At 39.5% G+C, this 72,089-nt stretch overlaps 4 protein-coding genes, 1 long non-coding RNA gene and 2 other non-coding genes across 12 annotated transcripts; 3 read left to right on the top strand and 4 right to left on the bottom strand.

The window, feature by feature from the left end:
* Nucleotides 1-7,412: 7,412 nt before the first annotated feature.
* On the bottom strand, nt 7,413-7,518 carry LOC118480114. The gene has a single exon (XR_004861750.1). It is a non-coding gene; the product is annotated as a small nucleolar RNA R71 (small nucleolar RNA).
* Nucleotides 7,519-21,049: 13,531 nt separating this feature from the next.
* LOC118480113 lies at nt 21,050-21,155 on the bottom strand. Its single transcript, XR_004861749.1, has one exon. It is a non-coding gene; the product is annotated as a small nucleolar RNA R71 (small nucleolar RNA).
* Nucleotides 21,156-33,814: 12,659 nt separating this feature from the next.
* LOC110942548 lies at nt 33,815-34,534 on the bottom strand. Its single transcript, XM_022184322.1, has one exon. It carries the CDS (start codon nt 34,532-34,534, stop codon nt 33,815-33,817), a length of 720 nt encoding a protein of 239 aa, XP_022040014.1.
* A 6,458-nt stretch (nt 34,535-40,992) lies between these two features.
* Nucleotides 40,993-43,170, top strand: LOC110942549. The gene has a single exon (XM_022184323.1). The coding sequence runs from the start codon at nt 40,993-40,995 to the stop codon at nt 43,168-43,170; it is 2,178 nt and encodes a 725-aa protein (XP_022040015.1).
* A 14,584-nt stretch (nt 43,171-57,754) lies between these two features.
* Nucleotides 57,755-59,040, top strand: LOC110939793 (probable carboxylesterase 18). Its single transcript, XM_022181362.2, has 2 exons — nt 57,755-58,393; nt 58,517-59,040. Exons 1-2 carry the CDS (start codon nt 57,797-57,799, stop codon nt 58,943-58,945), a joined length of 1,026 nt encoding a protein of 341 aa, XP_022037054.1. The 5' UTR covers nt 57,755-57,796; the 3' UTR covers nt 58,946-59,040.
* A 1,349-nt stretch (nt 59,041-60,389) lies between these two features.
* LOC110942550 lies at nt 60,390-61,753 on the bottom strand. Its single transcript, XM_022184324.1, has 2 exons — nt 61,294-61,753; nt 60,390-61,006 (listed from the first exon to the last, which is right to left on the bottom strand). The coding sequence occupies exons 1-2, from the start codon at nt 61,751-61,753 to the stop codon at nt 60,390-60,392; spliced, it is 1,077 nt and encodes a 358-aa protein (XP_022040016.1).
* A 5,321-nt stretch (nt 61,754-67,074) lies between these two features.
* LOC110938471 lies at nt 67,075-68,082 on the top strand. Of its 6 annotated transcripts, none has more exons than XR_004861470.1 (4): nt 67,075-67,212; nt 67,572-67,684; nt 67,744-67,921; nt 68,030-68,082. It is a non-coding gene; the product is annotated as an uncharacterized LOC110938471 (long non-coding RNA). The 6 variants fall into 6 exon arrangements; XR_004861468.1 differs by having other exon boundaries at nt 67,086-67,260; XR_004861466.1 differs by having other exon boundaries at nt 67,572-67,921.
* Nucleotides 68,083-72,089: the final 4,007 nt, after the last annotated feature.

Here is a 72,089-nt window from a genome sequence, read left to right as displayed (position 1 = left end):
CTTTGAACTGTCGTTAATGCCAATTCAGTGTCGCTAAATCGTTCTGTCGCTAATCTGTCTTCTTTCGCTATCTTTCTTCTTTTGTCACTAACTATCGTCGCTAAAACTAGAAATCCATTCTTTCCTTTTTGTTCCCGCCATTTCTGCGTCCTTTTTTCTTTCATTTTAACATCCGAAGATTCATTGTTAATCATGTGTTTCTGTCTTCTCATATCATTCTTGAAGAATAATATGTCATGATTTATGTCGACTATTTCCGTCACCGATTCCGGTGATCGGTTCCGGTTGTTTCCTCCGCTCTCTTCTTCATTAACTTCTAATTTCATTAACTTCTGCATTCTTTTCTTAATATTCTTGTCTTCATGAACGATTTCGATCACCGGAACATCATCTTGCATATCGCCTTCAGTTACGAAGACATACGAGTCTTCATCATCTTCTGCGCTGCGGTCACCACCGGAATCGTAGTATTCTGTTTCTTCAATTGAATCATTGTGATCCTTCTGATCACTGATTGGTTCTTCCTGGTCTTTCCGATTGTAACCAACCATATAGATATTCGGGGTTAAGCATGCCCCATCGTGAACATATTTACAGGCCAAATCATCTCTTTCGGAGTCGTCTTCTTCTTTCCGTGTCATAACTTCGCCTGCATCTCCGTTATCTTCGTGACGTCCCGATTCGTATTCCAGTAATGCAATTTCGTATTGCAATTCCATTATTGCAATCTCTTGTTTCAAGATTGCAATCGCGCGTAAACGGGGACTCATATAATCTGAATCGCTATTTGTTTCTCGCCTCTTCCCGTGTTTGTTTTTCATCTTCTTCATCTGTATCTTCCCAGGATCATGTAATTTTGATCTTAATTCTTCGTTTTCTAACCATGCGCTCTGATACCACATGTTAGCGGAAGCCGTCATCATAATCGACATCATATATGTGTTCGTGTGTGTGATTCTGTACAAGTGTGTGTTTGTACAGAGAACAACAGAAACATGAATGGATATTATTGAATCTTGGTAACTAATAAACTGTCGTTAAGTACATATATATACGAGAATGTTCGGCGGTTAATATGGCGGGAGTAACCGTCAACATACATACATTATGATAACTTTAATTAACCTAACTAAATAATAATAATAAACAATATATGCTAAGTTTATATTCTAACAAAGCCAGAGGTGGTGCGACGGTGGAGGTTGTGCACTTCTGCTACGGTGATGGCTATGTGACAGTGGAGATGGTGTGACGATGGAAGTGCGACGGTGGAGATGGAGGAGCGGATAGAGGTGCGACACTGTTGTGTAAGGGTTAGATTTATGGCAAATTGGAGGCAACACAGGAGATTTAACTTTGTCTTTTTAGTTGTATTAGCTACGTATCATAGCAAGTTAGTTGCTAAATTTTCTACGGTGTTTTTTCGGTTGCAAATTTTGGTGGCAGATGCTTAGTTTTGTAGTAGTGCATGCAAGCCCTACTCTCTTGATGTGTTAACGATGATGCATTTATTACTTCTATGTTCTATGATATCAGATGGGTCACTTTTTATCATTACTTTTTATTCGTTTTGTTTCTAATTTTTTGTCACATAACAAATTATTAGATTAATTCTTCACATTTGATTTCTTTTATTTCATTTGTATTTTTATATATTAATTTTTTTTATTTAATTATCCTTAATGGATTTTGATTCAATTGTTCTCATTAGATTTTAATTAGTATTTACTTTTTGTGAAATGCAAATAACTTTTAGATGCATCATTATTTAACAAAAATAGTATCATTATTGAACACTTTATCAAAAATAGTATCATAAACTTAACACTTTATCCTCTTTCATTTAAGATAATATTGTTATGTATTTAAAATGACGTATTTAAAGTTTTGTGGTATAGTGTGTATAGCGAAAGTATCTAGGTTTCCATCCAATTACACAATGCGCCTATTAGAGGACCTGTCCAAATTCATTGCACATTGCATCCAACATTGCATATTTAATGAGTCATGATTGTAGAGGTACACATTCCCATACACTTGTGTTTGAAAGCCAAATTTCATTAAAGCACACGTTGCCTCAAACCGAGGCAACCAACAACAACATTACATATTTACACCAATCTGCCTAAGAAATAGACGTTCCTTTAGATCTAGACGTATACCACAAAAAACCCAATTTTTTAACCTCACTGATAATAACATCCAATTTAACCGGTTTATTCCTGAACCTTGCCTCATTTCTCGTTCTCCAAATAATCCAGAAACCAATCCTAATAAGGCCATGCATTACCTATTTCTTCTGCCCATTCAAGCCCAGGTGATCATGAGCTTCAATTAAATCACTAAACAAGAACATCACTAGATTCTAACATTTGCACAAATTACCGATGAAGGACCATAGCATTGAAGCAAAGTAGCAGGATGTGAACACATGATCAACACTCTCTTCTCCTTCTTCACATAGCCCACATATCGTGTTACAATCCCCAATGTTTCTCTTTTTTAACGCATCCAGTGTTGTAATCTTGCCCATTTCCTCCCTCCATATGAAGATATTGCATTTACTCCGAATCTAATTACACCCCGCTGGAACATACACGTCCGATCTGATACTATTATTATCGAGAAGCCTCTTAACTGCATTCATGCTAAAGTCTTTATCTGCTGCGCCAATCCGCTCCCACTCGTCATTGTTCTGATTCAGCTAAACCTGTAATAGCATCGTGCATATATTCACAAGCTCATTAACTTCCCCTGCAGCCGATATCGGCCTCTTCCACCGCTAGTTATACCAGTAATTGTGGTTTAGGTTGCTCAAACAGACACTAACCCTGCATTATCCTTTTCAAACTGAAACAAGTTTGGAAACATCTCTTTTAGAGGCCTATTGCAGATCCATGCGTAACGCTCTGCTTTTTCGTAACTTTCCTTAATTAGAAAACTCGTCTTATAATTCTATTCTTGGAAGCTTGTTCCTCCTTTAAATCGTATTTCATTTTATCTTGCAAAAACCGAGACTTTTAATCGTAATAAAACCCATTATCTTATCCCAAATTAGACCTTATATATTCTTTTCACTTATACGTCTTGATTCGTTATACGTTTGATACCTTGTTCGTGATTCTTGTGAACATAAAATAGACTTTCGAATACATATCAAACACACGAAATTATACGTTTCCACGCTTATTTATACATCATTAACGCTTACGAATACTTGATCATACTTACCCATACTTATTTTCTATTAATGACCCCTTATAATATGTTTTTATTTCATAAAACATCCTTATAACATGCCTTTTATGCATAAATAACATCAAAATCTAACCAAGTTAATCATCATGGGGCTAAAGTGTTAAAAATGAAACTTAATTCCGGAATATCAAGTCGTCGCGGTGCCCCACAGGTACCCCCCCATCGTCGCCGCTGGCGACGCCTTGAATCCGTCAGAATGGTTATTCATCTCATCCATTGGGCAATTTTGTGTTTGTTAGTTGTGTTTTTCACATTTAATACTCACCTAAACCAACCCTAATCACCTCCTATTTAACCCAACTCACTTCCACTCACTTGCCACTTTACAAACTCACTAATCCTCACTCAAAACACTCCAAATCAGTAGCTAAATCTCAGTTTAAGTTCAGATTCAAGGCAGGAACTTTCAAGTACAAAAACAAGCATAACTTCCTCATTTCTTCATCTTTTTCAATGATTCTTCTTCCTAAACACTTGGAATAACCTTAGGTATGTTTTCCATTGGTTTTCCATGGAAAACCAAGGCTTGAACACCACCATATAAGGCACCAAACTTTTTGTTTTGATTAAACACTTGATTAACTCACTTAACTTGAGGTTTCTCATGCACATTCCTATGTCCTGATGCTCATAATCAAATCTATGGTTAGTTGGGCTTAAAAACAAGGTTGTGACATGTAAACCTAGAGGTTTAATCCTCAGAAACATTCTGTTTTGATAGGGTTTTTTACCCACAAGTGATGAACAAGCTTAGAATTTGAAGTTGTGTGATTATTTGGATAGCTTGGGCTATCCTACCTTCAATCCACACATCACTTGGTGTTTTCTTAGTTAGACGTTATGTATTTCCATTTCCTTATTGTCTGTATGTCTATGACCAATCTTGTTGTCTTATGACAACTTATGTATTGGTGACAACTAAAGAGGTGCCTAAATGGAAGATTTATCTTCCTACCTCCTACATGACTTCTATGACATCTTTGTGATAATCTTGGACTAATAACCTATAATATAAACTATATAAGATATATATCATACTTATAATAACCTAACTTTTGATGATAACCTAATGGTTATTTGTCAAAGTAGTAGGTTACACCATATAAGAACATAATACTCATCACGATTCTAATGGGTACTTTAACCCATGAAAACATTCAAGCCCCTATGGGTTTCATAGTTTCAAGAATGAGTATTATGTCCTAGATGGTTATTTTCTCATATATCTACTTTCCATGTACTTCTAAATTCCAAATTCCGACCTTAAGCATACCTTGAACAGCAATCCGTATACATTCAATCTCCTAAATCCCACTACTCATCAACACTTGGATAATCAGAAAACATATGCAATTTTGTGAGTATACTTGAACCCCCTTTTCGTTTACCACCTTTTGGGGTGTAACATGTTTATCTATCAAACTTACACATAAACTTTATTCGTAAATGCACAAACATTCCTTATACATGCTTGCATACTTGATTACTTGATACATGACGGGTGGTCCATAGGACAACCCTTAATGGTGTTAAATGACAAGTTAATCCCTCATTTAATCATGTAATTGTCTTGAATTAGATGACTATAGTTGCTTATGTTTCAGGTACATTCGGAGCTTAAAAGTGTGGAAATGAAGCTTCGGAATAGGCGCGGTTGGATTAGAGATTGAAAGATGGAGAATACATGAAGAAAATAATTTATTAGAACTGAAGAATTAAGAAGATAGCATGATAGAGGACGGAATTACGAGAACTGAGGCGAAAACGGTGAAGAAAACGGAGTTGAAACGAAAAAGTTATGCTGAAAACAAAATTTCATGCTGAAGCCTACCGTAACTTACGGTGGTACCGTAATTTACGGTAGACCCCAGCATTGGTCGTCCATCGTAAGGCAGTAGAGACCCACCGTAACACTTTTTGGTCCACCGTAACTTACGGTGGTACCGTAATTTACGGTGGAGTCTGCGAGGAAAACGTAACTGCCCTCATTTAATCAGTTTTATGGTGTCTTTTCACTGATTCTCATCATTGGACCTTTTAGGAGCTTGCTAGGGGCGATTTTGGTGATCTTGCTTGGTTGTACACATTTCCTAAACAATTTGTTTGTGTTTTCGATCCGTATGATCATTGAACTTGTTGCTATGATGATTCACCAAGCTATGTGTGGCTAAACTTATGGTGATTATCCTGAATTGAAGGTTTGTCTAAGACTTTTGTGTTTGGATTCGTATTTTTAGAATAATAGACTTGTAATGTTTGTTTGTTTATTATGGTGTGTGGATGTTTGTTTGTAAATTGTTGATTGATGTTATAATCATATTCTAAACCGTACGTTCTTGGTGTCGTTGACAATCGAGATATCACGGGAGGGATTAGGGTTGGATATTAATCAATTGGTTATCGGGTAACAACCTCGCATTTTCATAATCTGAGTACTTAGTTCCCTTTTATCACAACAAACAATTATACATGAATCATGTCTATGTGATTCTTTCTAGTGAATTTAAACACAATTGTCAAAAGCAAACAGGAAATTTAGGATGGTCGCTTGTTCCTAATCTGTTTACAAACTACGGTCTTTGATTTGCAATTTAATTAGTTAATTTTAGTGATTAAAACCAAAACAATTAACTCTTGAATTTTAATTTCTGCATTTTAGGTAATTGTAGTTAAATCACAAAGCTATAACATAAACACATTTTCCACATACTCCCTGAGTTCCATACCCACTTACCGCTAACTAATCAGTTGTTATTGGGATTAAATTTGCGTGTACCTACGACAGCACGTCAAATTTTGGCGCCATTGTCGGGGAGTAGTGCGCAACGTGTGTTAGTTTAATAGTTTTGTTTTGTTATTTTTGGGTTTACGCTGGTTGTGTTTAGTGTGCAGGTACTTCAGGTGTATGCATACTAGGGGCTCTCACAGGTCATCCCCGCTATCGTTTGATCCGGAAATTGAAAGAACGCTAAGGCAAAACAAAGTTTTAGTACGAGAAAACAAGATTATTGGTTCACCCACTTCACCCATCACACCGAGAAACATCATGGCTGATTCACAAATTCCACCTACAACGGGTCAAACGACCTCATCCATTATACCTACTTCCACCCAACCATCACCAAACACCACTTTACCTAATACCACTGTCGAATTCACACCAACCAATGTCACTCAACCGATCACTACCCAAGTCGAACCCACCATTACCTTTAACCCTTCTACCACAATCCCACCATTATCCCACTTCTTTCCCCCAACTACGGGTCAATCATCATCTAACTTCACAATTGCACCAAATTCAACTATTTTGCATGCTATGCCCTCTTTTAGACCACAACACCAATCAGGTTTTCAGTACTCGACTCTCCCATTTGGGCAATCTTCGGGAATTCAAGGAGATGGGTATGATGAAGGATATGAGGAGTTTGAAGGTTTTGATGAAGACGGATATGCTTATGGGGGTGATGGAAATCAAGGAGAATTCGGATACATGCAAGGTCAAATGCAAGCAATGTCAAGTGTTGGTGGAGTATCACAACAACAACAACTCATACAACAACACATTCGGCCGAGACCACAAGGGCCACAAATGCAACGCCCTATACCATTGCAACAAGTTCGGCCGCAACACGTGCAACCACAATTCCAAAGACCACTTCAACGCCCACCAATGCCACAACAACAGTTTCAACAAACAATTGCACCACAAGGGCATGTACCAAGGCCAATGGGTCCTATTCCTCAAAGGGGTAGGTTCGGTGTACCAAGGAGGCATCTTAGAGAAAATGTGAGGGGCATTGAGGCGCATTTTAGGCCGGTAATCACTCATAATCCTTCACTGGTAGTCATTCCTCACAATGATCAAGGGAGGACATTTGAAGTGAGGACTAACTCATTGCAAAGCTTGCCAAAATATAAGGGTTTAGCAACGGAGGAGCCTTACTTTCATTTGGAGGCTTATGACTCGATTTGCAACACAGTTGGGAGTCAAGGATTCTCAGCCGATGATATTAAATTGGTACTATTCCAATTTTCTTTGGAAGACAAGGCGAAAAAGTGGTTCTACACATTACCTTCAGCATCTATATATACATGGGGGGAAATGCAACAAACCTTCTTGGATGAGTTTTACACCGCCCAAAAGACCAACGATGCTAGAAAAGGGTTGAGGAGCTTTCAATAACAACATGGTGAAATGTTTCATGAGGCTTTTGAGCGTTTCAATATGATGATCAAAAATTGCCCTCACCATGGAATTGAATTGTGGGAATTAATGAATGTTTTTCACGAGGGGTTGAGTGCCGAAGATGCTCGTGATTTAATGTCTATCACCGGTGGGACTTTTGGTACAAACTACGAGAATGATGATTGGGAGTTTTTGGAAAGCATGGCAACTACATCAAAAAGAAAAGCTCAAGCTGTGACAACTCGAACCTTAGACCTACTTTGTGCAACGTACGAGAACGTGTTATGATTACGTGCTATGATTTAAATGAATGCTATGTTATTACGTGCTACTTGTGTTGTGTATATAATGTGTATGTATGTTAATGAAACCGGACCCGAACCACACACCAAATCCAATCGCACAAAGCCATTGGGCTTTACACCTTGTACGCACGGCCCAAGGGCAGCCCGAGCGGATGGGCCGGCCCACTTCCCCTCTACGCAAACAAATAATCACCCTTGGGGGTTGTTTCCTCACTTGTTGCAAATCCTAACACACAAGAAACCTAGCTTTTTTCTCTTCCTCTCATTCGCGAATCGAAGACCGGCCGAACTCGAAGACCCTTGTTTCCCGATCGTCACCTCTTTACTTGAAATCGGTTAGTGTTTAATTGTGTTATATTGATTCTGTGATTGATTCGGATAGTATAATAATTGGATCGGACATGGTTATAATTGGCTGAATGTTGTAATCGAATATTGTTGTTAATCGGCTAATGGTATTGGCTGTGTTATGTTTAATGTTAACCGGCCGGACTTACCTGTTAATCGACCGGACTTGTGTGTTTTATGTTAGCTAATAAGCTAGGACTAATCCGGCTAGGGTTCATGCAATCGGTGATAATAAGATGTTTGTTAATCACATGCTTAGGCTGGAACGATTAGAGATGTTTGATTTAGTTTTGTTGATCGGCCGAACAGGGTTCCGAATTGATGTGATCGATTTTGTTATTGGTAATCAAATATTGTTCATGCTTTGATCTGATTAGGGTTCATGAGAAAACCGATGGACAACTGACTGTTTGCATGCTAAACTAAAAGTTGGAAATTATGTTAATTGATCTGTTTTCCGAAACTGTTTGATCTAATTGCTGATATTACGGGATGTTAGTTGGAAACTGATAATTGATTATGTATGATTGCATGAAACTTGGAAACTTGTTACAAAATTGACAGCACACACGGTTACGACTCGGCACCTCCAGTTGCGAGTCGAGACCCCATCAGCATCAGCCGGAATCACGGTTGCGAGTCATGATTTCGACTCGTAACCAGACCATGCCAAACCGAGACCATGGTTGCGAGTCCCGTTGCGACTCGTAACCGAACCATGACGAGCCGAGACCAGTCATTGCGACTCGCAACCAGCGGTTGCGACTTATAACCCAGTTGCGACTCGAGATCGCCGGTTGCGACTCGAGACCACCTTTGCACTATTGGGCCTACACTGTTGACTGTTATGCTTTTGAACTGCTTATCTGTTTGGGCCGGGGTATGTTGGGACGGTTAATATTGGGCTGATTGTTATTGGACTGCTATGAAATACGTGTACACTGCCATGATCAATACGTGTTGGTAACATACGTGCTTTGCACAAACCTGACTTGATTAAATACTATGATAGGACGTGAGTGACCAATTACTTGCTACCTGTACTTCTTGTGTATCTGCCGAGCAACCCAAGGTGAGTTCACACAGCCAAGGCATGGGGTTCCCAGGGTGGGAATGGGATTGGATGATTTTACGTACATACTTAGTTAACGGAACATAATGATATGAGTCCTCAGGGTGAGGGTGGTAAAGGATGAGATACAGCTAGACTAGTATACCTACTTGAACTGATCTTCGCACACACGCCAGGGGTTGGCTGCGATATTATGACTGATCTTCGCACACATGCCTTGGAAAGGTCGCGAACTATATACTAAAACTTCGCACACATGCCAGGGTGGCCGCGATACAAATATACATAGTCTAGAATACTTGAGAACTTTCTTTAATCTTCGCATACATGCCGAAATGGCCCGCGATACGAACCAATACTATACATGAACAATGAACGAACTAAAACAAGGCATGATTAGATGAACGAACGCGATGCTTGCTATACCATTTCTATTACTGAACTTACTTTCTGTGAACTCGCTCAACTAGTTGTTGACTCTCTGCTGCATGCCTTGCAGGACCTTAGGTACATTATGGAGCTTGCACAGGGAGGAGCAGGTCGTTGTGGGCAAAGGATCGTGAATGATAATTCAACACTTATGATAAAACATACATACTATTGTTTGGGTTAATTAAATGCTTCCGCTATATATTACATGTTCAATATGATTGGTGGTTAGGATCCTGGTCAGTCATGCCTCCAAGCGGTGATACTCCGCGTGTGGATTTTGGGGGTGTGACAGATTGGTATCAGAGCCATTGGTTATAGAGAACTAGGTTTTAATGTGGGAAAACGTTTTTATTAAAACCAGACTATAACCAGAACAGTGCTCTCAACGATCCACAACGACGCTTCGCTCCACGTGCAAGACTCGACATCTTAGGTAATAAGGTTTATGCTATTGCCTGTTTGCTAGAACTGCTTAGAACTTTGCTCGCATTACGTTTAGATACACATGCTTTGATTACATGAGAACACCTATATGCCCATACTTTTCTGTCATCGCCCTACTCGCGAGCCACTCTTATTTACATTACTTTTACTATGAAGATCATGTCTGGACGAATCAACATGACTCAAGCCCAGCTAGAGGCTCTCGTTCAAGCTCAAGTTGCTGCGGCACTTGCAGCTGCTCAAGCAGGTCAACCAGCGCAGCAAGTTTGCACCTTTAAGAACTTCATGGACTGTCGTCCAAATTCCTTCAGCGGCACAGAGGGGGCAGTGGGACTCCTCCACTGGTTTGAGAAGCTAGAATCCGTATTCGAAATGTGCGAGTGCCCTGAGGCTCGCAAGGTCAAGTTTGCCACCGGCACCTTGGAAGGAATAGCACTGACTTGGTGGAACGCCCAAGTTCAAATCTTAGGGTTGGCAGCTGCGAACGCCACCCCATGGAACGATTTTAAGGAACTCATCAAGCGTGAGTATTGCACGCGTGAAGACATTCACAAGCTGGAAGACGAGCTGTATAACCTGAAAATGATTGGGTCAGAGATCGAAGCGTATACGAAACGGTCAAACGAGCTGGCAGTTCTGTGTCCTACTATGGTGGACCCTCCATACAAGCGCATTGAGTTGTATCTCAAGGGTTTGGCGCCAGAGATTCAGAGCCACGTGACGTCGGCTAACCTCGAAAACATCCAGGAAATCCAACGCCTCGCTCATCGCATCACCGACCAGGCAGTGGATCAGAATAAACTGCCTAAGCGTGTCAACGCTACTGCTACAGTCACTTCAGCTGCTACTACTGCTACACCCAGCGACAACAAACGGAAATGGGATGGGGATTCCGAACAGTCTCAAGCACAGCAGCGCAGGACGAATGACTACCAGAATCCGAGTCAGCAATCATCTGGCAGTCAGGAGCAGGGTGGATACAGGGGAGTACACCCACTATGCAACAAGTGTAACAAGCACCACAGTGGAAGGTGTCGCAAGGAACGTTGCCAGAGATGTCTCAAGATTGGGCATCAAGCCAAAGATTGCAGGAGCTCACGACCTGCAAACCAGGACCAGCAACTTCCACCACCAGTTCCTCAGAACCCACAGCAGCAGCAGCAGCCACAGCGTGGAAATCGGGGATGTTTCCAGTGTGGGGCAGAAGGTCATTACAAGCGCGATTGCCCACAGTTGAACCAGAATCAGAACAACAACAATAACCAGGGCAATGGGAACAACAACAACAACAATGGCAACGAGGCAAGGGGTCGAGCTTTCATGCTAGGACAAGGAGACGCTGTTTGAACTTATAACTCGTTTTGGGATTTTCTTTATTATGTCTCTGTTACTCAAACAAAGTTTGGTTTGAACATGAATCGTATTGGGTTTTATGGACTATTTTAATTACTATACTTTATGTTTGATATGATGGATGGGTTGATATTATTTGAACGCTCCTGCCGTATTTAAGGACCTTATGAACAGGGTGTGCAAACCCTACTTAGACAAGTTCGTCATAGTATTCGTGAAGTCCACTTCTTAGGCCACGTAGTGAACAAGGATGGGATCCGTGTCGATCCATCCGAGGTAGACTCAACCAGAAACTGGCCTGCACCACGAACTACAGACGGTTTACCAAGGATTTCTCGAAGATTGCTCAGCCACTTACGCTATTGACACAGAAGGGTGTCACCTATTGCTGGGAGAGCCCCAGGAGACTGCTTTTCAGCGCGACAAGGTTATCGTTTTCGCTTCACGTCAACTTAAGATTCATGAACGCAACTACACGACGCACGATTTAGAGCTGGGAGCTATTGTTTTTCGCGCTTAAGATATGGAAACACTACCTGTACGGTACTAGGTGCACGATTTACACCGCTCACAGGAGTCTCGAGCATATCCTTAGGCAGAAGGATTTGAACATGCGTCAATGACGATGGGTTGAACTACTTAGCGACTACGAATGCGCCATCAAGTATCATCCAGGCAAGGCCAATGTTGTGGCAGACGCCCTCAGTCGGAAGGACACTCTACCTCAGCGCGTGCGAGCGCTACAGCTTACGATCCAGACTAGCCTGCCAGCACAGGTACGAATTACTCAGGTAGAAGCATTGAAGCCCGAAAACGTCAAGGCTGGAGCCTTACACGACTCACGACAACGATTAGGACAGAAGGCAGACGGCGCCTACTATGTAACGGGGCGTATTTGGGTCCCACTTCATGGCAGTCTACGCGGACTTGTGATGGATGAAGCTCACAAGTCTCACTACTCAGTACATCCAGGGTCGGATAAAACATACTACGACATCAGCACTACTTATTGGTGGCCTAGCAGGAAGGCCCACATCGCTACGTACGTTGGAAAACGCTTGACCTGTGCAAGAGTCAAGGTTGAATATCAGAAACCAACGGGCCTACTTCAGCAGCTTAAGATACCTCAGTGGAAATGGGAAGAAATTTCCATGGATTTCGTTACAGGCCTACCTCGATCCCAGCATGGGAACGATACCATATGGGTGATCGTGGATCGACTCACCAAGTCTGCACACTTCCTACCGATTAAGGAAACGGACAAGTCCTCCACTCTCGCAGACATCTATCTTAAAGAAGATTGTTTCGAGGCACGGGGTGCCCACGTCCATCATTTCGGATCGCGATGCACGATTCACGTCAGAACTTTGGCAAGCAATGCACAAACCATTCGACTCACGATTAAACATGAGCATAGTAGCATACAAGCCGCTCCATTCGAGGCATTGTACGGGCGTAAATGCCGGTCACCTCTCTGTTGGGCAGAGGTGGGGGATAGTCAGATTACGGGTCCAGAGATTTTATGGACGCCACGGAAAAAGATTGCACAGATACGACAACGCATGGCGGCAGCACGCGACCGTCAGAAAGCCTACGCGGACGAGCGTAGAAAGCCATTGGAATATCAGGTCGGGGACCATTCGGGATCATAGAACGTACAGGCAGGGTAGCCTATAGATTGAACTTACCAGCTGAACTCGGGGCAGTTCACAATGTCTTTCAGGTATCGAACTATCGACGAGCGGTTGCAGTTCGTCGGGAAACCAGTAGAAATCACGGACCGGGATGTGAAGGTCCTCAAACACAAGAGAATCCCTCTTGTTCGAGTTCGTTGGAACTCCAACGTGGCCCAAAGTACACCTGGGAACGCGAAGACAGGATGACAGAAAAGTACCCCCAGTTATTCGAAACCAATGCTACCACTACTGAGGTTGAAGCTACTACTTCGGAATTTCGGGACGAAATTCCAGATCAACGGGGGGAGGATGTGACACCCCAGGGAAAACCAGTGAACTATTGAACTTACCTAGCTTCCTCAGTGAGTGCATACCAAATTTCGGGACGAAATTTCCAATTAGTTGGGGATAATGTGACAACTCGAACCTTAGACCTACTTTGTGCAACGTACGAGAACGTGTTATGATTACGTGCTATGATTTAAATGAATGCTATGTTATTACGTGCTACTTGTGTTGTGTATATAATGTGTATGTATGTTAATGAAACCGGACCCGAACCACACACCAAATCCAATCGCACAAAGCCATTGGGCTTTACACCTTGTACGCACGGCCCAAGGGCAGCCCGAGCGGATGGGCCGGCCCACTTCCCCTCTACGCAAACAAATAATCACCCTTGGGGGTTGTTTCCTCACTTGTTGCAAATCCTAACACACAAGAAACCTAGCTTTTTTCTCTTCCTCTCATTCGCGAATCGAAGACCGGCCGAACTCGAAGACCCTTGTTTCCCGATCGTCACCTCTTTACTTGAAATCGGTTAGTGTTTAATTGTGTTATATTGATTCTGTGATTGATTCGGATAGTATAATAATTGGATCGGACATGGTTATAATTGGCTGAATGTTGTAATCGAATATTGTTGTTAATCGGCTAATGGTATTGGCTGTGTTATGTTTAATGTTAACCGGCCGGACTTACCTGTTAATCGACCGGACTTGTGTGTTTTATGTTAGCTAATAAGCTAGGACTAATCCGGCTAGGGTTCATGCAATCGGTGATAATAAGATGTTTGTTAATCACATGCTTAGGCTGGAACGATTAGAGATGTTTGATTTAGTTTTGTTGATCGGCCGAACAGGGTTCCGAATTGATGTGATCGATTTTGTTATTGGTAATCAAATATTGTTCATGCTTTGATCTGATTAGGGTTCATGAGAAAACCGATGGACAACTGACTGTTTGCATGCTAAACTAAAAGTTGGAAATTATGTTAATTGATCTGTTTTCCGAAACTGTTTGATCTAATTGCTGATATTACGGGATGTTAGTTGGAAACTGATAATTGATTATGTATGATTGCATGAAACTTGGAAACTTGTTACAAAATTGACAGCACACACGGTTACGACTCGGCACCTCCAGTTGCGAGTCGAGACCCCATCAGCATCAGCCGGAATCACGGTTGCGAGTCATGATTTCGACTCGTAACCAGACCATGCCAAACCGAGACCATGGTTGCGAGTCCCGTTGCGACTCGTAACCGAACCATGACGAGCCGAGACCAGTCATTGCGACTCGCAACCAGCGGTTGCGACTTATAACCCAGTTGCGACTCGAGATCGCCGGTTGCGACTCGAGACCACCTTTGCACTATTGGGCCTACACTGTTGACTGTTATGCTTTTGAACTGCTTATCTGTTTGGGCCGGGGTATGTTGGGACGGTTAATATTGGGCTGATTGTTATTGGACTGCTATGAAATACGTGTACACTGCCATGATCAATACGTGTTGGTAACATACGTGCTTTGCACAAACCTGACTTGATTAAATACTATGATAGGACGTGAGTGACCAATTACTTGCTACCTGTACTTCTTGTGTATCTGCCGAGCAACCCAAGGTGAGTTCACACAGCCAAGGCATGGGGTTCCCAGGGTGGGAATGGGATTGGATGATTTTACGTACATACTTAGTTAACGGAACATAATGATATGAGTCCTCAGGGTGAGGGTGGTAAAGGATGAGATACAGCTAGACTAGTATACCTACTTGAACTGATCTTCGCACACACGCCAGGGGTTGGCTGCGATATTATGACTGATCTTCGCACACATGCCTTGGAAAGGTCGCGAACTATATACTAAAACTTCGCACACATGCCAGGGTGGCCGCGATACAAATATACATAGTCTAGAATACTTGAGAACTTTCTTTAATCTTCGCATACATGCCGAAATGGCCCGCGATACGAACCAATACTATACATGAACAATGAACGAACTAAAACAAGGCATGATTAGATGAACGAACGCGATGCTTGCTATACCATTTCTATTACTGAACTTACTTTCTGTGAACTCGCTCAACTAGTTGTTGACTCTCTGCTGCATGCCTTGCAGGACCTTAGGTACATTATGGAGCTTGCACAGGGAGGAGCAGGTCGTTGTGGGCAAAGGATCGTGAATGATAATTCAACACTTATGATAAAACATACATACTATTGTTTGGGTTAATTAAATGCTTCCGCTATATATTACATGTTCAATATGATTGGTGGTTAGGATCCTGGTCAGTCATGCCTCCAAGCGGTGATACTCCGCGTGTGGATTTTGGGGGTGTGACACAAGCATCGAGGAGAGCGCGACCGGCCATTGCCCGACCTCAAGTGCACGCAATAGATGACGTTAATGTTCAAACCACTAACCAAATTTATGATGTTTGTGCATTGTATAATGAAATAGGTCATGCGGCTGAAAATTGCCAAGGAGGTGATGGGCAATACGATGTGGTTCATGCTGTGCAAGGTCAAGGAGGGGGTGGTAGAAATTACAACAATATGAATTCTAATACTTACCACCCCGGTTTAAGAAATCACCCAAACTTTCGGTATGGGAACCCTTCAAATCAAGTTAACCCGAATTTCCAAGGAAACCAAGGATTTCAAAGGCAATATCAAACGGGTCAAAGCTCTTCGGGAGGAAACGAAGTAATGGAGATGTTGAAGGCGATGCAAGTCGAAATGCAACGAATGAATCAACGTGATGAAGTTTGGATGCAAAAGGACGAGGCCCGTGATAAAGCTATTCAAACTTTGACTACTCAAATGGGTCGACTTGCGAGTGAAGTAGCGATTTTGAAGAAAGCAAAAGGCCAGCTACCAAGTGACACGGTGATAAATCCCAAAAACATTAAAAGTGTTAACATCAATGTGGTAAGCACCGTTCCTAGTACTGAATTTAATGAAAAATTTCTAACCTCTTCGAGTCAAATAAATGCAGGTTTGAAAAAGGATGTCGATGGTGAGAATGATAAAGAGCATGGAGCACCAATCGTGCCTATCCGTGTGGGAAAATTAAAAATCTCTCACGCATTGTTGGACTACGGGGCAAGCATGAGTGTGTTACCAGGCGATCTATATGATATGTACGACTTTGGTCCGCTTGAAGATATAGACACCATGGTTAGCTTGGCGGATGAAAGTTGGAGGCGTCCACGGGGAATGGTTAGGAATGTTAAGATTCAGCTGGGAGAGTTTGAATATCTGGTGGATTTTCTAGTTCTAGACTATGTTTCTACCAAAATGGTAGCACAACAAAGGGTAATTTTTGGTAGACCGTTTCTATACACAGCAAATGCTCAAATTAATTATAGAGACGGGATTATTACCATGACCGAAAAGAAGCGTAAGTTGTCCTTTGATGTTCAAACTAGAGTGATTAGTTATGAGTCCATTGAGGGGAAGGGTGGTGAGTCTAGTGATTGTATGAAAAATGTGTTTCAAAGAATGAGAAAAAACACCCACCGGACCGTGAAGAAAAACATATGGGTATAAGCAGGAGTGTATTTGATTACCCACCGAGTCGACACGAGACGGATAAATTTTGCTCAATGGTACAATGTAGTGATGGAAGTGGCAGTAACCGATTTTTTGAGCCGCCATAAATGGGGGTGGCACGGTCTGGCTGAAGACTCGAAACTTAGCGCTACTCGGGAGGCAACCCGGGGTTTTATATTGATCTTGCTGTTTTTATCTTTCTATGTTTCAGGGCCATGGCGACATTCAAGTGTGGGGAAGATGTACGGATATTTGGGTAAAAGTGGTGATAGGAAGTCGGATTATCTACAACATCTGTTGTGGCAAACTTCACCAGGTCAATGTACTCTTTCCTTAGTCTTGTTGTGTTCTTTAGCTTTGAAATATTGGTAGTTAGTTTGTTTGATTTTGTTTAAAAAAATATATATACAAAAAGAAATTTGGGGTTTGAGTTTATAAGCTTTTAGTTGGTGTTTAAGAATTTATGTGATCAAAGTCTCTCAAAACCATACATTGGGGTCAATGTATCCCAAGTGTGGGGATGGGGAGAAATTTTGAGATTTTTGAAAATTTTTTAAATCAAGCAAAACATGAAAATTTTGAACACCTTAGTCTAACCCCAGATGATGCACCGGCAGCCCTTGATACCCTTTCATTCTTGGTGAGAGTTGAAGCCACACTTGTACATAAATAAAATTTATCTTTGATGAGAGTGGCAACGAGCGGGGGTGCATTAGAACTTGTGCTTGAATGCGGTTTGAGTCCTTAGTTGAATTTGAATGCGAAAAGGATAAGGGCATCTAGGTAGCCTCGTCTTTCGAGTGCGAGTGTGGAATTTGGGGGGTTGGACCTCATTAATTATATATATGAGCTTGGTAGTGAGTGGGCGGGGGTTTGGACATTTAGTTGCCCAATTTTGTGCCTAAAGCCTATCATTTGTTACCCCTTAGCTAGTTTCCTAAAATTTTACCCAACTTAACCCGGTCTTATAGTGTTAGTAGTGTTTTAGTAGTGTGTAGATATGTTATGATGTTATGTTGAATGTTTGCTTATTGATTAAAAAAAAAGAAAAAGAATAAAAAGAGATATGAAAAGAAAGAAAAAGAAAAAAAAGTGAAAAAGCAATGAAAAAGAAAAAAATTGATGTTGAGTTGTCTTGTATATAGAAGTTTAAGTTTGGTGTTTATTTTTTCATTGTGTAATAAAAGACCGGGTAAAGTCATTCGCTACTACAAATATATTCCATTTCCTACCCGTACACCTAGCCACGTTACAACCTTAAAGCCCATTTGATTTGCATTCATGTTTTGACAATTGTTAGGTGAAGGACCGATTCAGGTACAAGCATATAGTTGTGCAATTACCCGTTTGCCTTTTGTGTGTCTAGCTTATCTTTGCTAGTGCTTACTTGTTGCCGAGAGGAGAGATATAGCGAGGGGTGTGTTGTTTGGGTGTTAGGAAAAGGGCTAGTAAAAGGATGATATGTTTATGCTTGATTTATGTTGATCGCTTGTGCATTTGAACATGGTTTTTGATGGGTTGCTTGGGACAAGCAACGGTTAAGTGTGGGGATGTGACGGGTGGTCCATAGGACAACCCTTAATGGTGTTAAATGACAAGTTAATCCCTCATTTAATCATGTAATTGTCTTGAGTTAGATGACTACAGTTGCTTATGTTTCAGGTACATCGGAGCTTAAAAGTGTGGAAATGAAGCTTCGGAATAGGCGCGGTTGGATTAGAGATTGAAAGATGGAGAATACATGAAGAAAATAATTTATTAGAACTGAAGAATTAAGAAGATAGCATGATAGAGGACGGAATTACGAGAACGGAGGCGAAAACGGTGAAGAAAACGGAGTTGAAACGAAAAAGTTATGCTGAAAACAAAATTTCATGCTGAAGCCTACCGTAACTTACGGTGGTACCGTAATTTACGGTAGACCCCCAGCATTTTTCGTCCACCGTAAGGCAGTAGAGACCCACCGTAACACTTTTTGGTCCACGGTAACTTATGGTGGTACCGTAATTTACGGTGGAGTCTGCGAGGAAAACGTAACTGCCCTCATTTAATCAGTTTTATGGTGTCTTTTCACTGATTCTCATCATTGGACGTTTTAGGAGCTTGCTAGGGGCGATTTTGGTGATCTTGCTTGGTTGTACACATTTCCTAAACAATTTTTTTGTGTTTTTGATCCGTATGAACATTGAACTTGTTGCTATGATGATTCACCAAGCTATGTGTGGCTAAACTTATGGTGATCATCCTGAATTGAAGGTTTTTCTAAGACTTTTGTGTTTAGATTCGTATTTCTAGAATAATAGACTTGCAATGTTTGTTTGTTTATTATGGTGTGTGGATGTTTGTTTGTAAATTGTTGATTGATGTTATAATCATATTCTAAACCGTATGTTCTTGGTGTCGTTGACAATCGAGATATCATGGGAGGGATTAGGGTTGGATATTAATCAATTGGTTATCGGGTAACAACCTCGCATTTTCATAATCCGAGTACTTAGTTCCCTTTTATCACAACAAACAATTATACATGAATCATGTCTGTGTGATTCTTTCTAGTGAATTTAAACACAATTGTCAAAAGCAAACTGGAAATTTAGGATGGTCGCTTGTTCCTAATCTGTTTACAAACTACGGTCTTTGGTTTGCAATTTAATTAGTTAATTTTAGTGATTAAAACCAAAACAATCAACTCTTGAATTTTAATTTCTGCATTTTAGGTAATTGTAGTTAAATCACAAAGCTATAACACGTGTACCTACGACAGCACGTCAAATTTTGGCGCCATTGCCGGGGAGTAGTGCGCAACGTGTGTTAGTTTAATAGTTTTGTTTTGTTATTTTTGGGTTTACGCTGGTTGTGTTTAGTGTGCAGGTACTTCAGGTGTATGCATACTATGGGCTCTCACATGTCATCCCTGCTATCGTTTGATCCGGAAATTGAAAGAACGCTAAGGCAAAACAGAGTTTTAGTACGAGAAAACAAGATTATTGGTTCACCCACTTCACCCATCACACCGAGAAACATCATGGCTGATTCACAAATTCCACCTACAACGGGTCAAACGACCTCATCCATTATACCTACTTCCACCCAACCATCACCAAACACCACTTTACCTAATACCACTGTCGAATTCACACCAACCAATGTCACTCAACCGATCACTACCCAAGTCGAACCCACCATTACCTTTAACCCTTCTACCACAATCCCACCATTATCCCACTTCTTTCCCCCAACTACGGGTCAATCATCATCTAAATTCACAATTGCACCAAATTCAACTATTGTGCATGCTATGCCCTCTTTTAGACCACAACACCAATCGGGTTTTCAGTACTCGACTCTCCCATTTGGGCAATCTTCGGGAATTCAAGGAGATGGGTATGATGAAGGATATGAGGAGTTTGAAGGTTTTGATGAAGACGGATATGCTTATGGGGGTGATGGAAATCAAGGAGAATTCAGATACATGCAAGGTCAAATGCAAGCAATGTCAAGTGTTGGTGGAGTATCACAACAACAACAACTCATACAACAACACATTCGGCCGAGACCACAAGGGCCACAAATGCAACGCCCTATACCATTGCAACAAGTTCGGCCGCAACACGTGCAACCACAATTCCAAAGACCACTTCAACGCCCACCAATGCCACAACAACAGTTTCAACAAACAATTGCACCACAAGGGCATGTACCAAGGCCAATGGGTCCTATTCCTCAAAGGGGTAGGTTCGGTGTACCAAGGAGGCATCTTAGAGAAAATGTGAGGGGCATTGAGGCGCATTTTAGGCCGGTAATCACTCATAATCCTTCACCGGTAGTCATTCCTCACAATGATCAAGGGAGGACATTTGAAGTGAGGACTAACTCATTGCAAAGCTTGCCAAAATATAAGGGTTTAGTAACGGAGGAGCCTTACTTTCATTTGGAGGCTTATGACTCGATTTGCAACACTGTTGGGAGTCAAGGATTCTCAGCCGATGATATTAAATTGGTACTATTACAATTTTCTTTGGAAGACAAGGCGAAAAAGTGGTTCTACACATTACCTTCAGCATCTATATATACATGGGGGGAAATGCAACAAACCTTCTTGGATGAGTTTTACACCGCCCAAAAGACCAACGATGCTAGAAAAGGGTTGAGGAGCTTTCAATAACAACATGGTGAAATGTTTCATGAGGCTTTTGAGCGTTTCAATATGATGATCAAAAATTGCCCTCACCATGGAATTGAATTGTGGGAATTAATGAATGCTTTTCACGAGGGGTTGAGTGCCGAAGATGCTCGTGATTTAATGTCTATCACCGGTGGGACTTTTGGTACAAACTACGAGAATGATGATTGGGAGTTTTTGGAAAGCATGGCAACTACATCAAAAAGAAAAGCTCAAGCATCGAGGAGAGCACGACCGGCCATTGCCCGACCTCAAGTGCACGCAATAGATGACGTTAATGTTCAAACCACTAACCAAATTTATGATGTTTGTGCATTGTATAATGAAATAGGTCATGCGGCTGAAAATTGCCAAGGAGGTGATGGGCAATACGACGTGGTTCATGCTGTGCAAGGTCAAGGAGGGGGTGGTAGAAATTACAACAATATGAATTCTAATACTTACCACCCCGGTTTAAGAAATCACCCAAACTTTCGGTATGGGAACCCTTCAAATCAAGTTAACCCGAATTTCCAAGGAAACCAAGGATTTCAAAGGCAATGTCAAACGGGTCAAAGCTCTTCGGGAGGAAACGAAGTAATGGAGATGTTGAAGGCGATGCAAGTCGAAATGCAACGAATGAATCAACGTGATGAAGTTTGGATGCAAAAGGACGAGGCCCGTGATAAAGCTATTCAAACTTTGACTACTCAAATGGGTCAACTTGCGAGTGAAGTAGCGATTTTGAAGAAAGCAAAAGGCCAGCTACCAAGTGACACGGTGATAAATCCCAAAAACATTAAAAGTGTTAACATCAATGTGGTAAGCACCGTTCCTAGTACTGAATTTAATGAAAAATTTCTAACCTCTTCGAGTCAAATAAATGCAGGTTTGAAAAAGGATGTCGATGGTGAGAATGATAAAGAGAATGGAGCACCAATCGTGCCTATCCGTGTGGGAAAATTAAAAATCTCTCACGCATTGTTGGACTACGGGGCAAGCATGAGTGTGTTACCAGGCGATCTATATGATATGTACGACTTTGGTCCGCTTGAAGATATAGACACCATGGTTAGCTTGGCGGATGAAAGTTGGAGGCGTCCACGGGGAATGGTTAGGAATGTTAAGATTCAGCTGGGAGAGTTTGAATATCTGGTGGATTTTCTAGTTCTAGACTATGTTTCTACCAAAATGGTAGCACAACAAAGGGTAATTTTTGGTAGACCGTTTCTATACACAGCAAATGCTCAAATTAATTATAGAGACGGGATTATTACCATGACCGAAAAGAAGCGTAAGTTTTCCTTTGATGTTCAAACTAGAGTGATTAGTTATGAGTCCATTGAGGGGAAGGGTGGTGAGTCTAGTGATTGTATGAAAAATGTGTTTCAAAGAATGAGAAAAAACACCCACCGGACCGTGAAGAAAAACATATGGGTATAAGCAGGAGTGTATTTGATTACCCACCGAGTCGACACGAGACGGATAAATTTTGGTCAATGGTACAATGTAGTGATGGAAGTGGCAGTAACCGATTCTTTGAGCCACCATAAATGGGGGTGGCACGGTCTGGCTGAAGACTCGAAACTTAGCGCTACTCGGGAGGCAACCCGGGGTTTTATATTGATCTTGCTGTTTTTATCTTTCTATGTTTCAGGGCCATGGCGACATTCAAGTGTGGGGAAGATGTACGGATATTTGGGTAAAAGTGGTGATAGGAAGTCGGATTATCTACAACATCTGTTGTGGCAAACTTCACCAGGTCAATGTACTCTTTCCTTAGTCTTGTTGTGTTCTTTAGCTTTGAAATATTGGTAGTTAGTTTGTTTGATTTTGTTTAAAAAATATATATACAAAAAGAAATTTGGGGTTTGAGTTTATAAGCTTTTAGTTGGTGTTTAAGAATTTATGCGATCAAAGTCTCTCAAAACCATACATTGGGGTCAATGTATCCCAAGTGTGGGGATGGGGAGAAATTTTGAGATTTTTGAAAATTTTTTAAATCAAGCAAAACATGAAAATTTTGAACACCTTAGTCTAACCCCAGATGATGCACCGGCAGCCCTTGATACCCTTTCATTCTTGGTGAGAGTTGAAGCCACACTTGTACATAAATAAAATTTATCTTTGATGAGAGTGGCAACGGGCGGGGGTGCATTAGAACTTGTGCTTGAATGCGGTTTGAGTCCTTAGTTGATTTTGAATGCGAAAAGGATAAGGGCATCTAGGTAGCCTCGTCTTTAGAGTGCGAGTGTGGAATTTGGGGGGTTGGACCTCATTAATTATATATATGAGCTTGGTAGTGAGAGGGCGGGGGTTTGGACATTTAGTTGCCTAATTTTGTGCCTAAAGCCTATCATTTGTTACCCCTTAGCTAGTTTCCTAAAATTTTACCCAACTTAACCCGGTCTTATAGTGTTAGTAGTGTTTTAGTAGTGTGTAGATATGTTATGATGTTATGTTGAATGTTTGCTTATTGATTAAAAAAAAGAAAAAGAAAAAAAAGAGATATGAAAAGAAAGAAAAAGAAAAAAAAGTGAAAAAGCAATGAAAAAGAAAAAAATTGATGTTGAGTTGTCTTGTATATAGAAGTTTAAGTTTGGTGTTTATTTGTTTCATTGTGTAATAAAAGACCGGGTAAATTCATTCGCTACTACAAATATATTCCATTTCCTACCCGTACACCTAGCCACGTTACAACCTTAAAGCCCATTTGAATTGCATTCATGTTTTGACAATTGTTAGGTGAAGGACCGATTCAGGTACAAGCATATAGTTGTGCAATTACCCGTTTGCCTTTTGTGTGTCTAGCTTATCTTTGCTAGTGCTTACTTGTTGCCGAGAGGAGAGATATAGCGAGGGGTGTGTTGTTTGGGTGTTAGGAAAAGGGCTAGTAAAAGGATGATATGTTTATGCTTGATTTATGTTGATCGCTTGTGCATTTGAACATGGTTTTTGATGGGTTGCTTGGGACAAGCAACGGTTAAGCGTGGGGATGTGACGGGTGGTCCATAGGACAACCCTTAATGGTGTTAAATGACAAGTTAATCCCTCATTTAATCATGTAATTGTCTTGAATTAGATGACTACAGTTGCTTATGTTTCAGGTACATCGGAGCTTAAAAGTGTGGAAATGAAGCTTCGGAATAGGCGCGGTTGGATTAGAGATTGAAAGATGGAGAATACATGAAGAAAATAATTTATTAGAACTGAAGAATTAAGAAGATAGCATGATAGAGGACGGAATTACGAGAACGGAGGCGAAAACGGTGAAGAAAACGGAGTTGAAACGAAAAAGTTATGCTGAAAACAAATTTTCATGCTGAAGCCTACCGTAACTTACGGTGGTACCGTAATTTACGGTAGACCCCCAGCATTTTTCGTCCACCGTAAGGCAGTAGAGACCCACCGTAACACTTTTTGGTCCACGGTAACTTATGGTGGTACCGTAATTTACGGTGGAGTCTGCGAGGAAAACGTAACTGCCCTCATTTAATCAGTTTTATGGTGTCTTTTCACTGATTCTCATCATTGGACGTTTTAGGAGCTTGCTAGGGGCGATTTTGGTGATCTTGCTTGGTTGTACACATTTCCTAAACAATTTTTTTGTGTTTTTGATCCGTATGAACATTGAACTTGTTGCTATGATGATTCACCAAGCTATGTGTGGCTAAACTTATGGTGATCATCCTGAATTGAAGGTTTTTCTAAGACTTTTGTGTTTAGATTCGTATTTCTAGAATAATAGACTTGCAATGTTTGTTTGTTTATTATGGTGTGTGGATGTTTGTTTGTAAATTGTTGATTGATATTATAATCATATTCTAAACCGTATGTTCTTGGTGTCGTTGACAATCGAGATATCATGGGAGGGATTAGGGTTGGATATTAATCAATTGGTTATCGGGTAACAACCTCGCATTTTCATAATCCGAGTACTTAGTTCCCTTTTATCACAACAAACAATTATACATGAATCATGTCTATGTGATTCTTTCTAGTGAATTTAAACACAACTGTCAAAAGCAAACTGGAAATTTAGGATGGTCGGTTGTTCCTAATCTGTTTACAAACTACGGTCTTTGATTTGCAATTTAATTAGTTAATTTTAGTGATTAAAACCAAAACAATCAACTCTTGAATTTTAATTTCTGCATTTTAGGTAATTGTAGTTAAATCACAAAGCTATAACATAAACACATTTTCCACATACTCCCTGAGTTCGATACCCACTTACCGCTAGCTAATTAGTTGTTATTGGGATTAAATTTGCGTGTACCTACGACATCACGTCAATACATTGAACTTGGGTTTATTTCATGTTGTGTTAGACTTACCATTAACTTTGTACGAGCCTATCCTTGACATATATAGCGCTATAGGATTAATGCACCACCCGTAAACTTTAGGTTATGTCATGAGCTTATTGCGTTTCATCATTAGGTTGATTTGTCGAACACATGCCAGTTTTATTGTTTATCTTGTATCAAGAGCTTGCCACATGGAATTGTTTGAAACTTATCTTTTTATGCTACGTATGAAACTTGTATACTCGCCTTTGCTTTTGCATTGAACTTTATTTTAAACGTGTTACAGGTTGAGGATGACGATGCTTTGAAACTAAAGTAGTGTTGATGCTTAGATACACGTTTAGACATCTTAGGTCAAATACATTGTATAAATTTCATATTTGTTGTTGTATTGTTTTCTTGTATTTTTCATGTATTGTAACATTTATTTATGATTGAAATCAACTTATCTTTAATTGTATTGTCACAATTAGCGTTTTGTGTGATGAGCAATCTTTCTTCGTCTCACTCCGATGTTTCCGCCATCGGTTGGGGTGTGACACCACGGGTCCAGTCAGAAAGCAGTATGCTCTCCGTTACCAACCGAGGCCTTGAAAAAAAATTCCTCAATTGAATCCCGTCAATCATGGTTTTATTTAAAACTTGCACAATGTTGTACCAAACACCACTGAGAGACTTTTTTACTAAAATAAAATCCCCACCGTTTATATTAGTATGTAAAGCCACGATCATTTTGGTCCACAACTTGTTTTTGTTTGCTAAGAATCTACACCCTCACTTGGTCTGCTGAGAAGTACCAATATTTTTCCGTTTACTTAAACAGAGCCGACCGTTCTTTTTAGGGAGCTACACCCGCTCCCAAGCAACCCAATGAAGCCTTTTCACCGATTCGTCGCCACCCCATAGGAAATTCCTCATTTTCACTTCCAAATCCTTAGTCACTTGAACCGGCTCCTTGTATAAGGAGAAATAATAGTCAGGAAGGCATTCCAAAACAGCTTTGAGTAGCATTATTCTACCACCGATTGATAATAAAGCCGCCTTCCATTTAACAAGACGAGCATCGAATATGTCGTACACCGGTTTCCAATTACTCACCCTATTCATGTTAGCCCCCACCATAAGACCGAGATATTTGAAGGGAAAATTACCCGCTTGACATCCAACAACCACAACCATAGTATTTAGCTCAACCGGTCATATACCGATAGCATAAATATTAGACTTATCAATATTTATTTTAAGACCCAAACAAATGTGAAACACCCAGAGAATATGAACCACATTCCTAATGTTAGAAGGAGACCATTCCCCAAGTATGATAGCATCGTCCGCATACAACAAGTGAGAAACACACAGACCATTAGGAATTTAGATTCCCGAAAAAGCGTCAACGCTTCTGGCTTTATCAATCATGCAAGAAAGCATCTCCATCACCATGATAAATAGGAATGGCGAGATGGGGTCCCCCCAACACCGAAGACCTTGCCGACTTTAAGATTCCTGTGATCCATGAGCACCATCTACCCGGGAACCCCATCTGGTTCATTGTGGATATCAAGAAATTCCAATTCACATTATCATACGCTTCTCAAAGTTAATCTTCAAAAAATGCCTTTTTCTTAGTCATTTCCCCCAATTTGTGATCTCATTTATTAAAAGAGGTCCGTTAAGAATATAATTACCTTTGATGAAAGCCGATTGGGATTCTGAAATCATTGACCCTTTTAAGACGGTTAACCAGAACTTTCGAGACCACTTTGCTTATGATACCAATAAGGTTAATAGGCTGATAATTGTTCAGCTCCACCAGGTCTTTCATTTTCGGTATTAGCATCATGAAGGAGGTTCCACACCCAATGTTTATCTTCCCATTATCAAAGAATTCGTCCATAATAATTTTGAAACTATTTCGAATAGATCTCAAAACTTCTTAATAAATTTCATATTCAATCCGTCTGGTCCCAGGGCCTTATCATTACCACAATCGTTGACCGCCTCTTTAATCTTCGTCACCGTGAACGACTCGATCAAAGTAACCTTATCATCTTGATCCAGCTTCTTAATGCCATCACATGACAAAATGGGTCTAACTCGGACACCTTCCTTGAGCCTATCTCAAAAAAACGTCATCACCTCTCTTTTAATCTATGTAGGATTTGTTAACCATCTGCCTCCCATGTTTAGGCCCAGAATCTGATTAGAAGCCCTCCTCATTTTAACATGGGCGTGGAAAAATTTCATGTTTTCATCTCCTTCTAGTGTTATCTCGTTCTCGATCTTTGTTTCATATCCGCACACTTTTCCGCTTCATAATTCAGCACAACTGTTTTGTTTTCCACATAAGCCCATTCCTCTTCTTCGTTTAGACTCCGATGCTCCATTAGCCCCTCTAATTCCTCTAATTCTTCTTCCGCTTTAACAAAGATTTCCCCTTTTTCTGATGCTCAGACCTCCATTCCTGGATAACATTTCTGATGACTGTGAATTTTTTTGATAAGCCCAATATCTGCGGGCCCATCACTACCTCCCGGAAGACTCATCATCTTTTCAATAATCTCCGGAAAGCCCAGTTCCCCAAGCCATTAGTTGAATATTCTAAAAGGCTTTGCTCCAAAAGTTTTCTTACTAACCGTGAAAACTAAAGGGCAGTGATCTAAGTACTTTGTTGGAAAACCCCTCAAACAGGCATCCGACCATTTATAAAAGAATTCCAGGGAAACTAAGAACCGATCTATTTTACTTAACTTCCTGCCATTATCTCTAACACGCATGTGCTTTCTACCCTTCAAGTCATATTCGACGAGACCTATTGTATTAATGAATTCATTAAAAATTTTGACGCATGTGTTCTTGAAACTGGAATTTTTGCGTTCTTCTGGAGACCTCACATCATTGAAGTCCCTAGCAATAACCCATAACCCTTCAAAACCGTCCATCGTCTCTCTTATCTTGTTCTAAAGGGTCAATTTATCTGATGTTTTCTGGGGGGCATATACATTTATAACATTAAATTCTTCTTCAGACCCTTTTAGTCTCTTGTTGAAAAGAAGGAAATCCTGTCCTTCACCGAGCATACCACGTCAAAAATCCATCTATCCCATATACAAAGTAAACCACCCGAAAGACCCGAGCCTCGACACTCTCCATACCAAAAAAACATGATTTCCCCAAAAAATGGCCAAATTAAAACTGGAAAGATCTTCATGTTTCATTTCTTGTATTAGAATGAAATCAAACTTATTCTTCTCCTTTAAATCCCTAATCCAACCTTCTTTGACAGAACCCCCAATCCCTCTAGCATTTAACGAAAGTAAATTCATTGTCTAACCTCATTATTACCTTCTTTAACCAATGTCTCCTTCACCAAGTTGTTGTACTCTCTGAGTTCCACCCCAACGATGTTCCCCATGAGGATCGTTGCTTCAAACTTATTAGGAGTCGGCTCTACATTTTTGAATCTATCATGCGTATCGTCCACCAGGGTTTCCCCCTGAGGGACTGCCATTTCCATCACCCGTTGACATCGCCATCTCATTCAAGTCAAACACTGTGTTAAGTGATTGTACTCTGTCCTCTGTGTTTTCCTCCTGATTCCTATCTCTAATGTTAATGTTATCCTAGGCCAGCAACCTATTTAATTCAGTTGGATCCACCAATTCCATTCTCCAGTGTTTTCTGGGCCTATTGTTGCTTACTAGGCTTACTGGTTTGGGCTTCTTCTTACGTTTGCATGTATTTGTTGCTAAAAGCTGCTTAATTACATGGATGTGTAATTACCTTTTTCTCTCTCTCTCTAAATGCATGTGTACGCCCTCATCACTTCTATACATTTGGGTATTTGATCTTTTACAAATAATCTCATGTATACAGAATTATCTAATTCTAATAAAATAGTCCAACTAATGTCAGGTGTCATTTTATCCTTCAATTCATTAATAATATTGTTATTATTGATTAATTAATACAAAACAATGAAAGATTCATGTGACATACTTTCTTAACAATATAAATACACACATTTATGAATAATTCATAAACAGACTATCATCATTATCGGTATAATACCACACAAATGGTATCACTAACGTTACATTCAATAAGATTTTATTTAACATGTATATAAATGTTTTATGCTTTACTTAAATCTTCATCATTTTTTTTCACTTATCCAAAATATAATGGGCTATTTAGTAACATTTATATACTTATAATAAACAATTCTAACTAATGTAATGTGGTAACACCTCTTTATCATTTAAAAGGACTCTTTTATAATATTTTAAAATATCTACAAAATAATATATTATTTAAATATTGTAATAATAATAAAATTGGTAAATAATAAGTTAATCTGATGCTTGAAAACTGGTTTACTTCCATGGTGGTTTGAAAATATATTTAATGTAATTGTTTGATTAAGCAAATATGTATCAACTCTTTCCGTTTTTTGTTTTTTCTTAAATTATATTTTAATCATAATTCCATGATTCAGTTTGTTTTAATTATTATTTTAAGCAGGCAATCATTATATTTTTTTTAATATGTTAATATCTAAGTTCTGACAATTTATCAAAGTCTAGATATAATTTTGATGCAAGTCTATACTCATTGGAGGTCCTGAATGAACTTAAACTTTCGATTTACCAAACCATAGACTATTACCAAAGGTAAGCGTTCCAGTAACGTTATCAATATATATTGATCGAAAGAATGAATTATGCAGTAGAACTCGACTATAGGTCCTATCAATGGGTGATTAGGTTATTGAGACACTCATATTATTTGGAAGTAATCGAACGTTGTCTAGGCTAAATATTCAGTTCTGGAAATTTACGAAGACATTATAAAATTACATAATTTTTATCCTTAAACTCGTGTAGTACATGAGTCTAATAACCTTTTTAAGGAGTAGTGTAACAACCCGCGTTCCAGAAGTCAAACTACAAGTCAAAGTCAAAGTCAAAGGAAGAAAAGATTGCTAATTGCGATCTGTCACTCCTTGCTTAATTATTGATTGTACTTCTTGACTTGTAATCGATATCTTAAGTTTATGTACTTTAGTTGTATTATGTGGAGTAGATGCTAATAACCGCAGTTAATCGCATGTTTATCGCTAATCTATTTATCGCTTTATCGCATCACAACTTGAATCGCAGGTTCTGTATATTGTTTTACGTGTGTGTGTTATCTATGTGTTACTTGTGCATGCTTATTATATGTCTGTGGTGATTAATTAAAAATGCAATCGCAACTTTTTCGCAACGCAATCTCATTGCGAACTGGAAACGCAAGTTTATTTATGTTGTTGTAAGTTAGTTATGTTATTTATGTGACTATTATCTAAATCTATCGCATCGCTTAATCGACACTCGCCTAAATGCATCGCAGTGCTCAACACACGAAACGAAACATCAAAACTCAACTCGCCGGAGACGTTCGATCGAATGACCTTTCGATCGAATGGTCATCCGTACGGATGACCATCCGATCGGATGGCCATTCGATCGGACTGCCCTCTGATCCGTCACACTACACCGCCTTTCCACTTTTGTCACCTATAAATAGCACCTGTCACATCTCTTGAACAGTGATGTGACAGCGCTTGTGCGACCAGCTCACTTTTGGCTCTATTTCTCTCGATTTCTCGCGATTCTTGTAAGTTTCTACCTCAAATCTTGTACTTCTATGATCCACACACACTTCTTCATCTTTTTCACCATCAAATCTCAACTTTTCACCATGAATCGGCTGATTTGAGGTGTTCTAGGATGATGTCATCATGGGGTTCTTATGAACCTCAAGATTTGACCTCATTCCACCAAGAACAACTCAGATCTAGGAGATTTCAACACATTTAAACAATGATTTCATCTAAATCTAAACATTTTCAGGATTAAAAGGATTGAAAGATGTTTTCATAACTTTTCTTTCAACTCTTTTACACTCTTGCACTCAAAACCGATAGAATCGGAGCTCATTCAGGCCTTTCACACATTATCTGGTGAAGTGTCGGTCTGAGAACTGATTCCTATCAAAGAGACAACCAATTCACGGGTTGAACATGAACAACCCTCAAGAACAGTTAACTGATCAGAATGGGATGATTCCTGTCCGATCAGATGACTTGGATTTGATGAAGTTCCCGTTGTTTAACACGTTGTCATACCGTCTCGGTCAAACGACAAACTTTCTAAACTTAACAAAATTTTCCAAGTTTCAAAACGAGCAAGTCACCAAACAGACTGCCGTCCGATCGGATTGCCATCCGATCGAACGACAAACCGATCGGATGACTTGTGATCTCAACACTTAAACATTTTTACAAATTATCTAAGATCATCAGTTTTTGAAGAATAGTCATCCGATCGGATGGCCATCCGAGCGAACGGCCATCCGACTGGACGACCGTTCGAACGAATGACATAAAAGGTAGAGATACTTTTCTGTTTTCAAAATGCTAAAACGAAAACTTCAAAGCCATCATACACAAACACATCCATCCCAAGCGAATGGCAATCCGACCGAATGGCCATCCGATCGGATGACCATCCATCCGGATTGCCATCCGACCGGATGACCATCCGTCTGGATTGTCATCTGATCGAATGACCATCCGTCCGGATTGTCATCCGATCGAATGACCATTCGTCACTCAGTCACGCGACACAGTTTAGCCCACTGTTCGTCTCTTACGCTATCGTTCTGTAATCATGCTAACTTTCCAGCGCTCCATTCAATCCAATCCAAGACTGTGTTATTCATTTAACACGATCTGTGAGTATACTCGAACCCTTTTTGCTTTATGCACTTTTGGGTGTTACATACGTTACTTATTCAAATCACAATCGACACATTATGCACCCACTTTTATACACTGACCGTTATTGCATGTTATACGTGTTACTCGATGAATGCTTGTATGTTATGTTAACACATTGATTGTTGCCTAACACCTTAGCAACGATAGTACTATAGTTTGGACTCAGCACCTGTCGTGGATAGGGGTTGTTAAGGGCTTTACTTCACGTGTCACAGTGGTGATATGTGTTGCGCATTCTACAACTCGCAGTCACGTCTGTGCATATTTCATTGTCGATAACCTACTAGCTTCACTTTGCTACATGTTACATGTTGGTTATGCATAAAACGATTTCGCTATCTAATATACTATTAAACTTGTATGCTCATCTTTACACTATGTGTATTGACCTCTATTTTAACGTATGTGACAGGTGTTTGAGATGCTAGGATGCTTGCTATGTGGAATCAATGTAGGAAGAGTCTAGAAACGAACAATTTACATTTATGAGTTGTCGGAACAGCTTTTATTTGTCTTTGAGATATTTGGTCTGTAATAATTAATTTGCTGAATATGTTATGGTATGGGATGTAACTTAAACGTATTTGGTAATATTAGTTGTTATGGATTTCTCCTGGACAATCTGTTTCGCTCAGTGTTGCGCCCCGATGATTCTGCCATCGGTTGGGGTGTGACAAGTAGGATCAAATACAAATCACATTTCGTATACAAACCGTAAGAAGCATTTAAAAAGTGACATGTGTCATCCAACCAATTATAGAGAAATGGTAAAATGATAACCTAAATAATATCAATTATCTTGAATTCTTTATAACTATGCTAACAAGCAATTAATTCTTTATTTGGATCTTCCTTTTTATTTTCAATGTGCTAATAAAGAAGAGTGCTGATATCATTTCACGTATGTGCTAAAATCAATTATCTTGATTAATTTTCATGTGCTAATATAATTCAAAAGTGCTACTTTTATGTATGTATTGTTTTAGTATGTGCTAATTTAACTTTTTTAAGTGTTAGGATCTGTTCTTACGGTTTGTAGGATAAATATGGTTTGTACCGGAACCAACCCCACCTTTGTTTATACTTAAACGAGAAATTATTTTTTAATGGCTCAGCGGAACACACCTTTATGAAATACCTCCACCTCCCGAGTTCGATCCCCGGGCCCCCCAAGGTCCAGCCCCCCATTTCGAACAAACTACTCTGGGTGAGAGTCGAACCCTGCACCTCTCACAGAAGAAACCTCGTATGAAAAACTCCTAACGACCTCACCAAAGTGGTGATGACAAACGAGAAATTAAATGCCACTCCTAATTCCAACTGAGAAAAAAAATATCAAAATAATTGGGGTAGTGAAACATAATACTTGTCAGCGAAGATATAAACTTAAATGCAATAATTGTATTCAATTGAAAACAAAAGAAGGGCCATTGGTCTTAGTGACCTAGAAGTTTGAATTTGCCTCGTCTAGATGGTGATAATTCAAATTCTATGGTTTCAAAAACAAATGTAATTTAGTTTTTTTTAACGGCCGACAAAAAGCTTTTATTATTTGTAGCAAGATGCTACCATCAAAATTTACAAACAAAAGTTCACCAAGACATTACATAATTATGAATAAAAAACCTGCAAAACTAAATCTTCCCCAATCCTCCCATGTTAACATTCCCATCTTTGATCTATTCTTAATCCAAAGATACGCCATCGATTTTATATCATCCAAAGTATTTGTATAATTCGGGACACCTTGTCTGAAAACTATCTCATTCCTCAATTTCCATATACACCAAAGAGCCACCAACACGATGGCATGGACCGCCTTTCTCTTCTTCGAGGAACCGGAGCTAACCTCATGCAGACTAAGGAGGTCTTTGATCCCGAATGCTATGACCGGCTGAATGTTACACCACTCCGCGATGTTCAACCATATTGATTGTGCGAAATGGAAAGCAACAAAAAGATTCTCGCTCGTCTCTGCATACTCCCCGCAAAACACACAGTCTTGACCTTGTACTGGAACATTAAGAGCCACAAGCGCACACTTAGTTGGAAGCCGTTCCATTTCAGCCCTCCACGCCACAATAGCGACCTTTTTCGGAACCCAATTATTCCACTCGAAAGCTCTAACGGGGTTGTCACGGTTAACCGAACTCAATATCTTCTTGATTCCCGCCACAGTGAAGCTGCCATTCACATCATATTTCCAAGACCACTTGCCTGTCCCTATATTCACAGCTAGAGACTCAATTAAGTCCTTCATTTGCTGCAGTTGATGATATTCAGAAGCATCAAGGACAGCCCGATCCCAATCCCATGAATACATCAGCCCCGAGTCGGCAAAAGATTAAAAATAAAAAGTATTATACTAAACACTTGTCTTCACCAAGTGATGTAAGAAACTTAGGCAAACATGGCCTTGATTGTCAAGAACTCTTACGATCAATCTTGGATCCCGAGACGACTCACACACTCTATGATGGACAATGGATGATGGTGGTGGATGATGGTGTTGTGATGGTGGTGGATGGTGGATGAAGTGTGAGAGAGGTGGTGTGCCAAGGGATGAGTTGCAATGAAACCAAGCACTCCTATTTATACGCTGAACAGAAGCCTGGGCATGGCCCCGTGTCCGCTGCACACGGCCCCGTGCCCGTCTGACAATCTCTCTCCTCATTAATTGTAATTCGCAATTACAATTAATGCGCCTGCAGTACTTTCACAACGCCCCCGTGTCCGCTGGGCACGGCCCCGTGGTGGGCAACAGAAGCTTCTATCACTTTTGTCTTTTCTGCCAGGGCTGACCATCCTAGACACAGCCCCATGCTCGCTGAGCACGGCCCCGTGTTGAGCTGGACACGCCCCGTGTGGAGCTGGGCACAGCCCCGTGTTCAGCTGGGCACAGCCCCATGCTCAGCTTTCTTCTTGTTTTTGCTTTTGCTTTGGGAGATGCTGTCGAGGAGTCGGGCATGCCACGTTTCTTCCTTTTCTTTGTATTTATGTTGGATTTGGCTGCATTTTTGCTTCTTTTGTTCATTTAATCTCTTTTTACCCTGAAAATACAAAAGGAAGACAAAATCACACTTTTTCCAACATTAGTACTTAAAAAGGGTTAGTTTTATGCCTCATTTGATGTAATTTATATGTTGCATTTTACACACATCAAATACCCCCACACTTGAATATTTGCTTGTCCTCAAGCAAAACTCTTTAATATATGGCTCACACTCCCAAATGGAATGGGTAGAAGAGAAGGTTTTGGGCTTGTCTTGAGTGTCGGGAATCCAAGATCTTTATTGGGATTTATTTTTATACTATTTACAATCCTATTCGTTATGATTTATTTAGAACGTTTCATAGGATAAATTACTTATTAGGGCATAACATGCCTTTTTTAAAATTTCATTTATATACAAGTCACATACCTCACAGGGGATCACTCAACACTCGGCCGAAGGTGTATTTTTAGTGAATCACTCGAGAGCAGCCTGGAACTTACTCCTACCATAGGCTTGCCAAGCAATCAATTCTCCTCCTTTTTAACTATATACCTTTGTAAATATCAAGAGGACTTTTTGGGTGAAGGGTTAGGCTTAGGCTAAAGGTGGGTGGTTGGGTTAGTGGTTAGTAAAAGGGCGAAAGGCGTAAAAAGCGTCGGTTTTCGTAAGACTTTTTTTTTTTGACTTTTTATTTTAATGAAGCAATTTTTCAAACAAAGTTCTTTTTGATAACCTTGTTTGTTTATTTCTTTTGGCTTCATTATTATCATCATTTTTCTCTTTTTTTTTTTTTTTTTTTTTGATAAGGAAGTCATAAGAAAAACCGCGCTTTGTTACTAAAATAAAGGGTTTAAAATGAAAAAGGGGTTTTGGTGGGAAAAAGGGTGTTTGTTTTGGGTTAAGAAATGAAAAGGTTTGTTAACTAGGGGGATTTTGGGTAGGTGGTAAAAAAAAGAAAAATAATGGTGTAGAAATAAAAAGGGGTTAGTCCTAATGCCTCCATCATTTACTTACTTGGGTTTAAATTGGTAAGGACCGGGAATGTATCGTCGTGGCAAGTTCTAGAGTCGTAAGAAACCAAGCGGCTATTCACACAAGAAACGAAAAATGAGCATTTAGTTTAAAGATGTATATTTGTATGCTCAATAAAGGCTCAAAACTCACTTTTGTGGAAATGGGTTTTTAGGAGATCAAGTATATATAATCAAATTTTAACTAGGTTTGTCATGCCGTTTCATAATTTTCTTATGTTAGTTCTTTTTATCACGACGCTATCGGTTGTAAACTTGTAAAAATATAACCTTTATTAATCTTAGAAATCCCAACTTAAACTTTAGACAAGTAAAAAAATGAAAAAAAAAATCTGAAAAAATTTGGGGTGATTAGCGGTTCCAATAGAGTTTTGTGTAAGGCTTGTTATTAGGACTTGCAAAATTCAAGGTTTTAGTATCGCCCCATACTTAAATTACACATTGTCCTCAATGTGTCCCAAAAATAAGTTTTTTCGGTTGATTAAAATGTGTAACATGGTGTTAAAAACAAGATTTTATGGTACTGGGTAGCTGAACACGGGGTGGTGTTGGCTGAGCACGGCCCCCTGTCCAGACTGCCAGTACCAAAAGTAAACAAAAGGCTGGGCACGGGGGTGTGTTCAGTGAGCACGACCCCGTGTCCAGTTACCTGAACTGGGCATTTTCTGCAAAACCTTGAGCACGAGGCGTGTTGGGTGAGCACAGCCCCGTGCTGAACTTGCTGTAATGAAGAAAAATTGTCGAGAGGCTCTGTTTTTGTGCATGGGGTGTTGGTTCAAGCTTCCCTTAGTATCCTTCACCATCCCGAGTGTGTTTTATTCCTGCAAATTAAAACTAAACTAGAAAGCATAAAAGTTAAACTAATCTAAAACTAAGGATAGTTCCGCGGAATGCCTCCGTGGTGCGCCACGTTTATAAGGGTCCTTGGCTAGACCCTCCTTATCGGGTGGTTCTGGCTCATCTTCAATTAGGGGGTCATTATTGCCAAAAGGATATTTCATTGAGCGCTCAAGATCTATGCTCCTTTTGAATGCCCCTAATTGAAAAAGGAAGATTGTTGTACTTCCGGTTTTTCAAAGCTTCATGAGTTTTTACAAAAGGCCGTCCCATCACTAGAGGAGCGTCATCAAGGATGACAAAGTCGGTTGGGATTACCATTTGATTTGTTTGAACCAAGATATCCTTAATTACACCGATTGACTTTATTATTTTCCAATTAGATAGAAAAATGGGTATTTGAAGTGGAGCAAAATCACTAATACTTAATTTTTCAAAAATATAGTTAGGCATTATGTTAACACAAAGATCTTTATCAATGGTGATATTACTAATAAAGGAATTTTGAAAGAAACATGGAACCGGTGTAATGTTAATTTCAAAAGGATCTTCTTTTATTAGCGAGGTTTGATCATTCGTTAACTTAACACTTACCATTTCTTTGATTTTAGCACTAGTGTTTAACTCTTTTAAAAACATAGCATGAGGGGTTACTAAACAATGATTTTCAAAAGAAGGTGACAAGAGGTTAATTTTTTCAAAATTAGACTCTTCTTGAATTTTAACATTATCGGCCTCACCTTTTTCGTTGTTTAACTCATGTGTCGGTTTTTCACTTTCTTGTTCTTCCATTTTCACATTTTCAACTATCTCTACGTTATTATTAAAATTTAATTCTTCTCTTGCGCGGGACTCCTCTTCACTTGCACGAGATTCCTTTATGCAACGTTCGATAGTTTTAATGTGTTCTAATATCCTATTGGTTACCTCGGTGAGAGAGAAAGAATTGGGATCCTCAAAGCTTGAATCCGGTTGTTCGATCCTTGGCTCCTCATAGTACCCATATGAAGTAGATGGTTCACACCATTGTTCTTCATTGTAAGTATATGATGGATAAGGGTCGAAATTTTGTTCTTCATAGTACTCATATGAGGTGGGTTGTTCACGCCATGGTTCCTCATAATAAGTGTATGAAGGTGGTGGTTCATATCTTGAGTCATCAAAGTATGAATATGAAGGCTCATACCTTGGTTCATCAAAATATGAGTATGAGGGAGGAGGTTCATACCTTGGGTCTTCATAGGGTGTGTATGAAGTTGATGGCTCGTACCTGGACCCCTCATAATGGTTGTATGAATTGGATGGTTGAAACAAGTTACAATATTGTACCGAGTGCGGGTTTCCACAATTAGTGCAATAGTCTCTCATATAATCATCCTCCTCATAGGTGTAGTTGTAATGATGTATTGGAAAATACATCGGTATTTGCGTCTAGTTTTAGTTGTTGGTTATTCGTTTTTAGTGTCGGTTTTAGGTAGAATGTATATACTTTTGATTGTTTTGTGTTTTCAGGTACTTGGAGCTGAAACGTGAAAGAAACGAGTAAAATATGACAAGAGAAATTGTCGGGTCAAGAACCGGGAGTTCGTGAGCGAAAGTAAGTCGGAAAAAGCAGTTCTGGAGTGCCCAGGCGGGCCGCCTCAGCTTACAAGACATGCCCAAGCGGGCCGCATCAACTAAACAAGGATTTCCGGAGTTTGAATGGTGCGCGGTCCGCATAAACTTACCACCATATCTGATGCGGGCTGCGTGGGGTTTGTTTACGAAAACTGACTTTAAACAGCATCAGTTTGTAGGGTTTTAGGGATTATAAAAGAAGATCATCATCAACAGCTGCAAGGAGAGAACAGAATTACGAATTTGGACGAACTCCAGGCGATCATAGAGGCTGTTTTCAGGCGTTTGAAGGCTCGGGACTGCTGGGAATCATTGTTGAAGCGCAGGAGCACACGGGATTGGAGTTCACGGGTTTTATAACCTTGTTTCTCTCGTTTTCGTTTGTTTCTTGTTATTTAATGACAAATTCTGTTTTGACCATGATTGATACTATGTTTTTAGACATGATTATTGGCTAAATTTCTGTTACTACCTAGACATGGTTGAATGATTGCTTAAGTTTTGATTATTTTTGGATTTATGGAAGCTATGGATTGTTTATAAATTGTAAACGGTTTGTTCTATCAGTTAGATGTGTTTGCGTGCTTGATGTTATTTGAATATTGATTATTGCTTCGTTCGAATCTTGGTGACGGTCTTTATCACGTAATAGAATCGGACTAGGGTTTTAGGTTTTGGTGAGTGTCTATATCACATAATAAACCTTAGATCCTTTAGGGTGAAAATCTAGTAAGTAACCTTAGAAGTAATAATTGGTAATCTTATAAAATCAAGTGTTCTACTAATCATCAATAGCTGTAAGGTGCGAGATTATTGCTAGGTCTAAGTGATTAAACCGTAAGGTGGGTCCTTCTTAGGAAGTTAACCTTTTGGCTGCTGTCTAGCAAGTCTAGCTGAGAAAACAAGCCTATCCTAGGTTTAGATCTCGTAAGGGAGTGAGCCTTGTAGGATACTTTTATAAACCCCATTAGATATCTTGTAAAGGAGTCTAATAATCGGTAACTTAACAACCTTTAGGGGATCTTAGCGTGCTCTTGAGAGAGATTAGGGGTCCTTAGATTTCCCGATAGGTGAGAATTTCAAGATCCCGGTTCCATAGCAAACAACTTCCAATTATAATCATAACTAAAAGCAATCAGGATTCCTGTCTAGGTAGTTCTTCCATCATCCTTGAGTTCAGCCATCTATGAGTTCGTGTCTAGTTCGTCTAGCTAGTTTAGTCGTTATTTGCATTCTTAGGATTTTTAGAAACCCCCCCCCCCAATCAACAAACATTTAGTTAAGTTGTGTCAGTTTGAGTCTAGATAGAGTCATTAGCGTAATTAGTAGAGTCTCTTGGGTTCGATACTCGGACTTCCTTAGGCTATACTACATTGATCGGTACACTTGCCGATTGTGTGGTTTAGGGTTTAGAGAGTCTTAGTTTTATAAATTTAAAGCTTAGAGAGTCTAGAATTAGGGTAATTTAGTTAGTTTTATTTGACCCATTTTCAGCACATCAAGTTTTTGGCGCCGTTTTCGGGGACTCTTGGCGATTGCGTTGATTACTTTGTTTGGACTTACTTGACATATTACGTGCTATTTGTTTATTTGTTTGAGTCGTAGGTGTCTAAGTAATTTAGTGTCTTTATTAGTTAGTCGAGTCGTTTAGTAGAGTCTTCTTACTTGTTTGTTCTCGGTTTTTGCAGTGGATGCCCCATACGCGCTTGCAGGGACCGCCGCCACTTCCGTTTGCACTCAAGTCTTCCTTCTCGTCTTCTACGTCCGTGGTACGTGCTTCTAGCACTACTTCATTTTCACAGTCCACCCCAGCGTTCGATTTTACACCAAAGTCTTCACCCCCCAATTCCCCGCCATCCACCCGTCCACCTAGTCCACCACCCGTAGCTCACATGGCCCGTAGGACAGTTTACGATCAGGCTACCACCGGCTTCGCCGGTGGTAATTCCCCCATCACCCTTCCAGAGATCCCGAACGATCGGTCTTGGCAGATTCCATCCTACATTATGACCGCCATCACCAATTCCTGCCAGTTCCATGGTCGTGACGACGAGGATGCCCTTGCGCATATCAATCGCATCACTCGTCTCTGCAGCACCTTCTCCATTGAGGGTGTCAATCTTGATGCTAGGTATCTTCAGGTTTTTCCGTTCTCACTTGCTGGACGCGCAGCCGTCTAGTTCGATTCCCAGCCTGCTGGCACTTTCACTACTTGGGCAGGCCTTCGCGATGCATTCTTAGCCAAGTATTTCCCGCCAGCCAAGGCATCTCGCCTTCGTGACCAGATTCACTCATTTCGTATGGAGCCAGATGAGCCTTATCACTTAGCTTGGGAGCGTTTTCAGACCCTGATTACCCGTTGTTTTCAGCATGGTCTATCTGACTGGGCGTTAGTAGAGAAGTTCTACAATGGACTTACTCCTGAGATTAGAGCTCGCTTCGATACTTCAGCAGGAGGTCAGCTTATGGGAAAGAAGACAGTGGCGGAGTGCAATGATTTGTTTGAGAGTTTTGCCCATTCTGATATGGACTACAGTGCTACCAGCAGGATTTCCATTCCTGTGCGTACCACCTCGGCCGGTCGAGGGGTAAACCAAGTTAGCTTGGATCCATCGGTAGCTGCTGTAGTTGATAGTTTGAGGCAGGAGTTTAGGCAGGAGTTGAGTGAGTTAAAGAAGAAAGTAGATAGGTGTGAGGTTTGTCGAGGAGGGCATGATACTATAGATTGTCCTACGATCACTCTTGAGCAGGTAGAGTACTTAGCCAGTCAGTCTAGAGGTCCCACGAATCCGTTCAATAATTCTAATTCCAACTGGCGCGGTAGTGGTAATTCGAGTGGTTATCGTTCGTCCGGAAATCCTCATGGATTTCCATCTGGTCAGTATCAGAATAGAGGGCCCGGTATTTATACAAATTCTGGTTCAGGGCAGTTTAGTGGGTCAGGTTCGAGTGGTCAGTTTTCGAGTGGAGGACCGACTCAGGAGAGTCAGGGTAGTGGGAAGGCTCCTGAGGTTAGTACAAACAGGTTGGAGGAGATGTTTGCCCAGATGATGACACGGACCGAGGCGTTCATGAAAAATCAGGAGCAAATTAACAAAAACAACGAGCTCCAGTTCAAGAATCAGCAGGCCGCCCTCCTCGATCTTCAGAGAACAGTAGGCGGGCTTGCTAAGCAGTTACAGGAGCACCCACCGGGTCAGTTTTCGGGAAACACTTTCCCGAATCCCACGAATCATTCTGTTAAAGCGATTACGACCCGTAGTGGGAAGAGTTTGGGAGAGGTTGTGAGAGAAAGAGTGGCTGAAGAAGTAGAGGAGGAAGTCGATGAGGAGATCGAGATGGAGGCTCCAGGCAAGGTGCAACATAGGCTAGTCCCAGCAAGTACCGCACACGCCAAGGAGTCACCAATAGAGAAGAGAGTGGAGAAGCGGTCGAAGAATGCTCGGCCACCACCAGTGATTGATATTTCCCGTCTCCCGTTTCCCGCTCGTGCTGGGCAGCAGTTATTTTCTAGGGAGTATGAGAAATTTCTTGAGATGTTCACCCAGCTGAAGGTGAACCTTCCGTTCATAGAGGCTTTGAGATCCATGCCTAAGTACGCTAAGTTCCTTAAGGATTTTCTCAAGCGTAAGGATAAGGTAGGTGAGAGTTCTAGTAATTCGTTGAGTGGAGAGGTTTCTGCTATGATCCTAAATAAACTTCCTGAGAAACTTACCGATCCAGGCATTTTCACGATTCCTTGTTTGTTTGGTGGTGATGTTAAAAACCACGCGTTAGCTGACCTTGGTGCTAGTATTAATTTGATGCCATATTCATTTTACGAAAAACTAGGCCTTGGTGATTTGAAGTCAACACGTATGACCCTCTCGTTAGCCGATAAGTCAGTTAAGTATCCTAGAGGGGTTGTAGAGAATTTGTTGGTAAAAGTGGATAAGTTTGTGTTTCCGGCTGATTTTGTAGTGCTAGATATGGAGGCCGATGATAAAGTTCCGTTGATTTTAGGGCGCCCGTTCTTGAACACGGCTAAAGCGCTTATAGATGTCTTCTTAGGCACAATTACACTCAGAGCGGGCGACGAGTCGGTAGTCTTTGAGGTGAATAATGCGAGAGGGTCGACTGAGAGAGTTGAGGCGATAGCATCGGTAGAGGAGAGTGAGAAGAATGAGAGAGGTGAGAATAAGGTGGTGAGTGAGCCGAGTTTAGAAAAGGTGTTAAAACCCAAGTGTGGGGATCCACCTGATAGGAGAGTCGAAGAGTTGGAAGAGAGAATGAGTAGGTTAGAATTTAAGTTAGAGAAACTGAGCAAGGCTCAGTGTGGGGATAGGTATAGAGATGATATGTTTAGATTCACACCGTTTGATGACGAGTTGAAGGAGTTTGAGAGATTTAGGAGAGATACGGGTGATATGAGAGATGGTAGTGCTATGGCCCGTAAGAGTTGGTTTGGAGGTGAGCTCCGCTTATTTGATCCTCCGTAATTTTGTGAACAGTTGTGATTACTTGTAGAGTTTGTATATTGAGTCGTACTTTGTGTCGTGTCGTTAGTTAGGTTGGTTTTGGGTGTTTTGCGTCATTTTCGTATTTTTGCGTCTTTTGTGTGTCGTGAATATATTTTGCAGGTTTCATCACATTCACGTAGGCGGAGACAATGACCGAGCAGCTTTCCAGGTGCGCTTAATGTTAAAAACGACAAAAACGCATGCAGGGGCATTTAAGGAATTACATAAAAACACATTCTGCACATTCTGCTGTTGCTGCACGTTATGTTGCTGTTATCTGCTGTTCAGGCGGCCCGCCTCAACTTAACCTGAATCTTATGCGGGCCGCGCGGAGTCCGAATGGGCTGGCAATCGTTTAAGTTAAAGCGGCCCGTTTCCATTTATCACATATTTTATGCGGGCCGCGAGCCCACAACAGATCGACAATGGGCTGTTTAGGCCCAACAGATTCAGCCATTTGATCCATGTTCCATATCGACCTTCATCCATATTTCACCATCATCATTCGGTTGGTTCGAGTCGGCATTGAGGTATGTTTTCCTGCATTTGTTGTTGTTGTATTTGAGTCGTTTGTTCCGGGTTAATCTCCATCTTAAGTGTGGGGAAACGGGTTGCATATTTTTAAGGCATTAAAATGTGGTTTTTCACTAAAGAGTTGACCCGTTTTCCGTTGCATCCACACTTTGGTTTGGCACTAGGGTTGTTCGAGGGCGATCAAAGTGCCGGGAGGGGGTAAGATGGAAATTCGGTGGTGTAATTTTGAGTTTCTTATTTTGTACCATGCGTCTAAGTTAGTAGTTTTGAGTCGTTTTGTGTTTCGAGTCGGTATTGCTTTGGTATTTTGCTTGTTTTTTGTTGATGCAGGTTCGAATATGTACCACCCGTACTCAATCTCCATTCGGGTGATTTTGGAGCTGTTTATTCAAATTTCGGGCATTTATCAAGCATGTTAGTCAGAGTCAAAGCCGATCGCGAACGAAATGCTATACGATCGAGCTGGATTGGACGAGAGTTTTGGAGTTAAGGCGATAATTCACCAGCTAAGTCCTTTCCACTTGTACACTTGTATATTTATTTATTTTGTTTTTAGGTTTTAGGAGTCATGTTTCCATCCTTGCATTAGGGACAATGCAATATTTAAGTGTGGGGATGGGAACTAGTATTTAGTGTGTCTAGTTAGTGTCATGAAAAACCGATTAAAAAAAATTGATTGAAAAAATCAGAAAATGTCCTTTGAAATAAGAAGTTTGCAACTTAAAAAACGGAAAATGATAGAAAAGTCGAGTTTTTGTTCGGGTTCAAATAATAATAATATGAGAATAAAATAATTGAGCTTGTGTCTAGTTTGGGATATGCGGGTAGGCTCGATTCGGTTCTGGGTTCCTTTGATCTTAATATACCTAAATGTCGGTCTACTAGTGGGTTCTCATCTAGGAAAAGTGGGGAAATTGAAACCGCCAGAAATAACATAAGGGGCACCGTTATAAGTTAAAACCGTTAGAGTTTGTGGTCATGAAAAAAAAATAAAAATAAAAAGTGAGCTAGAAACTAAATGAAAGTAGCCATTCCTATGTAGTCTGGGTTGGGGATAGTGACTCTACAGCCGGATTACCGCTAGGGTGTGTGAAATCGACCGTGCAAAGCAAAGAAAAGAAAAAAAATAATAAAAAGTACCGAAACTAAGTAGTCTGTGGTTGGGGATAGCGACTCTACAGCCGGATTGCCTCTTGTTTTGGGAAAGCACCGTCTATACTCACGAAAAAAAAAAATTTTTGATTGTAAACTCTCCTGGTTTTGATATAAGACGGTTGGGAATTGGTCCAGTGATCGTTCTCTTTGTCCTATAAGTTTGAGGTGGGATTAGGTGTACCTGCGATTCTTAGTGTGAGACCCTAGGTAGATTGACCATACTTGAACTAAACTTGCATGATAAGGGCTTAGAACCGGGTTGGGTTTAAGTGGATCGATATACTTGCAATCGCGGCTAACACAAGTTTCGGTTTTAATAAATTAACATAATTTTTGGCCCGAGTGATTTTTCCGACTATGATTCCGTTATGCATAATTCTTTTTCGAGGACGAAAAAAGAGTAAGTGTGGGGATATTTGATGTATTGGAAAATACATCGGTATTTGCGTCTAGTTTTAGTTGTTGGTTATTCGTTTTTAGTGTCAATTTTAGGTAGAATGTATATACTTTTGATTGTTTTGTGTTTTCAGGTACTTGGAGCTGAAACGTGAAAGAAACGAGTAAAATATGACAAGAGAAATTGTCGGGTCAAGAACCGGGAGTTCGTGAGCGAAAGTAAGTCGGAAAAAGCAGTTCTGGAGTGCCCAGGCGGGCCGCCTCAGCTTACAAGACATGCCCAAGCGGGCCGCATCAACTAAACAAGGATTTCCGGAGTTTGAATGGTGCGCGGCCCGCGTAAACTTACCACCATATCTGATGCGGGCCGCGTGGGGTTTGTTTACGAAAACCGACTTTAAACAGCATCAGTTTGTAGGGTTTTAGGGATTATAAAAGAAGATGATCATCAACAGCCGCAAGGAGAGAACAGAATTACGAATTTGGACGAACTCCAGGCGATCATAGAGGCTGTTTCGGGCGTTTGAAGGCTCGGGACTGCTGGGAATCATTGTTGAAGCGCAGGAGCACACGGGATTGGAGTTCACGGGTTTTATAACCTTGTTTCTCTCGTTTTCGTTTGTTTCTTGTTATTTAATGACGAATTCTGTTTTGACCATGATTGATACTATGTTTTTAGACATGATTATTGGCTAAATTTCTGTTACTACCTAGACATGGTTGAATGATTGCTTAAGTTTTGATTATTTTTGGATTTATGGAAGCTATGGATTGTTTATAAATTGTAAACGGTTTGTTCTATCAGTTAGATGTGTTTGCGTGCTTAATGTTATTTGAATATTGATTATTGCTTCGTTCGAATCTCGGTGACGGTCTTTATCACGGAATAGAATCGGACTAGGGTTTTAGGTTTTGGTGAGTGCCTATATCACATAATAAACCTTAGATCCTTTAGGGTGAAAATCTAGTAAGTAACCTTAGAAGTAATAATTGGTAATCTTATAAAATCAAGTGTTCTACTAATCATCAATAGCTGTAAGGTGCGAGATTATTGCTAGGTCTAAGTGATTAAACCGTAAGGTGGGTCCTTCTTAGGAAGTTAACCTTTTGGCTGCTGTCTAGCAAGTCTAGCTGAGAAAACAAGCCTATCCTAGGTTTAGATCTCGTAAGGGAGTGAGCCTTGTAGGATACTTTTATAAACCCCATTAGATATCTTGTAAAGGAGTCTAATAATCGGTAACTTAACAACCTTTAGGGGATCTTAGCGTGCTCTTGAGAGAGATTAGGGGTCCTTAGATTTCCCGATAGGTGAGAATTTCAAGATCCCGGTTCCATAGCAAACAACTTCCAATTATAATAATAACTAAAAGCAATCAGGATTCCTTTCTAGGTAGTTCTTCCATCATCCTTGAGTTCAGCCTTCGTGTGAGTTCGTGTCTAGTTCGTCTAGCTAGTTTAGTCGTTATTTGCATTCTTAGGATTTTTAGAAACCCCCCCCCCCAATCAACAAACATTTAGTTAAGTTGTGTCAGTTTGAGTCTAGATAGAGTCATTAGCGTAATTAGTAGAGTCTCTTGGGTTCGATACTCGGACTTCCTTAGGCTATACTACATTGATCGGTACACTTGCCGATTGTGTGGTTTAGGGTTTAGAGTCTTAGTTTTATAAATTTAAAGCTTAGAGAGTCTAGAATTAGGGTAATTTAGTTAGTTTTATTTGACCCATTTTCAGCACATCATGTAACCTCTTGAGTATTGATCCATAAGAATCACTCAGCAGACCACAACTGAGTCTCGGGACCCGAAAACAAAAACAACAACGGAAACAGAAGCTGGACACGGCCCCGTGTTCAATGGACACGGCCCCATGTTCAGGATCTGTATCTGGGCGTTTTAATTAAAGTTACTGGTCACGTTGGACACGGGGGCGTGTTCAGTGAGCACGGCCCCGTGTTCAGACTCTGTATCTGGGTATCTAACTAAAAATATGCAGCACGGGGGCGTGTTCAGTGGACACGGCCCCGTGTTCAGGCTACTATAAATGCAAACTAAACTAAAATGCAGAAGAATGTGCGCGCGTTTTGAAAAGGTTTTTGAAAAACTGATTAGGCCGTCGATTTTAAGCTTTCTTAAAATCCTTGTGTCCCCGGCAACGGCGCCAAAAACTTGATGCGTGTGTAGTGTAATATATTTTTTATGTATATTTTAAGCCCTTTTTACACTTTTAACCAAGTTTTAAATTTATAAAACACGATATTTACTAACACTAAACACACATATGGGCAAGTGCACCCATCGTGGACGTAGTATAGTGTTGGTAAGATACCGAGGTCGTCCAAGGACACAAGAGCTTTTAGTACCGGTTTATCCTCAACGTCTAATTAAATCAAAATGTTAGAAAAGGTTTTTAAACTAAGAAAATAAAAACTAACTAAATGTTGAAAAATAAAATAAAAATAAAAACAGATAGACAAGATGAATCACTTGGATCCGACTCGTGTATTAGTATAACCTTTGATTATTTTCGCACTTTTACACTTGTTTAAGAGATTATCTTAGTTATTGTAGTAGGCCCCTCTTTTGAAGGCGACGTTACCCTCAACCCAGTAGTTTGAGTCAGCAAGGATACAATCCTAAAGGGTTGGATTATTGGAAGATAATGAATTAAGTTATTAATGCAAATTATGGTAGGCCCCGCTTTGGGCGGTGACGTTACCCTCGACTAAGTAGTCTGAGTCAGCAGGGATACAGTCCTAAATAGCCGGATTATAGTATTAATAGTAGTTAACTTATGAGGGGGTCAAAGAGTTTGGATCCCCGCCATCCAATACCTATGGGCATTGAAGGAGATCCTACTAAATTTGACCCAGGTCCCTTGCAGGACCTCTAAACGCTGAACAAGGGCAAGACCCTTACCAAACCGTTCCCTTAACCCCCGACCAGGTAGCCAACATACTTCCATATAGACCGTGGAGATATGAATGGGGAAAATCTTTTATTTTATATAGACAGTAAAATAATGCCAAGACACCACGGACAAACGATAAAGAAAGATCACCTTCAACATAAGCAACTAGTTATTAAAGTCATTAATACAAAACCAAGTAAAAAGTGCAAAAGATTAAAAATAAAAAGTATTATACTAAACACTTGTCTTCACCAAGTGATGTAAGAGACTTAGGCAAACATGGCCTTGATTGTCAAGAACTCTGTTAGTGCAATATCTGTCTATCGCCTCCGTCAATCTATTCCGTAGCAGAAACAGAAGGATTCTAAGCATTTTAGGTTACAACTAGTTAGAAAGGCAAGGTGGCAATTTTGTAAATAATGAGATTTCTCATTATATCCCTTGTGCCTATAAATAGCTCATTTAGTTGTAAAGGTTAAGACTTTTGGAAGACTTGGAGCTCATTTGGAGATTTAGGAGCTTAGAGCTTAGAGAGAGAAAGTCTAGAGAGAGAAAGTCTCTCTACGTGATTCTCGGCATTGTACACGACGTCACATTAATAGAATCACGTTTTCTTGTACGTTATTGTGTATTTGATCTAGTACGTTCACGGATTCCGCACGTCGAACGTTCGTTACGCAATCGAACGGTGTCAAAACCGGTCCTTCAAGTGGTATCAGAGCTAGGAGCTCGATTGCATGATCAAACGCATTGTTTCGTACCAGATTTCAGCCGATTCAGATCCGATTTCATCTATTTCTTCATCTTCTACCTATTTTTCACGTTTTTTACAGAAATTCGTCAAATTGAACGTGATTTCACGGTCCGTTTCGTCTGAATTTTTAACATGTTGTGCGAAAATACTTGAATTGCAACCCTACCAAGTCTCAAATCAAATCTCCTAGCCGTTTAGGAGAAATCGCAGTTTTTCGGTTCGCATTTTCGTCACAATTCAGGTCCGCTCGTGTGGAGTTTAACAGGTTCGCTCATAGGTCAAATATCAGGTTCGCTCATGTATCATTAAACAGGTTCGCTTATTGTGCATTTTGTGAGATTCGCTCATAATGACATTCATGGTCCGCTTTTGTGAACAACTGATGGTCCGCTCATGTATATATGTTTAGATTCGCTTATCTGAACAAAAAGTTGGTTCGCTTATAGTTCCATCAGTGGTCCGCTCAAAATTGTTTCATCTGAGGTTCGCCTATTTGTCATCGTCTTCACGTGGTTTGTTGAATATTATAAAGTTACCGACCCACTAACACAATTGGCCCAATCACGTGTAAAGGCCCACCACAGAATCATTTGATGTTATTGGTCGATTAAGTAGGTAGTTGTCGGTTGAAGTGTGCATCATAGAGGCCCAATCAGTGTCTGGTTGTTGTTATTATATGCACGTGAAGTAACAAGACTTGGCCCAATCATTGTTTGGTTTTAATTGAAGGACTTGCGGCCCTATAGCATTCCTACAAGAGATCCTACATTGCCGCCCATTTGTAAGGTTCAGTGGATATGATTGGCCCAATCTTAGAACATATTAATATTTTGTTTGGCCCATAGTTGTCGGCGAGTTTTGAGCTCAATCACAAAAAGATCAACTCACGTGGGATCATATACGGCGGCCCAATTATCGTTTAAGTCTATATTGCACCGTCATTGATACAAAGGCCCAATCACAATCAGTGGTTATTTATTTGTGGACTTAGTTGAAAAAAAGGCCAAATCACAAAACCCGATTTGAGTTGTCTGAATATTTGATTTGAGGTGTCAGCTTAGTGGTTCAGTGGTGACACGAGGCAATTTACAAGGTAATTCACAAATATAAGTTCATGGCGAATAACGATGAACCTATTCCGTGGAAAGATGAACGTACTGAAGAGCAGAAGTATTGCTATCGGAAAATGCTTGCCGAATACAAAATTCTTAGGATTTCTCGCATTTATCGGGATGCAAAAAGAGCGGGAAGATGGGATTCGAAAAGGGAGTGTTATCTTGATGAGTATGGAAACATTGCCATCGACGACAAAACACTAGATATTGAAGCCATCATCAAGGAATACAAAGAAGATGATGAGTATTGGCAACATAAATGGTGGGGAACTCCAACGGAGAAAATGATAGAAGAAGAGAAAGAGAGAAAGGAGAAAGAAGAAAAAGAGAGAAAAGAAGAGGAAGAGAAAAGAAGAAAATGCTTGAATTGTGAAAAATCAGAAGCAGACAGTGTGAAACTCTTGAAGGATGTGGAGAGTTTGACATTGGATAACAATGCTCTGAAGATTGAAAAGAAAGCCGATGATAACAGATTCTGGAGTTACGCTTGAACTGTGAAAAGCTAAAATCTGAGAATGATAATCTGTTAAAAGATTTAAACAGTTTAACAACAGAAAACAAAATTTTGAAAGAAAATGAAAAAGATTTTGAAAGCAACAGAAAATCTTCAGAAAATGAAGATTTCTGGATAAAATTGGAAAACAAAAATCTGAAAGAAAATGAAACAAGATTTCAAGAACAGTTAAAAGTTTTGGAAGATGAAAAATCTGTGCTTGAAAATTTTAAAATTGAAAATGAAAATTCTATCAAGTTCTATCGTGAAAGAATCTCTCAGCTTGAAAAAGAAGCTGAGAATTCAAGAAACAAGATTGAAGAACTTGAAAAGAAATTGAGAGGTTTTGTGATTACATCAGATAGTTTGAATTTTCCATGTCCAAAACCGATCAATTCTGTTCCAATAAGTGACAATGTCACAAATTTTGACAAGGTCAAAATTGAAGATTGTGATGACAAATCTGATGATGAAAAAGAAAAAGAAGAAAAAAGAAAAACATTTTTGAAATTAAATGAAATGTTTAAAAATACTGTTTTACATTCTACTGAGAAAGGTGAATGCTCAACGCAAAAACCTGTAAAGAAGAGTGTGGAACAGAAACAAAAAGATAAAAAATCGAATAATTTTCAAAAAGAAAATAAAAGCTCATCAGATCAATCATCCAATCACAATAAAAAATCACAAAAATTTAAAAATGAAAATTTACAAAATGTTGGTAATAAGTGGTGCAGGTTTGACCACAGTGCTCAAATGCCAAATCAAGGATACAAGAAGAGAAATGACTACCACAAGGCAACTCAATGCTATGATCTAAGTGTGTGGTATGAAAATGGTGTACGGTATGAAAGAGAGAAGAGGTATGATAACAGAGTGTGTTACTCTTGTGGCTATCAAGGACACATTGCTGTTAACTGCCAAAGTCGGAGATTTGAAACAAGAAGATGCTATAATTGTCAAATCAAAGGTCATATTGCAAGAGATTGCCCAAGGAGATCGATGAGAAGATCGAGGGATGAATCTCAAAGAATGACAAAGAAACCAGTCAATGTCAAGCCCAAAGAACATAAAGTTCAAGAACCAAAAGTTCAAGAAAAGAAAGTAAAGCTTTCACAAGGGCAGAAAGAAAAACTGAGGAAGAAGAGGAAGAAAGCACGAGAGTATCTCGAAAGGATTTTGTCCTCGGGTTCACCGGACAGATCGAATAAGAGTTCCGTTGAATCAACTCCCTCGATTGCAAAGTCAAGCAAGGTGAATTCATCAGATACAAATCTGAGGACAAAAGAGGAGATAAAGAAGAAGGTAACATTTGGTGGCAATGAATCTGTTTCTTCGGAAACAAAGGAGCCACATGTCGGCGATGAATCTGACAGATCAAAGTCAGACGGGCCACATTCAGGAAATGATTCTGGTATGTCGAAACCAGAAGAGCCAGTTGTTGAGGTAAAAACTGTCAAACCCAAGGCTGGTCAGGCTTGGGTGGATCTTTTCAAATGAAAAACCCTGACTTGCCGGAGTTCCCAGGTTGGTAAGTGTGGAACAGGTATCGGCATCTTTCGTGAGAAATTCACAGGTTGGTAACTGTGATATTTCGAATTACAAAAGACTAATCAAGGACATTAAGTTGTACTTGATTTCTCTTTCCGACAAGTGATTAAAGGAAAAACAATATGGTGAAAGAACCCCGAATTTGTGAAATGACACACAAAACTAATTTTCCGGAAAAACCATTTTGATTAAAACAAACTTAAGTGTTTTGAAATCTAAATGGGAAAATAGTTTGTTGTCAGGGGGAGTTCTGATCGTTTATGCCAAATGAATGGCGAATTGAAGTAATTCGATATCAGTTTGTCATTTTATTTGTACAGTTTTCAAATTTTCCTTGAAAATCAAAATTGAAACATATTTTGATTTTAGGGGGAGAAAAATTTTAAAAAAATTAGAAAATTTGAAAATTCCAAAAACATTGAAAAATCAAAAATGAGTTTTGTTGAGAAAAGAGGAAATGATAGTACATCAGTGGACTATCACAGCACGCTAAAGAAATGTAATGTCAAATGTGAGGTCTCACTGATGATGTGACGATAGGTTTTCATACATTTAGTAGATTTATTCGGGATATAAACTTAAAATTTCAAACATGCGAAATTCGTGGGGAACACTACTTGGATATATAGGTAACCCCTGAAATCTCGTTTGAAAGGTCTCGTATTCTGATATACTAGGTTTTTATACTCAATGATGTCTGGGGTATTATTCCGGGACTTCTGCTGAACGGAAGTTCTGACCTAGTCCTTGGATAATGCTTTGCCTGAAATGCTTGAAACATTGCATTAAGCCCTCAGCTGATTAGACAATAAAATTGATAATCATCTGTTGTAGCTGAAAAGATCCCCTAAAGGGGACATACTGCAAAGTCGAAACTGATATCTCTCTACGCATACGGAAGTATCGACCTGAGATCCCTCAGTTCTCGCATTTAACCCCTAATTTATGTACAGATATCATTGTAGTATTCTTACCTGTAAGACTGAATATTGGGATTCTGGATACGGGAGTATATTCAAGAGGTGGGACACATGAATTGAGCTAAGTCCATAAAACATCTAAATCGTATCCTGGATAGATTGAAAATTGTGTGAAAATTTAAGAGGACAATTATATCGTCAATATACGTGAATCGTTTAGAACTTAAAATGATTAAAGCTTAACGGTTCTAGTGATTTGTCTCATGAACTGATATGATCCTCTTACACAAACTCACAAAAATATTATCTGTGTATATTTGTTTACTGCATGTCATTCAAAAGCATAAATCCAAAAAGATTTTCGGAGTGTTTTAGCATAAATTTTTGAAAAGTCAAAAATATTTTCGACAACTGATGTTGAAGAGCTGATATTCAAAATTTGAGTGCTAAACATGATGAACAGGATTGGGTGAATATGTTGAAAACTTTGAATGTCATATACAAATGTTTAAAAAGTTGTGTGCTTAGTTAATCAAGGTCATTCATTTGAACTTGATGTAACTATACAGATTGATGAGTTAATGATTTCTACCAGTAAGTTTTTTAAATCTAACTGTTATAAATTTGTGAAACTTATGTTGAGGTAGAGGATATGCAGGTTAACCAAGTTTCAAGTCCTGAGCAGATGCAGAACAAAGCCAGGAATTGATCCTGAACTTATGAATTGATGAAAGCCAGACTACGATCCCGACAGCTGAGTCTAAGGGGGAGTCTGAAAATGAGCTCAACGCAAGAGGAAGCCTGGATTCAAAAAACCAGATAAATATTTTGGAGGAGCTTGTATACGGAAATCCAGGTGTCGATCCCAAAAGCACGGAAGCTTGACGAAAGGGGGAGCCTGAAGACAGATCCACGGGGATTCTGTTCGAGAGAGAGAAAGACAAGGCGCTACGAGATTGACTACGGCAATATCCAAGGGGGAGTCTGTTAGTGCAATATCTGTCTATCGCCTCCGTCAATCTATTCCGTAGCAGAAACAGAAGGATTCTAAGCATTTTAGGTTACAACTAGTTAGAAAGGCAAGGTGGCAATTTTGTAAATAATGAGATTTCTCATTATATCCCTTGTGCCTATAAATAGCTCATTTAGTTTTAAAGGTTAAGACTTTTGGAAGACTTGGAGCTCATTTGGAGATTTAGGAGCTTAGAGCTTAGAGAGAGAAAATCTAGAGAGAGAAAGTCTCTCTACGTGATTCTCGGCATTGTACACGACGTCACATTAATAGAATCACGTTTTCTTGTACGTTATTGTGTGTTCGATCTAGTACGTTCACCGATTCCGCACGTCGAACGTTCGTTACGCAATCGAACGGTGTCAAAACCGGTCCTTCAAACTCTTACGATCAATCTTGGATCCCGAGACGACTCACACACTCTATGATGGACAATGGATGATGGTGGTGGATGATGGTGTTGTGATGGTGGTGGATGGTGGATGAAGTGTGAGAGAGGTGGTGTGCCAAGGGATGAGTTGCAATGAAACCAAGCACTCCTATTTATAGGCTGAACAGAAGCCTGGGTACGACCCTGTGTCCGCTGCACACGGCCCCGTGCCCGTCTGACAATCTCTCTCCTCATTAATTGTAATTCGCAATTACAATTAATGCGCCTGCAGTACTTTCGCCACGCCCCCATGTCCGCTGGGCACGGCCCCGTGGTGGACAACAAAAGCTTCTATCACTTTTGTCTTTTCTGCCAGGGCTGACCATCCTGGACACGGCCCCGTGCTCGCTGAGCACAGCCCCGTGTTGAGCTGGACACGCCCCGTGTGGAGCTGGGCACAGCCCCGTGTTCAGCTGGGCACAACCCCATGCTCAGCTTTCTTCTTGTTTTTGCTTTTGCTTTGGGAGATGCTGTCGAGGAGTCGGGCATGCCATGTTTCTTCCTTTTCTTTGTATTTATGTTGGATTTGGCTGCATTTTTGCTTCTTTTGTTCATTTAAGCTCTTTTTACCGTGAAAATACAAAAGGAAGACAAAAGCACACTTTTTCCAACATTAGTACTTAAAAAGGGTTAGTTTTATGCCTCATTTGATGCAATTTATATGTTGCATTTTACACACATCAATCGTCATCTACATGCATGTTATCTTCCTCATTCAAACCGATCGTATTTCACCTTCCTCATAATCCTCCACTTCCTCCTCATCCTCTGAATCCACCTCCGAGTCCGACTCATTTCCTGACTCCGATTCATCTGACGAATCATTCTTGTCACTGACCATAATCTTCTGTTCATGAATTTCCGATACCCAAACCACAATACTTCTATTAGCCCACTTAATCACCACAGCCTTGTTTATTCTGGATACTTGAGATGTTAAAACCTTAACCGAGCCAGATGAATTATCTTCATCATGCCAGGAAAACGATGAGCCTTGTACCACATCTCCAAACAAACCCCAACTTTATCATATACTGTGTATCTCGAATAATGAAAGGCACACCCACAATACTCAGCAAAACAATCCTACTAAACGGAATCTCCTCACCATTCCAAAGGTAGAAATTAACGAAAACTTAATAAAAAAACTTAGCATGTACCTGCATAGATTCTGTAGCTGTCACCCTATCCTTAAAGATTAACATGTAGGTCACCCCACCAATAAATGACAAACCAACCTCAAACATTCCTTCCTTTTCCACCTCCCGTTTTAGCATGTCAATTGATACCTCTGCCTTGGCCTTACCAATAACAGACCTGCCAATACAATGCAGAGGATACAGTGATCCTTTTCCTTCAACCGTAACAACTTTTGCTCCAGCGTCACTTTTTCCCTTCTTACCTCGAAGCATATCAGCAAAAGACGTTCCTTCCTGAACATACGACGGTCCCGAAGGACCCTGAGTTGAACCATTTTTACCCGAGTTTGACCGTCCACCGATATTCTTATCTCTTGTATATTTACTATTCTCCTGGTAATTGCCTTTAGGTCTCCATTCACTCCTACCCGATGAAGACGAAGCATAGTTGAACCTCTTATGATCCTTGTCATACTTAGCCAATGCAACTGATACTTTCATATCAAACATCCCGATTGTATTCAAAGTCACCAATGTCTCTTTCATATTTTGAACACCTACATACCGTAGAAAGCCAAAACACTTACCTTTTGCATCCCATTTTCCCTTTAAAACACCAAATGCCCTCTCAACATCTTTTCTTGCCGATTCTTGCAACTTTTTGAAACGATTTCTTTAGCCTCGACAGGAAATGAGGGAGCTTTCACAAAAACAGATCGTGACGGGTAGATACCATCCACAAGAAAAAAGGCTCGTTTGTAATATCGTCCGTTAACATAGAAAGGTGAGGAAGGTGTCGTACCATTCGTTACGGTTTGAAACAACGGCGACGTGTGCAACACATTGATGTCGTTGTTTGAACCTGGAACACCGAAATACGAATGCCAAATCCATAAATCATTCGACGCCACCGCTTCTAGTATGATGGTTGGTCTTTTGATGTCACCCCTAACATATGCCCCTCGCAACTCTCTTGGACAATTTTTCCACTCGATATGTGTACAATCGATGCTACCGAGCATCCCGGGAAAATGCCATCTAGCCTCATGTGCGGCATAAATACGTGAGATGTCGTGGCTCGCCGGTTTACGTAAAAACTCTTTACCATACAACTTAATGACCGCGTTGCAAAAAAATTGCAAACATTCACGTGAAGTTCTGGCCGCCACAGCTAGGTATTCATCATATTGATCGGGAAGGTTACCTGTCGCTAGTTGGCGAATGGCAGACGTGCATTTTTGTATCGGCGTGAAACTTGGTTTGCCCCTCGCATCGTAACGTTCTTGAAACCATTCCTCGCTTGCTTCGATGTCTCCAACAATCTTTAAAAATAATTCTTTGGGTAAACGAAACCGATCTCTAAACGTTTCGGCATTGTAGAGCGGATTTTCCACAAAATAATCGTTCATTAACACTTCGTTGGCACGTATACGATCACGATCACGGTCTACCATCTTCTTCTTTGGGTGGGACGACTCGGTATCAAGTTCGTTATACACCGACACAAAATATTTTAGCTCTCATTGTCGGAAGACGACTCGGTATCGCTATCGCTAGACATCGGAAACGTCGAATCCGTAGGGAACTCCATTTGAGAAAGATGTAGATTGTGTGAAATGGGTTTAAAATGGTTAAAAGATGTAGATTGGTGTGTGTAAAAAATGGTTTAAAATGGAGATATAAATAGATAAAGGGTTTAAAGGTTTTCTTTTTTTTATTCAAGTTTACTGTTATTTAAAAAAAAAAGATTTTAATGAACTACACCTGCAAATCTTACGAGATTTTAATATTTGTTACCATCACAATTTGCAAGTCTATGTCTCTCCCCCTCTCTCTCTCTCTCTCTCTCTTTTTATATCTACCGAACTTTTATTATATCTATCGCTTTGTTACTTTCTCCAACAAGGATTAAACATTTGGACATGTAATATTTATGCTAAATTTCTGATGGCTGTTACTATTAAGTTGATACTTGATCCTGTTTGAGAAAACGGCTCAGAATTTTTGCTTTGCTCATTTCTCTTTCGGTTTCTTGCGGGTCCCAACTGAAAGGCGACGTAACTACAACTTTTTATATGAATTTTTATATTTGAGGTAAACACCAGGCCACGTAATACACACGTTTTAAAATCTACAAATTTCTATATGAACTTTGAATAGTTCCGTCACACCCTTACCTTTGATTATTTCCCTCATCTTTCAATGGAATCTGCACCCAAAGCTCCAAACTCTCTATCCTTGCCCTGGAAATTACGAATTTTACTTTCGCTAGCCGGCCCTGCAATCGACCTAGTTACCCGAAAAGACGGGACAGTGAACCGCTGTCTTCTCAAAGTCCTAGACCTCCTCCAGGTCCAGCCATCATCCGAACCAAGCAACGGTGTGAAAACATACGATGTTGTGGTGGATCCAACTCGCAAGCTCTGGTTCCGCGTATTTGTCCCCATACAGTACGCGGTTGAAGATCTTCCAGTAATGGTGTTCTTCCACGGTGGTGGATATATTGTCCTCTCCCCGGACTTTAAGTTATACGACGATGTATGCCGCAAGTTTGCGAAAGAATTGCATGTGATAGTTGTTTCTGTTGATTATCATCTTGCACCGGAGAATCGACACCCTGCGCAACATGACGATGCGTTTGATGTGCTGAAATTTCTGGACAATGAAGAGAACAGGTTGAAATGGTTACCGGAGAATGCAAATATTTCACGCTGCTTTATGGCTGGTGATAGTTCTGGCGCACATATAACTCATTATGTTGGTCTAAGAGCCTCCCAATTCGACTTCCAACAACTCCAGGTACGCTAAAGAAAGATTGAATCTTATCGCTAATTTGTTTTCTTATAAGAAATGAATGGTCAATAATAAAACTCCTCACTAAATCCAAACAAATAATTTGTGCCACAACCACATGTTTTGAAGGTAATTGGGCTGGTGGCTATCCAACCATTCTTTGGAGGGGAGGAGCGAACAGATTCAGAGATACGGCTGGATGGATCAGCGCCTATCCTGTCAACGAAGCGAACGGATTGGTTTTGGAACGCGTTCATGCCGCTGGGTGAACCCTATAACCGCGACCATCCTATCATCAATGTTAGTGGGCCGAATGCTGTGGACATATCCGAAATGGATTTACCACCCACTATGGTAGTTGTGACTGGGTTTGATATTCTCCGGGACTGGCAGATAAGATACTACGAGTGGCTCAAGAAATCCGGGAAAGAAGTGTACTTGGTGGACTACCCAAACATGTTTCACGAGTTCTTCCTCTTCTCGGAGTTGCCGGAATCGGACCAACTTATATCGGAAATGAAGGACTTCGTTTACAAGGTCTTAAATAAGGTATACTAGCGGGTCTACCCGCTTAGTGAAGTAGAGATGTTGTAAAATGAGTTTTCTCTAAATAAAGTAAACGTTGAAGTTTCATTGAGAGCTTTAAAATGACTTTTGTGACTTATTCTTTCCTCACAAGACAAGCAATCACAAACAACTTTTTAATTTTTCAAAAAGTTAATAAGTTATACGTTGGTGAAATTAAGGGATCCCAAACACCCCCTTAAAAAAGAGGAGAAAAGTGTCGGAGAGAGTCGAACCAGTAACGTCACTTATAAATACGTGGAAATGAATCAAATATAAAAAAAAAAAAAATCTAGAGTTAAATGTCATTTTAGTCTCTGTGGTTTGGGCCATTTTGCTAGTTTAGTCCAAATATTTCATTTTTCATCTGTAGGTCCAAAAAGGTTTTGTGTTTGTGTGAAGGCTTTGACTTGTCAAGTGCACAGGTTCGAGTCTTGTTATCCCCTTTTTGCGCGACTCTTTTAAATCAGTTTAAATTAAACTGTCTTTATAAAAGAAAAAAAAATATGAAAACTGTTTTATGATAAAAACTAATTGTTTTGCAATTTTTATAAATTATGATTTACGTTATATAAATAAGGAGTTAAAAAGATTATTTAAACTATTATGTTATTTATAAAAGTTATAACCAAATAATTTTTATAGGTGATGCCGCTAAATTCCATTTTTTTAAATGAATTCATTAAATTTATTTAATTAACCAAGTCAATTAAAATCTATAAACTTTATTTATTTTCCAAGAATCTTAAAATAATTAATTATCTAAACTTTGTATTTCCCAAACTTTGTTATGAAATTCCCAAGTTTCCCTACTAGTCCTAAATCCCTAAACGTAAATCCAAGTCCATTTATCAAACAATATTCCATGAATTTTAATAGGGTAACTCTTTGGGATTCTCCCCACATCTTCAATGCAACCATCTTGTGTGATTATTTGTTTGCTAAGGCTAGAGGGTATGGTGACATCTCATCATTGGAGGACCATCCGCCATATAGGCGTCACGTCATAGTCCTTCCAAAGATGCACCATCACCTTGAACTAAAGAGTATGGGAGGATGATCCTAGTCATAGTCCTCCCCACCATTTTTATTTATATTTTTTTAATCTTCTATGTTTTTTTTTAATCTTCTATTTTTTAACATTTAAAAAATAAACTAAGAAAATATTTTCATTAATATTAAAACCACATTACATAAACTTAAAAAAAACATACACTAAATAAAAAAAAACAAAGACTTAATAAAAAAACATAGAGTTAAATAATTTGATATTTTTTCATGATGTCGTGTTTTAGTTTTTTCAACATCGAACGTTTCGGCTCGGGTTCGTCCTCGACATTCATCGATATTATTTCCCATTCCTTGAGCCAAATATTTTCATCGGAAATTCGGATTTTCTCATTCGACAATCGGACCTTCTCGCGCAACTTTTCTTCTACTACACGAGTTTTTTCTTCGACGGCCGCTCCTTCGCCTTCGTCTTTTGGGCCGATATGTCGTTGTACATTTTTAGGTGTTCCATAAACTCAACCATGTTCGGGTCCACCTTTTCCTTTTCTTTCCCCTTGGCCCGCTCCTTCTTTGATTTGTCTCGGCCCGGTGGACGCTCCGCTTCATGTACGGCGTACTCCTCTTCGTCAAAGCCGGCGTCATCATTTAAGTTTATGTGACACCTCGCGTCCAATCCACCGGCGCTAAAGCTACCCGTTTCCGATGTTTTTTGGCGTTTCGCCATCTCCACCTCGTTAGGTATCGGCGACCATTTCGGTTCCTTTTTCATAATTTCCCACGCGCGAACGTGAGTATAGTTGGTATTAGCATTGTTGTTCTTATAGTTGTCCAACGCTTTTTTGAAAACATCGTCGTCGCTCATGCCGCTACGACGCGCACTTGTATATATTTTATTATATTCCTCGCAAAACCTATTGACGGCCGAGTTCAATTTCCGCCACTTTGACGACACCGAGTCGATATCACGATACGGACCTTGGTCCATAAGTTCGAGGAACTTCGCCAAAACCTTGGACCAAAACCCGTCACCCGTTTGGTTATTACCTATAATAAAACAAACAAAATATATTAAACTTAAACAAATGAAACAAACAAAAAAATAAACTGTTAAAAAAAGTAAACTGTTAAAAAAAATAAAAAAAAATAAACACACTTTAAAAATACGATTTAAATAAAAAAATAAAAAATAACCAAACTGTTGACCATCAAATTTAAATAAACTGTTAAAAAAATTAAAAATTTATAAACTGTTAAAAAAAATTTAGAAAAATATATTTAAAAAAAGTATAAACCTTAAAAAAAAAAAGATAAACCTTAAAAAAAATACGAACCTTTTGTCTTGTTGTTAGACGTGGCTATGAAAGCCTTGGCTAAGGCATCTTCTTCGATTGGCGTCCACTTAGTCGACTTCGGTTTGGACGATTGATCACCAACCACTTGCTTGCCTTTGTTTCGTTTTCCTTTTCCTTTAGCCGGTTGGGTTTCAGGAACAACCTCCACATCGTCGTCGGGTTCGGGTTGTTGAAAGTGTTGCATCGGGAGCGGTTGGGGTTGAACGGGTGGTGTCGGGTTCGGTGGGAAATTATAAGCACCCCGCAACATCATTTGTTGAATGACTTGATTTTGCGAGAATTGAGCGAATTGGTTTGGCGAGTGTTGGAATGATGCAAACGCATTTGATGAATATTGCGAGAATTGGTTCGGTTCTACCGTCGGATAATATGCCGGAACCGAGAAAACATTAGGTTGGGTCGGGTTGTTGGGATTGTTCGGGTTGTTGAAGGGTTCCATTTTCTATAGAGTATGATGTTTTATAAAAGTGGGAAGAAATTTTGGGTTAGATTTGTGAATGTAGGTGAAAATGGAAATGAAATATATATATATTTAAATTTTTGACCGTTTGTTGTTTTTTGAAAAATGGAAATTTTTTTTCTTAAACGGTAACTTTTCAAAAATGGGGCCCACTTATCGAGCGTCGCCAACGTCCAAATACAGACGAAAGGAACGGGGACGGGGGGGGTATGGTGTTGACGGCGTCTTCGGCTGGGAACGGGAGGGGGGGACGGGCCATACCGTGTAGCCTAAGTCCATCTTGTGTGATTATTTGTTTGGTAAGGCTATATGGTATGGTGATGATCCTTCCTCGGAGGATGATCCGTCATCTAGGTGCCACATCACCATCCTCCCAAGATGGTCCATCCCACAAAATTAGTGGAAATGGGAGGATGATCCTACCCCACCACTTTATTATTATTTTTTTTAAATCTTCCACTTTTTTTAACATTTAACAAATAAAATAAGAAAATATTTTCAATAATATTAAACAACATTGCATAAACTTAAAAAAAACATAAACTCTTAAAAAAAATCCTATTAAATTAAAAAAAAACATAAACTTGAAAAAAAACTTAAGCATTAAAAAAATATTAAAAAAAGGAGTTAAATGCCATTTTAGTCCCTGTGGTTTAGGCTATTTTGCCAGTTTAGTTCAAAGGTTTCATTTTTAACCTGTGGGTCCAAAAGGTTTCACAGTTGCCATTTTAGTCCACTGGGTTAACTTCATCTATTTTTTCTGTTAACGAGAAGGCCAATTTGGTCATTTTGTATGTAATTCTGTTAACTGAAAGGGCAATTCAGCCATATAAAATGACCGAATTAGCCTTCTCGTTAACAGAAAAAATGGATAAAGTTAACCTAGTGGACTAAAATGGCAACTGTGAAACCTTTTTGGACCTACAGGTTAAAAATGAAACCTTTGGACTAAACTGGCAAAATGACCCAAACCACAGGGACTAAAATGGCATTTAACTCAAAAAAAAGCTACTAGTCTTCGTCCTGCATGTGGTCGTCTGGTTCGTTTTGAGCGTTGTTCCAAATGTATTCCACCAAGTCCGCTTGTAGGTTATGATGTGTGTACTCGTTACGTAGAGAGAACATGTTCAAATCTTGTTGTTCCAAACTAACTTGAACAGAATTTCCAGTAGACGCGTTTTCGTTGTACTCGCATATCGCTCTACCTTCGTCTTCAATGACCATGTTATGAAGGATGATACAAACGTACATAATGTGTCGTATCCTCTTTGGTGTAGCCGAACGTGCTAGATGTTCAATGATATGCCCTTTTTTTGTAGTACCACAAAAGCACGTTCAATATCTTTTCTCGCACCCTCTTGATACTTCGCAATTTTTTTTATTTTTTCGTCTGTCGGGTGCGGAATAGTTTTAACGATTGTCGAGTACGTTGTGTATATTCCATCTGCAAGGTAGTAACCTCGCCTGTATTCCACCCCCGAAACCGTAAAACTTGTGTCTGGACCTGTTCCCGCCACTACATCGTCAGATATCTATGACTGGTATATGATGGTAAGGTCATTAAGCGAACCATGTAGACCAAAAAAAGCATGTCAGATCCAGAGATGCTGTGACGCAACAACCTCTAGAATAATAGTGGGATGTCCATGATCTCCCCTAGTATACTGACCTTGCCAGGCAGTAGGGCAGTTCTGCCACGACCAGTGCATGCAATAAATGCTCCCGAGCATTCCTGGGAAACTATGTCTTTGTTCGTGTGCTTGATATAACTTTGAACGTCGTTTGCATTCGGTCTCCGCAGGTATCTCTTGCTATATAATTTGAAAACCCATTCGCAAAACCTGTGTAAACATAGACGTGTGGTTCTTTCGGACATCCTTAAATACTCGTCTAATGCATCGGGTGCGTAACCATATGCCAGTTGGCGAAAGGCCGACGTACATTTTGTAAATTAGTGAAACCCCTTTGCCCCCTAGCGTCGTATCGTAGTGTGAAAAACGGATCAGACTGGGCCATGTCGCCTGCGATACGTAAAAAAGTCGACGACTCATGCGGAACCGACGTCGAAACATCTCGTCTGTGTACACGGGTTCGTCGGCAAAATAATCGGCCACTAGTTTATCGTGGGCGGCTATATATTTAAAACGAAAAATATACATTTTCAAATTTAAATAAACATACGGAAAAAATAGTAAAGTACCTTCTTTGTCTCGGTTTAATTTTGCTCGTCTAGTTAGCCGTTCGGACGACACTTCATCATTTGCCATGAAGATCTGTGCCGAGTACATAATCATGTTTTCGAAAAATGTATCATTCTCTTCCGAAGAAGACGAATGCCACGTAGACGAAGAAGATGAAGAAATTGAAGAAGGTGAAGACATGGTAAATTTTGAGAGAGAGATGGGGTGGTAGTGGGTAAAAAATGGTATAAAAATATTGAGTTTATATAAAAAGGGAAAAGTGTTTATAAAATGTGAGAGAGTTAGGAGATTGTAGTGGGTGAAAAAGTGTGAAAAATGGTGTAAAAGTGATGAGTATTTATAAAATTTGGAATAAATTTGGTATATTTTTAAAAAATGGTCGTTGGTAATTAAATGGAAAATTGAATTGAATTTTTTTTATTCAAACGGTCAAACATGCCTCGGACCCCACAAACTGTTTGTCTTTTTCTGGCCCGTCTCAAACAGCTTCAGGCCGACGCTCAGCACGGTGTGCGCGTCCTCGCCGGTGCTGGACGGGTGGGGGACGCTCCCCATACCGTCTAGCCTAAGGTGAGTTTACATAGCTCTTTGTCATTTAAATTTTTGGGTGAAACAAGTTACTTAAATTTATCAATTATTTGTGTTAACTTTTTATCTTTACACTTCTTGTCATAAACATAACTTTAGGAGCTTATAACTTATTACAATCATTAACTTCGCACAAGTCCATTGTAGTAGATTATAGTGGTATAGGTCTGACAAACCCATCCCCGTATGGATCTAAGGATGATTGAAACAACAACATACACAAAGGTTAACTTTTCGCAGTTCCTTCAGTCACAAGGTTTGATTGTGCGCCCCATTTGTTCCTCAGTCTTGTTTTCACAAGATAGTTCTAGATAAAACTTGACATTCTACTTACTTATTTTCGCAAACCTATGTATGCTCGCCAGCTTTTCGAAGTTGACACTTTATTTTCCACATGTTTCAAGTAACAATGCATAATGATTACCAGGATATCACAACTAGGATGCTTTGAGACTTAGAATAATTTATACTTGATCTAGTTATTTTTATTGAACAGTTTGTTTTTCTTGTATGGATGATCTTTAAATTGATTAATGAAATATTTAAATTTTTAGTCGATCATGAGGTTTTGAGCAATCTGTTTACGTGATGCCCTGATGTTTCCGCCGTCATCGATTGGAGTGTTACATATACATATATTAGTGAAAGGAAATAATTATTAAAGTTCAGGAGTCGTATGATATATCTGTTAAAGTTCAGGAATAGAAACGTTAATTGATAAAAGAAAAAAACTTGATTAAGTATAGGGGTGCAAGTGTAACTAATTAAAGTGTAGGTATGCAAATGTATAAGTTAAACTTAAAAAAAAGTTATTGTAGCGCCGATTTGAAAGACGCTATTTCACAGACGGTACACTAACCACAAGTTCTTCTTCTTCTTCTACTACTATTATTATTATTATTATTATTATTATTATTATTATTATTATTATTATTATTATTATTATTATTATTATTATTATTATTATTATTATTATAATAGTTTGCTACTCTCATTCTCATATTATCATGTGAGACTCGTTATTTAAATCAACCCAAAATTTTGTTTATATGTATTTTCTTGATAAACTAGGAATAACACTCGTGCGCGTTGCGGCGCGGGTACATTGTAAACATCAAATAGATTAGTCTAAACGTTATGTGATGTGTTAATCGTATGAAAACGTGCATTTCGACATATCTAATCGAACTCAATGTAACGTATATAAGCATTGCGATTAGATCAAAACATAAAGTAAATCTAATTTATAACGTACAATCATAACGTATTATATAGGATCCGACTTATACATAGAAAACATAACGGGTATAACGGAAAAGCTAACACGTATAATCAAGAGAGATTAATTAGAACTTTTGACTCCACTCGGTTCGAAACAAAATTAACGACACATTCATAAAATAAGCACGAAAACAGATTATATTAGACCTCACTCATTTCGCAAAAAATTTTACGTTGAAACATATCCCAACTCAAATTTATAACGAAACGTACATAAAATATGCACATAAAAGATAACAAAAAGCATTATACTTGATAAGTTTAGGTCGAAGCGTAGAGTAAATCGAATTCATACCGACACGTACATAAAAATATGCACGTAAAAATATGTTTTTTTAAGTAAAGGAGGTATAGGGATGAACTCGAAACAAATTATTTTTAGTAAAAAAATTAATAGGTTAAATACATTTGTAAAATCATGCCAAATATCCCCAATGCCACACAACAACAACAACAACAACAACAACAACATAAGAGCTCGTTAAATAAAAAAAAGAAAAAAAAACACTAAACGAAAAACATACGTAAAATCGTTGAGTCACGCACATCTTTGGCGGTGTGTTAATGCGAAGAAATTGCACCGAAACGTAAAACGAAGAAAGAAAAAAACTAAGTTGATTTAGAGCCCCGCGCATTGGAACGCACTTGTCAAACGTAGATAATAGACGTGTTGCGACGGGCCTGTCAAACAGTAAAAACAGGAAAAAAAAATGTTGAACTACAGAGACACAATTGCGACGTGTTAACTCGTGAAATTTTAAAGGAAACGTAAAACGAAAAACTTGCAAAAGATGAAAAGTATAAGTGATCAAAGTTGAAAATAAAAAAGTATTGGGATTAAATTACAAATAAGTAAAAACTTTGAGTTAAAAGTTAAAAACTTAAAGAGATTAAAATAAAAAGATAAAAACCTTTGGATTGTAAATGAAAAATCAAACTTTTGTTATTTATATGTGGTACTTACAAAATAATCTATACTATCTATTAAGGGAGCTTAGATGATGACCTAGATTTGCCTATGTGTCAAATTCTTAGCTATGCCACATAGTCCTTGCTGATGTCATAAATCCTATTTTTATTAAGATAAATTAGTGTCATAAATCCGATTTTTATTAAGATAAATTAGTGATTTTTTAGGAGGGAATTTCAAAATTCAAATCATAATTTTAATCCCCCTCTCTCTCAAATATATTTCCGCCTTCATTTTCAAAATTCAAACCATATCTTCACACCTCTCTCTCTTCAACTCAGAATCGAAGCCCTAACTCTGAACAAAACCAGAAGAACATCGAAGCGATCTCCGATCCGGCCTGCTCATGCTGCTCTTTATCTCCGATCAGGCCTCCACTCATCCACTTCCTCTGATAGGTATTTAACCTATACGTACGGTCCGTCGCCTAATTTATGAGGATTTAGGTACAGTTTCTTATTCTTTACTGTTTGTACTACATGTTGTGTTATACTTTGAAAGTAACTTCTGTGGCTCTGGTGAAACTCTACAATATGCGACTTTGACTAGATTTGATGTTGAATAGGTTTATAGAAGGTCAGTTTCCTGTTTTAATTTCCTCTTCTAGGGTTGGTAGTTTCAAATTTATAATTCATAGGGGATGATTGAGAATTTAGATTGGGTTTTCGACTTTGAAAGTAACCTCTGAAAGGTATTTAATGGATTATTTAGGGTTTTTTTCTGGTAGCATAAGGGTTTTATTGCATTTCTAATGCAGTTCAGAAATGACAGACTCGAAGGTCGATGCCATACTCGAATTTCTCAAAAAGAATAAGTTCGCTAGGGCTGAAGCAGCATAGCGAGCATTGGATCTATATCTTTACAGTTCTGGTCAGTGTTTAGGTTTTTGATGAATTGTTTGATTTATTGATTTTATGGTAGAAAAATAGTGCATTAGGAGAAGATTTGGATTGGGAATGGAATGTAAAGCCGCCACCTGTAATCACGGAGGAGGTTTCTCAGTCCATTGAAGAACTAATCATGAAACGTATATCTGAGGGGCACTTTGATGATGTTCAAAAAGTTAATAAGTTGCCTTCTAAAGCACCAAGGGAAATGAAGGAATTGGTAAAACACCACAAACTACTATATCCAACTGTTTTTTAATTAATTTTATTTATTGGTTTGTTTTATGTGTGCTTGTGGGGATATAAAGCTTGAATGTTAACTTTGCAGGATGAAAATCAGAGTAAGAAGGGCCTTGGCGAATTATATGCGGTTAGTATTGACTGCAATTTTTTTACATGGGTCGGGTCAGTTGCCTATAAATTAAACTTACCAGAAGAGCTCAATGGAATTCATAATGTGTTCCACATCTGCAATCTAAAGAAGTGTTTCGCTGATGAATCATTGGTGATTCCACACACAGATGTGCATATAGATGAGAGCTTGAAGTTTGTGGAGAAGCCTTTGTCGATTGAAGACCGACAGGTGAAAAAGCTCCGAAGAAAACATGTGCCAATAGTCAAAGTTAAATGGGATGCCCGGAGAGGTCCCGAATTCACGTGGGAAGTTGAATCCACGATGAAGGAGAAATATCCCTATTTGTTCGAGTAAATCTCGGGTCGAGATTTATTTTAAGGGGGTGACGATGTAACACCTCGAAATTTTGAGTCCAATAATGTATTGACACGTGTCTTGAGTTTACACGTGGCATTTAATATTTAATAAAGGACTAATATTGACAAACCTTGAAAGTATGTAAATTCGAGGGTTATAAATGTCAAACAAGGGTAAGTATACTGTATATTAACCCTAAAAGATGCTCGTACCTTAAAACGAATAAATCATGGATCGTACGGAAGCGAAACGCAAAAGAAAGTGAGAGATTACAAACTGCGGGGGTTAACTGTGTCAACATGTTTAATTATACCTCTGAGTGACCCTTTGACGTACCCAAAGCCTTGTAACAGTAAAATACGCTCACTAGAATATAATATATAAATTCCGCGAAGTTCCGTTTTAAAACGAGAAACTTATGACCAAATTCGTACGAGAGGGGTTAAAAGCGTCAACTATATAAATTAAGGCTTCTCGGATAATAAGTAAACTATCCGGGGGCTTAACAACACGGGTAAATAACGCGAGGTCCTTAATTATAATTAACCGAGGGCCATATCGCAAACCCCTTCAAACCCGAAAGGTCAGGTTATTAATTACCAAGATTTTGGTAATCATTGTAAAAAGATTTAAAAAGATTGTTTCTTAACCCCTTACGGACCGTAAAGGTCATGCCTTACGGACCGTAAGGGAGCGCATGATTGATTTAGATCCGCCACAGGCTTACGGACCGCAAGGCCTAAGCCATACGGTCCGTAAGCAACTCCCAACGACAGAAATATGGCTGTTGGCTCTTTTAAGCGGCAAGACAATTATGGATGGGTTTTCCAGAGGCATGGGTGCCCCCTACTCGACCCATAACATCTAGAGACACCTGCCCATCATCCATGATCACTTGTAGACCAATGTGTGATGATCTAAGAGCATTTCTTGCACTATAAATAGACCTTCAATGTTCACAACTTAAACACACCTCAAACACACTCTTCTGATCATACTTGGAGCTCTCAAAGCTTTCTCTTATCATTCTAAGTTGTGCACAAGTCTCTGTAAGTATGCCAAACCTTTTATGGTTTTGTTTTTGCTTAGTTTAGCCCAAAAGTCAATCCGTCGTAACTAACGATTGACTTTGCGATAGCTCACGAATGATTCAGTGAATTGTTGAATCAAAAGTGATTATGTGTTGGTATTTATGTGGGTAATAAACCTCTAAAAGGGTTCCCACTGATCACCACTCTAACTAGTTCAAATTTCGAGTCAAACGAATGCTTAAAAAGTCAACAGAAAGCCGTTTTTGAGAATCTTGCATAATCTGTAATGTATATGCTATGAAACCTGTTTTGATGATCATAAAACATGATATTAAGTATATAAACTTGTCTAAACTCGTTTGATTCGGCCATTTGCTATATTGACCCGGTTCGGAGCCGAATGTCGCAAAAGTTTGACTTTTGCTTTGACTTCAGTTCTGACCCATTTTAGTACAGTGTAGATATGCCTTAGGACTCTCTTAGGACCAGGTCACGTGTTGGTATCACCCTCTGTGACCGGTTCATCGTTTATCCGAGTCTTTTACGCATTTCCGGTAATTACTTAAAAGTTGACCGTAACGCCCTTTTTTAAAATAAAAAGAGTATTTCGGACATGTGAAGGGACCATAACCTTGCTTACAAAATTCTAAGCATGCCCCTAAAGTTTCACGCCAATCCGAGGTCTAGAATGGGAGTTATGCTAATTAACGCATTTATAAGAAACTTTTGTAATAAACGGCGCAATTAGCATAACGCCTACCTAAACCAAGATTTCGTCACCAAAACTTTTACCCACTGTATTAAAATAATATTTTGGGATTTTTAAAGATTTTTAATTATTTTTACCTTGCTCATAACCTGCGGTTATGGCTACGGTTCGGTAAATACCGAATATGCCCTTTTCGGCCAAAACTTGAGTTCTACAAGGTCTTTTGACCCGATTTCAGTTGCTACTGATTTTAAATAATAAATAAGATATTTTAGACTTGTTAAACTGATCGGGAAACTCAGGTTTCCTGTAGAACTCAGAAAAGCCTTTAAAAGTCTTTAAAATGACCGGAAAACCCCTACGGGGCGTATAATGAACTAAAACTCGTTACGGGCATTATGGAAGGTATCCTACTGATACCACAACCTCTTTAAAGTATATTGACTTAGGAAAACAGTGTAGGACTCCTACGGTTACCCGTTGCGCCTATTGCGCGCACGGTTCGACTTATGTAACTAGTTTACATAAATTAGCCGATACGGGTCAAACCATATTATTTTGACCCCAAAATCCAGAGTGTGAATATTAAACCCGTATAAAACAAGTCTCCGAACTTGTTGGGTCAGAATCACACTCCATTCTCGGTTTTCGCCTTTCACGCGATTAAACCGTATCGATCCCTCGAAACTAACCGGTCTAGGCTACGGCTAATATAAAGACCCGTTAGGATTCTAATAGGTTATTTTAAAACCTTCGTTCCAGAATAAGAAGCCCCAGTAAAAGATATCAGTGACTTAATTGATTAAGGAATATACATTGCAAAGGTAAATACTTTTAACTTATTTTCCCTTATACGGGCTTGGGTTACGGTATATAAAATACCGCTTGATTGAGCATCAAATAATCCCATCATTTAGGTGGTTAATTGAATAGTTTGATCGGCTCATTTAAACAGTCTTGTTACTAAAAAGCCTTTGGGGGGTTGATGACCATGTCCCGGATATCCTAGGCATCATTTTACGAAATGGCCACGACCTTGACAGTCGGGTGTAGGCGTACACCCGGTATTATGTCTATATTATTAAAAGACGTAGCCGATGGTTTACCCACCTCGGTTTTACGCAAATGTGGTGTGTCTATTGATCTTTAACTCGGCACGATCCGGGCTACTGAACGCAAAGAAGGAACATGTAATTCGTTCACAAGATTATAATTTTAAATAATTCTCCCAAGTTAAACAAACATGTTTATGCCACGTGCATCCAAACCAATTTTTAACCATTTTACAAAATGAGTCAGTTGATTGTATTTACCAGTGTAAACTGACGTATTTTCCCAAAAAGATTAAGTGCAGGTACTACACGTAATTGGCTGGTAATAGCTCCCTAGCATCTAAAGAAGTCTCGCAAGCTTGATGTCTATCTGTTGAACAATATTTTTAATTTATTTTGATCCATCCTGTGGATACTATTCAACTCCTTGTGATACATTTGATATTACAGTAAATGGTTGAATTATATTTATCTTTATGCTTCCGCTGTGCATTTATATATTGTGGTTTGACTATATTGTTGCCAACTACGTCACGGTAATCCCCCAACGGGCCCACCGGTGATACACGTGGAAGTCGGGGTGTGACAGGTTGGTATCAGAGCCAACATTGAGTGAATTAAACACTATCCTAATGTGTTTAATCTCAGTGACACAATTGCACATACTTGAGTCTAGACAAGAACATAGGACAAATTCGAATTGTTATTCCAAATTTGTCTTTTCCTTTTTATTATGGTATTTAAAGTTTTAAAAAGCAGGAAATATGCCGCCAGTGATATTCCGAGGAAGAGGAAGGGGAAGAAGAGGCAGAGGAGAGATCGTTACTTATCACGATCACGAAGCCGGACCTTCAAATACGCGAGCTCCTTCAACCACAAGGAGT

The sequence above is a fragment of the Helianthus annuus genome, chromosome 6 (genome assembly GCF_002127325.2).
Source record: "Helianthus annuus cultivar XRQ/B chromosome 6, HanXRQr2.0-SUNRISE, whole genome shotgun sequence".
Taxonomy (NCBI): Eukaryota; Viridiplantae; Streptophyta; class Magnoliopsida; order Asterales; family Asteraceae; genus Helianthus; species Helianthus annuus.
Note: the sequence above shows the minus strand (reverse complement) of the source record. Positions and strands in the feature narration are given on the sequence as shown.

Excerpts from the sequence above, each read along its gene's own strand:
- LOC110939793 (XM_022181362.2), top strand. The coding sequence starts at position 57,797 with ATGGAATCTGCACCCAAAGCTCCAAACTCTCTATCCTTGCCCTGGAAA. Across the intron at positions 58,394-58,516 it reads TCGACTTCCAACAACTCCAG|GTAATTGGGCTGGTGGCTAT; the intron begins GTACGCTAAAGA and ends CATGTTTTGAAG.
- LOC110942549 (XM_022184323.1), top strand. The coding sequence starts at position 40,993 with ATGGAGCCAGATGAGCCTTATCACTTAGCTTGGGAGCGTTTTCAGACC.
- LOC110942550 (XM_022184324.1), bottom strand. The coding sequence starts at position 61,753 with ATGGAACCCTTCAACAACCCGAACAATCCCAACAACCCGACCCAACCT. Across the intron at positions 61,007-61,293 it reads GTCTAACAACAAGACAAAAG|GTAATAACCAAACGGGTGAC; the intron begins GTTCGTATTTTT and ends GTTTTATTATAG.
- LOC110942548 (XM_022184322.1), bottom strand. The coding sequence starts at position 34,534 with ATGTATTCATGGGATTGGGATCGGGCTGTCCTTGATGCTTCTGAATAT.